This window comes from Mastacembelus armatus, chromosome 24 (genome assembly GCF_900324485.2).
Source record: "Mastacembelus armatus chromosome 24, fMasArm1.2, whole genome shotgun sequence".
NCBI classification, from domain to species: Eukaryota; Metazoa; Chordata; class Actinopteri; order Synbranchiformes; family Mastacembelidae; genus Mastacembelus; species Mastacembelus armatus.
The window spans coordinates 7,080,227-7,152,315 of NC_046656.1; the positions used below are offsets into that span (position 1 = coordinate 7,080,227).

The 72,089-nt window shown below is 39.8% G+C and overlaps 2 protein-coding genes across 8 annotated transcripts; one reads left to right on the plus strand and one right to left on the minus strand.

Moving 5' to 3' along the window:
- Window positions 1-562: 562 nt before the first annotated feature.
- On the plus strand, window positions 563-5,770 carry fbxo16 (F-box protein 16). 4 transcript variants are annotated; one of them, XM_026318170.1, is made up of 9 exons: window positions 563-699; window positions 1,021-1,169; window positions 1,863-1,898; window positions 2,025-2,231; window positions 2,348-2,512; window positions 2,687-2,952; window positions 3,918-4,029; window positions 4,465-4,702; window positions 5,321-5,770. In XM_026318170.1, the coding sequence occupies exons 2-9, from the start codon at window positions 1,074-1,076 to the stop codon at window positions 5,374-5,376; spliced, it is 1,176 nt and encodes a 391-aa protein (XP_026173955.1). In that variant the 5' UTR covers window positions 563-699; window positions 1,021-1,073; the 3' UTR covers window positions 5,377-5,770. The 4 variants fall into 4 exon arrangements, with proteins under 4 accessions (XP_026173955.1, XP_026173956.1, XP_026173957.1 ...); XM_026318171.1 differs by having other exon boundaries at window positions 564-699; window positions 1,072-1,169; XM_026318172.1 differs by having other exon boundaries at window positions 572-699; window positions 1,051-1,169.
- On the minus strand, window positions 5,573-34,798 carry fam49a (family with sequence similarity 49 member A). Of its 4 annotated transcripts, none has more exons than XM_026318174.1 (12): window positions 34,662-34,798; window positions 18,381-18,430; window positions 13,741-13,820; window positions 11,120-11,241; window positions 10,747-10,852; window positions 10,296-10,432; window positions 10,106-10,183; window positions 9,600-9,716; window positions 9,207-9,286; window positions 8,775-8,901; window positions 8,588-8,658; window positions 5,573-7,963 (listed from the first exon to the last, which is right to left on the minus strand). In XM_026318174.1, exons 3-12 carry the CDS (start codon window positions 13,808-13,810, stop codon window positions 7,900-7,902), a joined length of 972 nt encoding a protein of 323 aa, XP_026173959.1. In that variant the 5' UTR covers window positions 13,811-13,820; window positions 18,381-18,430; window positions 34,662-34,798; the 3' UTR covers window positions 5,573-7,899. The 4 variants fall into 4 exon arrangements, with proteins under 4 accessions (XP_026173959.1, XP_026173961.1, XP_026173960.1 ...); XM_026318176.1 differs by having other exon boundaries at window positions 34,736-34,771; XM_026318175.1 differs by lacking the exon at window positions 34,662-34,798 and adding an exon at window positions 29,979-30,081.
- Window positions 34,799-72,089: the final 37,291 nt, after the last annotated feature.

Sequence of the window (72,089 nt, forward strand, 5' to 3'; positions counted from 1 at the left end):
AGTGAAGGCAGGGCTGCTCTCCCTCTCTTTATCTTCTCTTCGTTGCGCGTGACCGACCCGCCGAGCACGAGCTTTGCTATTATTGCAGGCCCCATTTATACTGGACCTACAACACTACTGCGACTGCTACCACTTATAATAACAATAATTAGAAGTTGAGGTAGCCTTCATACAGTTTTGCATACCTCATGTTTTAAAAATACATGTTTAAATATATATAAAATATATATTAATGCATTCATTTCAGCAGGCCTGTCAGTTTGGGATGACTTTTGTAACATGCATATAAAAAACATATTTTCATTGTCCAAAATGTATGAATCATAGTGTCATTTAAAAGTATCTGCGCTGTAAAACAGATGTTTGTATTCGAAGCAGATGGTCTCTATAAAATTTGCAGTGTCAGGCCTTCTGCACCACATTTGTCATAATTAGAGCCAGCACACTCCACACTAAACACACTCCACCAAGGTTTGCTTCGCAGCGCCCCCCTCCCCCTGTGTGTGACAGCCTGTAACAGCCACTACATGTAAGGAGAGTGCACGGCATGTTACTATGGAAACAAGTAAACCGTGCACAGGGAAGTGAGCAGAAGTAGAGAAGAGAGAAGGAGAGTTTAGTATATGGACAGAGAGACCAACAGAAGCATGCACACAAACAGAAAGTGTGTTTAGGAGCTGGAGTTCTTTCTTTCTGATGGTGAGTTAAATACCAGAGGGGTGTGTTGCATAGTGCAGAGCAGCAGTGTCCTGGTTTGTTCAAATAATACTGCAGTTAGTGTGTCTATGTGTTAGACTGGACTTTGGGAATGTTTATAAGTTTCCCAGCTCTCTTTGGGTGAAAGGCAGGGGTACACCCTGGACGGGTCACCAGTCCATCACGGGGTATAGAGAAAAATAATAATAAAAAAGAATTAAAAAAAATATGACAAGGTGCCAAGGTCATCAAATGGACTTGTTTCTAAGACCACCTATTTTAAGTGTGATAAAAGCTGCTGTGTTATGTAACTTAATGCTTTAGGATGCCAAACAAACCTTTTGAACACATTAGCTTCACCCATCTGATACCCAGAGATGCCACATGCACCGAGCTCGGCCACAAATGGTGCCAAGATGCAGACCAAACTTAGCACCTGGACTCCTTTGAACCACCCGTCGGCCAACAGCAAGGTAAGGTCAGCTTGTCTGTTCTGAAACGGCCAAAAACAAGTTATTAGGAGCCACAATACAGAGTCAATCTGTGGGATATATGTCTGTAGAAAATAAATGCAGCACTTCCACAAGGTTCCATTACAAGTCATGCATTCAAAACATATTGTATCAGGTACTCTTTCTGCATCAATACGTAAACAGTGGTTTGCTGCCGTTTTGACATTCCACCACTGGAGGTATATTTGCACATTTTTTGTTGTAAAAACTGTTATCCCATATTAAAGATGCTGTAATTGCAAATAACCAGTGGTGGAAGAAGTAATGAGGTCCTTTTTATAAGTAAAAGTAGAACTACAACTATGTAATAATACTCTGTTACAAGTAAAAGTATTAGCATCAACGTCTACTTAAAGTAGCTATAGTAAAAGTACTCATTGTGCAGAACGGCACATCTCACATTAACGTATTTTATATTATTGGATCATATTTGTTGATGCATTAATGTGTTGATCACTTTAATGCTGTGGATGGTAAAGGTGGAGCTAATGTTAACTACATACTGTACATACTGCTGGGTAGCTTGTGAATTTCTGAGGATCAATAAAGTTTAATGATCACAATGACTAAAATAAATCACCACAGTGTCAGCTACAGATATTGATGATCAGCGATTGTAATTGACAGTTCAGTTTGATGTTATTCCTTCCTCAGGTTTTTGAAGAGAGGCGATGTCTTCTGGCAAAGTGGGTAAGCTGAGAGCAAACAGGTTTACCTGTTAGTAACCACTTTGTTCTTCATAGAGTTCATTTTCCATCCATGTCAATTCAGCTGATCTGCTGCACTTGACCTGTTACATTTTTTCATTGCCATCAGTTCGACAGGTGGTCTGACAGCCAGAGGAAGGCTGTGCTGCAGGACTTTGTGCTGAGCTGTTCAGTGGAGCAGCTCAGCTTCCTGAGCCTCAGTGTGAGCAGACGGCTCCCCCTGCAGGCTGCAGATTTCACTTGCTTACTGCCCAGAGCCATCAGCCTCTACATCTTCTCTTTCCTGGACCCACGCAGCCTTTGTCGATGTGCCCAGGTACACAAACAGACCATAATATCCGCCTCCAGGCTTGTTAATATTGATGACCTAACAAATACTTAGCCAGCTGAGAATTCTGGCCTGAAACACTATTTATTTAAACCTGTTTTAAGGTGAGCTGGCACTGGAAGAGTATAGTAGAGCTGGACCAGCTGTGGATGCCAAAGTGTCTGAGGTTTGGCTGGTGCATAAACTTCTCCCCCACACCGTTCGAGCAGGCCGTCTGGAAGAGACAATATATCCAGACCGTCCAGGAGCTACGACCTACCCCACCGCAGGTCAGGACATCAGATCCATAAATAGCTCAATGGTCATACATTATTCTGTGCTCAAGGCTTTGCTCTCAGATATCTCGTATTATGGCTCAGGACAACCCTGTATGTAGAACAAAATAGAAAACGGCATTAAAATGCACTAAAACATTAATAAAAATTTTCATTGCCCACTTGCAGGCTGTCTTATCCCAACATTCGTTTATGGATCCAGTTGTAACACAGACTAGTAGTAAAAATGAAGAGGCATCAGAACTGGCCTCCCTCAGTGAGGAGCGTTCTGCATCCACCAACCGACAATTTGGAAGCAGCTCCAGGATGGGAAAGAGAAATGAGAAGCAGCCATGCTCACCCATACCATGGAGAGATTCTGATAGACATCCAAAAGACACGATACGCTTCAACTACCTGGACAACCTGGACCCCACGGAACAAGCCCTGGCTGTGTAAGGCTGTTTGATGGAGTAAAATGAGCAAATTATAGATATCAAGCAACAACATCAGCATCCACTGCTAGAGAATTAAAACATTTCAAATTGCAATGTCATTTTGGACTTTAAATACATAAATTAGCATTAATAATAAAAGCAGCCACACAAAAGGCAATAACTCCCACCAAACCAGCACAAAATCCTCTACACACATTTTTGTTTCTCACTGTAACTATTCCATGAATTCACCTCTTTAACAGAATTTATTTCTCATTAAGGTTTCTGTCATTTTACATAACAGGCACCGTATTGTTTTAAAGCAATAGTTTAATGTTTTGAGGACTACCTAAGAATAGTTCCCAAAATACTGAACTATTACTTTAAAATCTGACAAATAGGAACAATTTAACGAGGAATTAGTGTTTGTTGGTTCTTAAGTCATTTTGTTTACAACTGACTTTATTTGAAAGCTGGAAATCTGTCAATTAGACAATTAGCTATTGTGTGTCATGTGCAAAATGATTATTAAAAGTTACAGAAGTTAAAGTGAATAGAGCACATTTAGAACATAAATTATTAATATACTAACTCTCAATCACATTGACACAAAACTCAGGCTCCAATTTAAAAGTAATACTAAAGATCAGCAGCCACAAATTCAATTAAACTCAGTTTTATTAGTATAGCGTCAAATCATAATACAATCATCTCAAGCCCCAAAAATAGACCCAACAAATCCCTTATGAGCAGCATTTGGCAACAGTGGAGAGGAAAAGCTCCCTTGAACGGAACAAACCTCCAGCAGAACCAGGCTCAGTTTGGGCGGGCATCTGCCTCGACCGGTTGGTGTGAATATGAGATCAAACCATAGACTCCAGCTATTAAATATATGGTGTAACTATTTGAAATAGCAAAGCAGGGCAGATCAACTGAAATGTTCATCCTGTTGTTTCACCCGCTCAATGACAACGTCTGTGCAGGCAGATGAAAGGCAGAGCCACCACCAGCTGCACTGACACACTGAAGCCAGACGGCAGGAGCAAGAAAACACTGTCTGAGGCGAATTACAAACTACGGAAAGCCAAATCGCTGGTAAAGCACGCTCCTTCATCATCAGCACCATAACCCCACTGTGACTGTGACCTCCTTGTCTGAATCAAAGGGAGATGATAAACGTGCAGGAGTCTCTGGAGACTGTGCAGCCACCAGGCATCATACATAATGGAGCAGCGTTTACACAGAAATGCATGTTAATGATGAGCAGCTCAGAGGGGGAGGTGACAGGGAAAGCCAAATTATGCTGATGTTGGTGTATGAAGGAGGAGGAGGAAAGGGTGAGATAGAGGACACTGTGGCATTTATTATTTATTATGCAGGCTTTGGTGAACTCATCACACATTTATTCTAATGTCTGGGCAATAATATGAAATATACTGTAACACTTACAATCATGCTGAATTCAGTCCAGTTAATGTTTATCAGGGTAACCCCAGTTTTCTGAGGACTTATGTCTTTCTCCTCATTCAGATGTTCCTGAGCTCCAGCTCCAAACCTCACCACTCTTCTCTCCCTCCACACCATCCTCCCCATCAGGCTCAAACCCAAACCCAGTGTGGATCTCACAGTGACGACTACGCCGCCAAGAGCCTGCTGCGCCAGGCTCAGTGGAATGCTGGGATACGTCCTGGGCCGGTGAGGTCAGCAGTGCCCCGGCTGAGTGTGGAGGCCCTGAGGGCGTCCCAGCGCTCACACCGCAGTGTTCCCAGTAAGTAATCACTGCTCCCCCACTCCTCTAGGCTGAATATGATGTAACCACACTGCAAGAAATGCATTAAAAAAAAAAAAAAAAAAAAATTCTGTGATTTTGCACAAAAAACACACACCGTGACACTATTAGAAATATTGTTTTACTGTATGTCATCTAAATGAAGACTTTAGTCTTTTTAAAACAAAGTGTTAGAAGTCACTGCAGGATATGGATAGAAACTGCAGCCTACAGTATTTTCTAATGAGGGCTTTTAAAAAATACATGTTAGTGCAGGATACGACAACTTTCCAATACAGAAAACAAAAGTGTTTTACCTTGTGATTTTTGAGAACATTTATTTTCCTGAACTAACTTCAAAATAACTCTATAAAGTTCAAATGGTCTCCTTATTATTGTAGTCACTAAATTACCATAATTACTCTGGTAGAAGAGCAACATTTTGGAGTCCAGTTCTTATAAGATCTTCATGCTAATGCTGCTAATTGTCAGGTAACCTTATATGACCACACCGCTTTTCTATATGCAGTGTGCATTACTTCGTACTAACTACCTACCATTTTGATATAAAAATAATTTTATTTAGCTAAGTGAATATTATATTATGACCATTTTCAGGTACACCACTGTTTGAGGGTCAGCCCTGGACAGTGCCTGCTTCACACACACAATGATGGAGAATGATGACGAAGGCAATTACAGCTGAAGAAGAAAAATTTTAAAGGGTCTGAACAGGTCATGTTAAAAAAAATGTCATATCCATTTAAAAAGGCAACGTGCTTATTTCTTACCCAGTGTCAATTGTAACATAACTTCATGCTGAACTAGTATTTGTTGTGTCACCTATTATAAATGAGAAAACAGTCTGTATAAGAAATGTACCACCTTTATTATCCAATCCACACATCCCATTCAGTATGTAACACAAAGCCAAAGCTATTTCTATAAACATAAGTTTGAACTCCATCGCTATTAAACAGTAACTGTCAGTTTAAGACTGAAACAAACAAAACAAAAAAAAAAAAACAACCTAATTTTGTTTCAGTAATCAAAGCAACATATTGCATTCAACACACAGTAGCATATCTTGGGCAAAGGGGGAAACTTTATGTACATCAATCATGACATGACAGGTGACTTGTTTTCACATCAGTAAGATGTGAAATATTGGTATCATACATACACCAACCTTTAAGTCTCATCCAGTTTTCACTCATTGCATATGAAACATTACATCCAACGTTCACACACACACATATATACATATATATATATATATTACTAAATACAAGAGGATAAAAAGAAATCAACAGAATGTGTGGCAGACACCTGACATGTTATTTAATGAACGTGTTAAAGAGCAGGAGTGTGTATGATTCAGTATACAGTATATATGGCTTCTGAAATAAAATGGCAGTAATGCTGTGATGTGGGTGTTATGTAAGTCAATTTTGTGCTCCATGACAAAACACAGACATTTCAAATGTTCAGAGAATACTTATTTTAATATGTTGTATAGTTAAATTGAATAAATCTGTACAGTTATTTATGTAGAAATGTGGAAATAGAGAATTTGACTAAAAGTAACATATAATAACAGATGTGGATATTTAGTAGATGATCTATCTCAATGATTGGCCTTCAGTAATTACAGTGAAATGAATCACGATTTGACTTGAAGCTATACAGTCACAGATGGGATTGTCTGACCCTGACTGCAGGTTAGTAGCTGCTCCATGTTTAGGAGCTGAAGGACACTCAGGAAATTGTCTTGCATAATTGTTAGAATGATCTGAGTTTAATGCTGCTTCTTTAGGCCGTAATGATCATATACATGTAGGCTCAATTGCTGAAAGTTCTCTCTCTTACTTCAAATGTCCAATTTAAGGCAAATCTTGACATGTACATTTTTATCAACCATGAATTCTAAGGCTATGAAATGCTTCTGGTGCCATTTGATGGGTATGGCAACAATAAATACGGTTTAATAAACTTAAATGTGGCTTTAAACACAATCAAAATCCATATAAATTATAAATATAAATTATTTTACTTGGGCTTAATTAAACCAGAAGGCTAAACAGATTTTTGAGAGAATGGAAGCTTCTTCTGTTAAAAAGCTTTTATTTAAAATAAAGGTTTTTATGGGGCATTGAGTTCTGCATCTTCTGTTTAATAAAAAGCCACAACAAAACTCATTTAAAACATGGCAGAACACACAGATATTATTCAGATCATTGCCACAAAATAATAAATGAAACATTCGGTGGATTGATTTGATTTTGTGATTCATTATCATGGCCTTTGATACAACAAAATCTCTAAGTTAAAGCAAACTTTGACATATTGGATCTTACTGAACGTGCAAAGTAAGTTTTTATGTTCACAGTGGATTTATTTTAATAGTTGCACAAAACTGGAGTTTGAAAAGAAAAATACAACAAATACAACAGCTGACTATAAAAACTGAAAACACCCAAATGCTTTTAGCAAAACTGTTCAATCCCTTATCTTCTTTCCACATTTAGCCCTTCACTGCAACAGGAATGTCCATTTAACATTAATTTCTTGTAATTTAATTTCATTGTTTGGAACTCATATGAAAACACAGGATATGTCACTTGTTTTAAATACCTGTTGATTTTAAAAAAAAGAAAAATGCTGCACCCTGAATTAAATTAGAACCCGTTTGAATTTATTGTCACTGAAAGATATTTTTCAGTTTGAGTAAAAACTGTGTATTAATTCCATTGTCAAAAAAAAGATTGCAAAGATTTGTTAAAGGACATTTGCTGCCTTGTTTATTTATTTCCAACTGCTGCTTGCAAAGCTCAGTTATATTATAAGGCTGCTAGGTATCCATCATTTGTGCTTTGACAGCTGCTAAGAATAGAGGCAATTCATGTGATTCTTTCATATTTTTTGCAGAGTACAAATATATGTCCTGCAGGTCTTAATAACTTGGAGGGAATGACTATGCAAATACACACAAGTATTAACATCGAGTCTTTTTAAATAATGTAAACATATACATCTTATTTGAGGTCAGAACATTGATCCTCTTCATATCTATTTATATATATATATATATATATATATATATATATACATATACATATACATATACATATACACACACACACACACATATATATATATATATACATATATATATATAAATAAAAAAAGAACAGATATTACTGGAGCATTGTCCGGATGTTCTTTGGAGTGGACTCATCATTCAGGTGTTTTGTGGTGAACCTGAGGAGAAACAAAGGGTGAAGGGTATGTCAGTGGGATTTTAACATCAACAAAAACAAAGTGGCAGTCTGAGGATCCAAAGGACTTATTTATACTGAGGACCCTTATCTCTTTTTCCCTGAAAAAAAAAAAAACAACAAACAAACAAAAAAACAAAAAAACAACAAAAAACATATGGTCTGATTAATATGGTCTGAAACGAGAATATGGTCTGAAACCAGTTGTTTGTTGAGAACAATAAATATGAAATGATATGGAATATAAAAAAAGACACATATAAACCATAATCTTAATGCTTATATTGAAGCTGCCAGTGGCCAAATGTTTGTCTATAGTCAGTGTCTTACGAAATTCAAGGCATCCATGTGGTTAGAGGTGTAAACACACCCAAACATGTTTAACACATACTAATAATAAAACTGAAAGTAAAATGAAGATGTGAAGATTTCTGGAACACATCACTGACAGACACAACTTTTCATAACATCTGTTGCTAAGAATGAATAAAAAGAAATGTGCACAAGATTTCTGGCCATTATTGGCAATCCATCACAGAAATACTTCTACTGTACATGCTTCTAGCAAAGTGCACAACAGAATCTGAACGGAGTGAATGCAACCTACTTGAGGGCGTTCAGGAGCCCTTCTACGTTGTCTGCTGGCTGGTCCTTCAGGACTTTTATGCAGCCTTTCATCTGAAAACACAGAAATGTGAGCACAGGAACTCCAGAGCTGCATCCAGAAACAGATCCGTGACCTGAAGGGCAGTCATTGTGCTGCTTATATACAGTTATGTATGTGTGTCTCTTACATCTATCTTGGAGGACTTGTTGAAGGCACCATTGGGGTGGACATGGTCATAAAGGATGATGACACCAACCATGACCCTCATGCAAAACAAAAGTGTGTCCTCACTGCTGAAACGACTTGAGTATTCTCTACATACACAATAACACAGGGAGACAGGATCAGAAAAAAAAATGAGATGGGTAACCAGGAGAAGAAGCTAAACTTGGCAAAGTTTTGGGAATCAAGGTATATTATCTTATGAAGGAATCAATTATTGTCAAACTGCTGCTGCAACACAAATCGCCATCAGAGGATGTAAACTGCTGCAGTATTAACATCTTAATGTGAATATGCCACAGTGAGGTCCTTCTTCTCGTAAACCTGTATGCTATCTACAAGCTGCCAAGTCATGTAGCGTCCTGCATGACTATGTGTGTGTGTTCAGGAAACTCACGGTGTCTCCAGCATGACCTTACACACACTGGCCATGGTGCTGAGACAATCTGTCGTGTTCTCCAGCGGCAGAGTCTTGTTCTACAGGACACACAGACCAGAAGCATCAGAACCAATGGCTGCTTAATAGCATTAAAAAAAAAAAAAATACACAATTTCGTAAATCACAATACTGCTTTTTGAGGACTGTGTAAATCAGCAGAAATGTGTGTATGAGTTGAGTGCAAATCATGTTTTGCACACGTCACTGTTGCATATTTTACTTTAAATTGACAACACAACATGGAAATGAGTTTTTAGAGATTTTTGCAAATCTTTCTGACAACAGTATTTCTCACTTTAAAGTGTGTCATACCCAAAGGGACGACAAAGACAACTGTGGTGGCATTCTCACCTCTGTCACAAAGTTAGTGGTCGCATTGCTCAGTGTTTTCAGCATCGGGGTGGCCTCAGCATAGAACAGCGACATTCTGTTGGCCATCTCGTTGTTGACCTCATTCTCAATGTCCAACTGCAGGTGCAGAAACACACAATACAGATGAGTAACATGTGTCAGCAAAGGAAGAGCTCATGTATCCCACATTGGTACTTCCATTAAACATATTACACAGAGGCAGAATCCCTACACTGTTGGAAAATAGTGAAAGTAGTGGTATTTTTTCACATACAATCCACTTGTGACACTTTACTACAGCCAATGTGGTCTCTTAGGTTTTAGGTTTAGTTTGTTCTGTAATTGTTTCCTCTTTTGGCATAAGAAAGCACTGTATATTTTAAATATATACGTCAAAGACTCCTGTGAGTCAGATATAAATATATGGATTAAAGAACCTCAGGAAAAGCATATCACCCTTGCGATCTACTATGGATCTAAATGTTTCTGTTATCTGGACAACTCACATTCATGTTGTTTATCCGGTTTCGACTGATGGTTCTTCTGTAGTAGCTGAAGTCGTTCTGGATCGCAGGAATTCTCATCTGAAGGAAAACAAAGAGAACAATGCATTTAGACATTACTTGTGAATAAATGTACTGAAGTGTACTGCTCCGAAGTGTGGCTGAAATTAAGCGCTCGGTGTGTCCTGCAGACCTTGAGTTCATCAAAGCGCAGAGTGAAGTGTAGGATCTCGGCGAACTGCTTGGCCAGTGCCTGCTCCCTCTCCAGGTGCTGAGTTGGTGTGAGGGGCGGACATGTCAGGGACTCCAACAAACTCTGCAGAGCCTCCTCTGGAAAAACCCACACAGACAATATGTCAGCTGTTGTGTAGGTGTCGGACTTCTCATATAAAAGCCTGAAAACTATTATTAATACATCAGACTTCATACATTAATATAAGACAGAAGAGAAATTACAATGACATTTTTTTTTTATTAATCAAAATGCCCACTGTATTTAAGGACAACCTGTTTTGCTGCCCTGAAAATAACACGGTGTGTTTCATATGTATTGAGGAAACTAACTGAAAAAGGTTCTTTTCATTCTTTCAATGTGACGTCACATGACACAGAAGGTAAGTTAAGACATGTTACACTGAGCACACCTAGTCTGAGAGAGAAACTGTAGAACTTTTTGAGTTTGATGACCAGTGGGCAGACCGAGTTCCAGGCTCGCTCCTGCAGCATGAAGTCGTTGGGGTTTTGAATCGCCTGACGAAAAAAACAAAACAAAAAACAAAACAAAACACACAACCACGTCAGAAAACATCCGTCAGCCAACCAGAATACCATGTGTTCTGCAGACAGGGTTTGATCTTTAATTTATTCTGTGGCACGTGTAGGTTTAACTTTTAATTGTACACCACCTGAGCAATGACAGAAAACTAAATTCACCACTCTATTCTGCAGCATTTTTTTTTTTTATAAACAAGACAAGACGTGGGAGTGCTATGATTTGCTTGTGGTGGTGTTCCTTACATCTCTGATTTCCTGGCCGGCTCCTTTGTATGCCTGCAGGCCAGACAGGATGCTCTCAGAGTCCTGGAGGACTGAGTTCACTTGGTTCCACACCTCTCGCTCTCCTTCTGTTGGCTGTGCATCTGACACAGAAACACCCCAGGATAATAGATAGGTAGCAGTCAATGTGAGCACAAACATATTTTGAAATAATTCTTGCCTTTTCACAACAAGAATCAATCCCTCTGGTAATTGCTAAAAGATTTAAGTGCAGCAGACTTAATGGCATTTATCTGAAATTTGCTTTGCTGCTGTAGAACCACATGTTTGATGTTGATGTTTTTCCATTAATGTGAAATGACTTTGATGAAAAACAAATAATGACTATTTTTAATGCTCATTAAAACACTCACTACAGGAATAAAGGTAGGCTGAATGTTCTTGCCACTAAAAAGTAAATCAATATATCTCTATTCATTTATATTTGGAAATTCAGTGTTTAGAAGATAAGCACAATAAAGAAACCGAGAACAAAAACATTCAGCACAATGAACTGTGCTTGAATTAAAGGTAAAAGCTTCAGCTACCTTTTGAGCTTTTAGCACATACAGTACAGTACATCCACATACGAGTCCATCAACAGACACCCATCAAACATTGCTGCCCCTGGGCTTTAACAATAAAGCCTTTAATTTGAAATGCAAACGATAAGTGTCTCCTGAAACATATCAACTGTGCTAATACAACTGTAATGTCTACATGAGAATTGAAGCACTCTGTTGTAGACTGAAGGGCTCCAGATCAGTTTCATAATGATAATGTTTCCACACCACTGTAACGGAATACACTGCAGCTGGATGCACGTACTGCATCCTGCCTGGAGCTCAAAACACTAATGTTAATGCTGTTGTAACACTAAGATTGATATCTGGGTGCATTTTAGGCAGCAATATTTGAAGTCTGACTATAAAAGAACTAGTATGGAGCTAGACAGTCTAGCTCTAACTACAGGGAAATACTTCAAAGAATAGGTTCAGGGTTCTTCAACCTGGTTAAAACAATTCTGACATGCCCACGTATGTGTGAAATTGTTTCAAGACTGACTTTAAAAATCCCAAACCTATGCTTTAAGTGTGTTTGCAGGCAGTCTAATCTGGATCATAATACTCACGGTGTTTTACTGCACAAGCATGAATGAAAGAACTATATATATATATAATCATTTAAAAAACATAATTCTACTGTACCAGCAACATACAAAAACTCATGGTTATAACAAGAATCCATTGCTTATGCCTCAATAAGAACATCAGTCATTTGCATTGTTGTGCAGAAACTATGTACCTTTACATATACAAAAAACTGGGGGCCTGCTGGAATACCCGAGGAATATATTATTTTAACACTATGTGAGTTAATGTAAGCTTTAGAAATACATCTTCAGGTGTCTGCTGGAAGCTAAGCTTCTCAGAGCACAGGCTTTGGCTGACATGACCGCAGAGAGTGGAGCTCTACAAAAACAGCTCTAAATATAGAGCATCACTGACATTAACACTCTGTGTCTGGGGTCTGTTTTGCATTTCAAACCCTTCCACTCCCATCATTTCCTCTTTGCTGAATAAACAAAGCCTGAGGTTGGCTACAGTGTGAGAGCAGTTGAAATGCCACAGTGGAGGCGTGTTTTTTCTGTAGGAGGTTTTAGAAAGAGACCGAAGCAAATTTATTTGCAATCTTAGAAAATGAGCTAATTTGCTTGTTTTCATTTTGTGAAGCAGGGCAGTAATGTAGTTGATTTAATGTTTTACTGCAGTAATGAAACATGCAGGAATGTTTTCTATCTTAACAGCATCATATAACTACAAAAAAGATAAATGTGCAGGAAGAGAAACAAGGCAAATGTTTCATAAATTACATGCCTGATTAGTAATGTGTTAGTAGATACATTAGGTGTCTGTCTTATTATACATACAGGGGCATGCACGCAGACAAGTTAGTAAAAGGCAAGCACTAAAGGTCAAGGGTCTTCTTCAACTTAGCATGTGGAGAAGAGAATTCCTACTTAAAAACCATCCTGAAATCAATCATGAATTATAATAACAGCCTTCAGAGGCAGCATTGGAAATTTAAAAGGGGAAGGTCGACAATTCAATAGTTGAATAGGCTAACCCTTGACCAGTCAGAGCACCCAAAGAGAGGTTAATGGAAAATGAAACAGGGATTTGGATAGGAAGATTGGCTTAGCACAAGGACAGGCATAAGCTGAGCTCACTTTCAAAGTCAAGGAAAAAGTTTGGCCCCTGTTCAAGCTCTGTGCAAGTGAGCACTTTTAACAGATTCCCCATTTGGTTTCTGCAAGAGAGAAAAAAGAAAGAGAAAGGAAGAAAGGTATGTGTGATGTTAAGAAGTTGTCGACACAGTTACGTGAACAGAGACAGGAGCTGAAAGACCAGGAGGTCATGAGTGGGTGAAAAAAAAAAAAAAAAAGCAGAGGAGAAAAAGACAGGAGCATAAGCAGACTCCATTGTGGCTTTGTCATCAGAAGCAGAGACCTGCTGACAGAAAGGAAACAGCTGAGCCAGTTACACCTTCCCGCTCTCTACATATCTCTCTCCATCCTTTTTTCCTCCCTCTGCCAGACTTACTTTCAAAGTCCAGGAAAAAGTGTGGATAGTTCTCTATTTCCCTTGTTAGGACTTTTAGCAGGTTACCCATTCCAGCAAACCTGATGGTCAAAATACAGTGGTGAAAACAAACACATACATAGACATGAATACATACATTTTTATACATAATAAATTCAGATGGTAGTTAACTTGAAGTAACCATGACAATCAAAATACTTTATGGCAAGCTAAAAATGTCAATACTTAAATATGACTCATCTCTAACAGAGGTTGTTTCTGTTAGCTCTGACTGACAGCAGAATAATTCCCATTTCAGCCACATTTACAGTAATGATTTAACCTGTGCAGATTTTATCAACTAATGTCAAATCATTTTTACAAATATGAAGAGAAACTAAGTATTTTTTAACTGTGAATGATCTGTATGAATTTTTCAGTATGGACACATGACAGAGATTCAATTAATTGTAAAGAAAAATTTACATTCTAGTGATTTCACATGCAAATTATACAAATGGATTTTCCTTCCCATTGTGCAGCTGTGTGTAGTTTAAGATTGATAAGAAGGCTGCCAAAGCAAAATGTCCTCTAAACCTTGCTGAACAAAACTCCTGAGTTTCTGAACTAGTTTCTTTTTTAGATAAAAGCATATTGAAACATGGCCAAACACAGGATGTAGTCCTAAATTGCAGTTAGACATTATATAAGTTTTATTGGAGTCAAAAGGCAGTAGGTAGGTAGCAATTTTCAGGGAAAGGTCTACCTCCTCCACTGTGGAGGGTGGTCACAAACTCTGTAATCACTACAGGCTTAAATGTACAGTCACATAATATGAGGCTATGATTACGGTAAAATAGAGAACGTCATAGTACATTATGGGGATGCATCTGGGAACAGTATAACTTTGCAGGGTTCAAAACATTTTCACAGGGCATTACATTTATGTTGGGTGGGAAGCCAAAGCTGTTATCTGAAGGTGATCTAAAAAAGGAAAATTCAGATACAGTCGAAAAATGGCCTCAACACTGTTTTAGAGACTGTAAGTTGTAGTTGTGGATTCATATAGTACAAAAAATCTACAAGAGCACACAGTGTTTTCCTCTCACACACAGAAATTCAACTTCCCCCGACTTAAGTCAGAGTGTGAAGTGACAACAAAAGAGACACTGTGCTGCAGTGTGCACATGATAATCACACTGCATTGCTCTGCACAGCCCTCAGCAAGCTGTCGCCTATTTTCAATCACACTTTTCATTCCTCAGAAGTCATAAATTCATATATATATGTGACAATCCAAACAAAAACTGCCTGTTTCCTATTCCTACATTACCTGTTTCAATTTTGGAAAAATCATCCTCCTTAAAATTTATTGTATTTTTTTTTTAAAATTATTATTATTATTATTTATGCAGCTACAATTAAATTTTGAAAACTCAAACATCTGCCAGAAGGGGGCAGTGCAAGCTTAAATTTACATTTCACCGGCAAGAATTAAAGTTGGACTATTCCACTGTCATGCAGGTACATGTGCTGCAGCAGCCTTGTTTTTTCAAGGCAAACCCTAACCTACAGCTACAAGTTAACCAAACTGTATAAAAAGTGGCAGGCAGTTCTGCCACAGACAAATGTCAAAGGACCTCTCAGTAATATCTATAGGAGTTTCATTTTCTTACAGACCACAAACCATGTGACAACGAAACTCTAATAAAACTAATGTAATTCTTGGTTTTAACATTCTTTTCATTTATGACATTTTTATTCTAGAAAACTATGTGTCACAGAACAAAACACTAACGATGATATTAATCATTTGTCATTTCCAACACAATGGCAGAATGACTTTAAACAACTTCCAGAGAACAGAGTTAAGACTTTGAGTCATAGGGGTGTGTGGAAACACACACAGTAAGAGAGTAAATTAGTTTGTGAACACTGGGGAGTGTCTGATTGAGGTGAGGTCATTCAAAATGTAGCTGCCTTGCATTCTGGTATATTAAGATTATTGTTCACGAGGAAAAAAACGACTTAGAGCAACACATATCATAGACACACATAGAGCCGAATATCAAATGATCTAAATTCCTGTATGCAAGCTACAATGCAGCAACTGGGCAACACATAAATATTTCAAACTGTTTCTAACAGGAAAGAAAATTCAAGGAAAAGCAGGGGAGAAAAACAACTGTAATGATAATGATTTCATCACAATCTGATAATTTTAAGCAAGTAAACGATGCCGGTGTATGCAAACTCAAGCCTCTAGCAATATACTCTGACAGTTAACTTGTAGTTATACTGTTTTTTTGCCTGCTGAAGTAAACAGTCCATCTCCAGAAGTTTACACTATCATTTTTTGTCTCTCAAAAAGCTAAGGAGGAAATTAAACAAACAGCCAGTAAACCTATAGTCGAAACAAGCTGAAAACAAAATATGTACTCATGAAATGCAGAATGTTCATGTTACTTTAGTGAAAGACAGAAAACATGATAAAAACAAATAGTAAAACTATATATGTGGTGAAGCCCACAATCCTGTTCTCTTCATTCTCTCCTGGTTATTTACTGAGACCGACTTATATTATTTGGTGTTGTTATCACTGGCATCAAGACGTGTGTTCAACCCAGGTCAGTCGATGGGATGGGAAGTTAATGTAATGCTATGAACAACTTTCAAACAGTGAAAGAGTGAGAGAACAACAGAAATCGGTGCGTGTGCACAACAAGGTGTATGAGGTACTGAGGTGTATGCACAACAAAACCTGAAACTTTAACTCCATCTGGAAATTACATAACGTAATTGTGCAGGCTGAAGTCTTTAAAAGGTATATCTACGTGTCACTAAACTGTGTCAGGACATGGGCAGGTTGAATCTATGTTCATGTTTATGCATCTTCTTAATGCATAAACATTTGACCCTTCTGTCTTAATACCAGACAAGGAAGGAAAAACTATGCAGGGAATTTTCTTATTTGCTTGGTTCCTCTTTCACAACCACTTACCTACTGGGCCAAGACTGAAAGAGGGAAACTTTGACTTTCCTCTTTCCAATAGTAACGTACAGCTGACCTGGGTCCAATTAAAAGGGGAATAACACATATATTTTACCATATAAGGGGATATTTTGTGAAGAATGTGCTGAGAGTGCATTAGTGTATATATGAGAGAGACAAAATGCATTTCCCTTTGTAATGCCATTAACAAGAAGTTCATAAAAAAAGAAACCAAAAACAAAGTTATCTCGACACAGACAGACACAGACAGACACAGACAGACACAGACAGACACAGACACAGACAGACACACACAGACAGACACAGACAGACACAGACAGACACAGACAGACACAGACAGACACAGACAGACACAGACAGACACAGACAGACACAGACAGACACAGACAGACACAGACAGACACAGACAGACACAGACAGACACAGACAGACACAGACACAAATAACCTTCCCTGGAACAGGGATGACAAAATACCACTCTTTCAAATCTGAAACAAAATTCAGCTTCAAATCTCCCTAGACATCCAAATGATGTTGAAGCTACCGTCACATATTGGTGTGACTGGGGAACTCTATCTTGATCAGTGCAGCATATTACACTTTTGTGGTGCCATGAGTTATTCTCAGTGACAGAAATTCACTGTCACTGAGACTTGAAACCCCACTGTCATCTCAGAACGTTAATTTAAACATTCCTCTTGCTTCAAAGAAACATGACAGTGAAACCGTGCTGCAATCCTAAAGTTAGTTGTGCTTTATAATTACTCTATGCATTTAAAAAACCAAAATGAGTGCCACATAAAAACTGCTCTTCTTGCTGTCTGTGAGTCTGAAACAACCTCTGTTGAGGGAGAAATCCTCCTGCGGGCAAACCAAATCCGTCACTGTTTGATAAATAGAATTTGGCATATTGAGAAGTATAATTATCTGATGTCAATATTCATTCTTGTGCTTTTAACATTCAACAGGGACAAATAATCAAATACCAGATATTAGAATTTATTTGTATCAGTGAGATCCATTTCTTAGTCGAATCCCTGTTTAAGGCGCCCTGTATTGCTATGAGACAGTGTTTTTACAGATTAGTTTCCTTTTTTATTTTTAAAAAGAGCTCCATTAGGTGGCAAAATACACGTCGTGCTGTTGGTTTCATGCTGTTCCTCCCCATTAACTGTTTGGTGGTAAATAAGAATATGGCAAATTAGCATAAATGGATGCAAATACATTTCTAAACAGATTTATGTTTAACCCTCTAAAACATTTATCTGGCCATAATGTTATGAACACTATGTACTCCTATTTCCAGCTAGAATATGGCCAACCTACCAGTCTGTTCAGATGACACTATCAGTGTGCAAACTTGCATCAAACTTAAATAGACAATCTCTGCTGAGCAGCACCACATCCCAGAAAATCATCTTTCTCTGTACACCACCTGAGGACAAACATTTCAACAGCCTCCAAAGGAGAAAGTTTTAGGCTGATTGCAACAAGTGCAGACTAATCCCTGTGATAATCATCTAAATCACAGCACTGATGCTGGGCCGATGTGCCTCAGTGGCAGCTTAGCGTGCGGTTTTACTCAGTCATGACTACACTAGCCTGAAATCCTGTTTTTTTAAGACTGTGTGTGGGATGTGTCATGTACCTTCTCTGGTGGAGGACCTTGGGTTAATGTTTATATCATCCGCTTTCTTTCTGAAAAGAAAAGAGAAACAAGGATTTCATGTTAAAATCAATATGGACTTAATCAAAGAAAATGCACAGCATGTTTTAAAAATGTGTGTGTGTGTGTGTGTGTGTGTGTGTGTGTATCCCCCCCTGTGCACTTCACACAACTGTGAAGTGCAGGTACAGTATTAACTTTCCACATTAACCAGCTTCCCCCTTTCACTTGACACATGAGAGATACAAGCCAACACATACGACCCTGCTCCCATCACAAAACACACCACTGAATTATTCACCAGTGAAATCTACACCCCTGTCTGTTGTACAGAAAACTGTCTGCTTCATGTTCACTGGAGTATTAAATGTCCTGTGACAAGACGTGGCTGCTAACGGTCACTGGGCTGCGTTGTACCATAGCTGAGTCCAGGAAGATAGATGTGACATTAGTGCAAACTCTGGTGAATTACCCAGTTGAAGCTGGAAAACTGACTGGGTTATACCATTCACACATCATTCTGGATTTTTGATACAACTCGATAAGATACTGGCCATTTTTAATATAAACCCGTAACATTAAAATTTATTTTGATATTAATTAATTTATTTTTTTTGAAATTGTGAATTGTTTTTAGTTTTTCAAACAAAAACACACATATGGTGTGTCTTCTTTCCATAGTCCTCATCCATCTGTATTGACCCCCATCCCTCATCTGTGGAAGCTGCATGGTAATGGGTTGATGGGGAAAAAAAAAAAAAGAGGTGGGACGCTGTGGACAGACGGATGGACCCACAGAGATACCAGACACTCTCTTTATAAGTGCAGAGTGTTGTGTGGCAGCTCCCTGCAGTCTGACACATGAGCAGACTTCACCCCACGTCATGCTAGGTCCACAGACACACACTTCATGTGTCCCTTCTGGACCTCTTAGACACACATTTGCCAAAACACCATGTGGATAGCACAGACTGAGCTCTGATGAGAGCAGACACTTCACCATCACACCCACTTCCCTCATTACACATCCAACTTCTCTTTCTCCGCACCACAACTTCTTTATCCGAGCACTCTCTTTCTCCCCTCCCTTTATCTTCTCTCCTCGCTTTCCCTTTCTCTCCATTCCTTGCTTCATCTTTCTCTCAAACAGAGCTGGATTTTCTGTTTTTCCAACCAGCAAGACAGACAGATGTCACCAGGTACTCATTTCCACAGTGACACTGAAAATGATTAATTCAATTAGCCAGGAAGACCATTTAGTAAATCAGCCAGCAGACACTGTTCCAGATTAAAATACAGTCACACAGATTATCGATTCCTATTATTTAGCAGACTAAGCCACCCATTTAAACAGGCAGTCAGCAAATTAGTCAGTCAGTATATCTGTCAGTTATCCCAGCAGGTGGTAGAGCCAGACAGAGGAGGGAGATGTGTGCAGACTCCTAAAAAATAAACATGTTTTTTCAGGAATCGAGTGCAGGAAAGGAATTTTCCAGAGGCCCCACAGGAATAACACACGTAATAATACAGGCCTATCATGTCCCAACATCAGTTATTAAACACAATGGTAATAAGGTTGACTTAGCCCTGAAACATAGTGTTCAGAGCTGTAATATATATGAATACTGGGAGAGTTCGTTTACATGTATTTAAAAAAAGAAGGCAGCCTAAATGTCAGTTATTAAATAAACCTCTTAATTTTAAAACATAAAAAGAAGAAACAGCACGATTTCAGTCAGTTTATGTGACTTGTTCCTCTCAGAGGATGACATGTTTGAGTTAGATTTTGTACTGGGGGGGGTCTGGGGTGATCAGCTCATATATCAAGTCTGTTCTCACCTACACTCAGCCTGAATTGATTTATGTCTTCGGGGAAATTGTAAATGATCTTTCCTGAGTCTTAAACACATACTTTTAGTTAACTACTCCAAACCATATCCAAACCATAACATAGCTGACATATGATAGTGTAGGCATAAATAATTCAGAAAATCTGGGAGTTGTGCAGGAGAAACCCCAATGCGAATCTGTATTAAAAAGGAAAATCTGACTTCTTTTCCAGCATCAAGAGCTACCATGAGGGCGGTTTGTGGTCTCCGGACAGATTTTACCTTTAGTTAGTTTTATGCTTCTATATTACAGACAAGTGACCTGGGGCATTGTCCTTTACAAGCATCCACACAACCACAACCACAAACACATAAAATCCCATCATCATGAAAACATGAACAAGCTCCTGTTTAAAAGCTGTATCTGTTTCCATGGTGACAACAGAGCCATCCGTTAAAACAGAGGAAGCACATGAACATGACAGAGTGGAGCCCCGGTGGGGACGCACACATACACACTTTGTTCTTCAATGGTTTGCTGTTTAGAAAAGGGGAAGGTGTGTGATGAAAGCTGCTGTCACTTCTGGTTGAACGCCTGGCAAGGAGGCTGCCAAACCTACTGGGGGGAGACAGAGTGACAGACTGCAGGCGGGTGATGAAGACTGAAAGAAAATGCCAAAAATAATGCTGAGGAAAACTGAAGAAAAAAGAAATATCCCTAAGAAAAGGATCCTGTGCAACCAAACAAAATCTAAAAACCCGAATGCAGGTGCTAGTTCTGTGCCAATGCTGCCTGTATGTTGTTGAGAGCACAACTGAGTAGAGAGAAACTGCAAAGTGTGTTTTTAAATGTGAGCCACATGTGAATAGGAACAACTGATGTTAATGATGAGCTGAGAGGAATATGGGTCTCTGAGGTGCATTATGGAAAGAATCACACTCCCTACATGTGACAGGGTCCAAGAAATGCCCCACTTCAATGTTCTATGGCCACAGTTTACACAAGACAAATAGACTTCATATCCCACAGTTCACTGAGGTTTATAAACAGCAATCACAACCTATCCGCCTCCCATATCAGTTGTGTTTTCACATTGTGTTTACACACCCAATATTAGCCTCTAACCACAGAATACTCAAACATATTATCTAATGCAAATTTGCCCAACAACAGTTTGAAGTGTGGTTTTCCTACCAACAAAACCACAGTTACAGTCAGTGAACATGACATCTTTATGTTAGTGTTCTTCTGATGAACCCCTTACGCTGCCTGGAAAGGCATTCATGAACATGCTAGAGATAGCTGTTAATTGCCATCTGAGCTAAAATGAGTCAGTGCCTTTGTGATTTACAGTACAGAGTGAGTCATGAACACAATGCCCTGCGACAGGCGGAAAAATCTCAGGCCTATGTACAACAGGCGCAGGAAACTGCACTGGGAAACACTGATTACAACTATTACTAACTCTCTCCCCATAAGTGAAAGATGGAAACAGAAATTTGAGGATAACAAAATTATACAGTGGCTTTAAAAATGGCTCAGTTGACAGTGTCACACACACAAAAAAAAAAAACAACACTGTAAACCTCAGAAACTTACATGTTCTCTGTACGGTCAGGGTTATATCATACTGTTGTAGTCCACTCCACGTTTGCACTAGATACTGAGCTAAACTGTCAGTGGCAAAGGACAAAAATCAGTGAAGTACCATCCTGCATGTGTTTAGTGTGTAGTGATGGGAGAGTGATGAGCACAAGGATACAAAGAGACAAAGTCAGAGAGGGTTTGTTAAGGTTGGCAGCAGTAGTGGCTTTGTCCTAACTAATCTTCTCAGAGAATTAGCTCTCTGACAATACAGAGTCAAGGCTGTCACAATTGGAAACACAAAGCTTACTTGAAAAGGCAACAACACACAAAACAACTTAGGTTCTTGACATTTACATTGTGGAGATGCAAACTGTTGACTACACTCTCTCCCTATTGCTCAATCAAAACATTTCATGTCCTGAGGGCAGGATGAGGCCATGACGCACTTTGGATCAACATCCAGTGCTTTCCTTATTCTTAATTTAAATTTTCACAACCTAAATTAGTCTTAATTGAAATTTAACCCAGGCACCAAGGACGGCAAACACTTCAAAGACAAAACAGGGTTTATAATAATTACAATGGAAATGTCACAGAATAAAACAGGTAACACACATGCAAAGTGTTTCCTGCAGTTTGAGTGACAATCAAACCTTCCTGTGGTATATAAGCTGTTTGAAACTTTGGTGAGTGTTTAAGTGTTTAATTACAATAATTATCCATCGAGTGATTGGTTTGTTTTAGTTATAATAAACCTATAATTCATACACAAGTATTATTACTTTATTTGAGCATATAGAATTATGTTACATCTATAATAAAACCTAATGCACATATAATACTCTATAGTGATTTATCTAAAGAAGGTCACAAAAGGCAATATGAATCACTCAAAATAAATAAGCCACAATAAGAAACATGTACTTTAGACATTCATGTCATCCAGCATTCACCTGGAGACAAAAGGCCTTGGCATACACCCTGGATAGTGTGACAGCTCTTCATCTACAATTGAACCTGTAAATCAATTATTTACATGAATGAGCATCATATCCAGCACTGGAAAAGGCACATTTCCACTGAGACTTTGGATCACGCGAGGGGAATTCAGGTGCAAATTTGTGAGTGAGTGAAAAGAAAGCACAAGTCCCAGGTGAGCCCACCTTTGGCTCATATCCAGCTGGAAGAGAAACTGCATACACAGACTATGTACATGCATGTGCATGTGTCGATGGCAAAAGCCGGTCCCCTACTGCAGAGCGAAAAGCAAAGGATAGCATGAGGGAGTGACTGAAGAAGGGAGGAGGAATGGAGACACATCTGGCTCAGTACAATCTACCTTCTCCACACTCGCTCTAAGGGTTCAAACAAGGGTAAACCCTCAATGGAGGTTCAATGGGGTGGAAAACTTCAACCCTCTCATGTGTAAATGTGTGTGTGCGTGTGTGTGTGTGTGTGTGTGTGTGTGTGTCAACTCTGGAGCATCTATCTTCTGTTCTGCATAGCAACAGATGATGAATGGATGGATTTGTAACAGCCCAGTGAGCTCTGGGTGTGGAGATTTTAGAAGTAACGAGGGAAACAAAGACATCAGTAACCACTAAGATGTGCTCATTCAAGTTTTGCATGATAGCAAGTGCCTACACTTTGTATTTATTGTACAACATCAAATGCATAATTTTCTCTGAAACTACAGCACTCTCTCTCCCTCAGTGCTGTCCTGATACTGAACTGGGAACTGTATTAAGTTCTTGTTTTGTTATGCAGGTAAAGCTAGATGGAGGTATAATTGTACAATCCTATTCCTGTAAACAGCACAGTTCCTCTTCACTGAATATGACTACTGTCGAAAGAGATTGGACAACACTAGTGGACACGATGTACACTGACCGTGTGCTCCAACTTGGTGTTGCAGTTGACGTCTGATTTTGTCCTGTAAACTTTATTACAAAGGTCAGTTTTTTTTCCACCAAACCCTATTTATGCAGCTGTGAAACATTGTTTTAGTCAGCGAAAGTGTTATTAACTCACTTACCATAGTGGCTTTGAAACCAAAAACTTTACATTTGAATCTTTAGGTACATATGTGAGAATTGAGTAACATGCATGAAGCAGTAAAAGCATTTGTAGCATTTAAGGGGATAATGATTAAAATATTAGCATTAATGTTAGAATTCCTAAAACACAGTTTGTATTGTCAACACTGGAAGTAAGTCTCTAATAAGGGGATAAAAAGTATGATACATAACAGAATATATGAAACACTAGTAACTATCTCTGGTAAAAACACAATGTTGCCACTGTTTTGAAATTAAACTATTTTGTTCTCTTAAAATAAAACCCATAATTTATTTAACATTCAGTCATAACCATTATTTAATTGTTATGTTACTGACATAGGAGCTCACAAAAAACAATTACAGATGTAACAGGAAATGTTTTTTTTCTCTACATGGAAAACCCAAGCCAGATTAACCTGATATGCATTTTCTGGAATCAGGTTCCAGTTTGCTTCTTCACACTCCGGTATCTACCATATTGCAGCACCTTCATCCTACCATTGTCACGATGACACAGAAAATTAGGTGATACTCACTGGTGCATTCCCAGGCTGGGTCAGAGCCCGTGGTGCTGCTCAAAAATCCCAGTAAATCCCAAGGGGAGGAAAATGACCACCAGCCAAATACCTCTACACTCTGCCTGTGTCTGGGAGTTTACTTGCCACTGTAGCAGTAATCAGACATGGGAATCACAGTGTAGCTCAGTATCTAGTGAAAAATGACTTCAGTTAACTGTTTGCTGCCATTTTGATGCAGCAAAATCCAATTCTTTAGATGAGGGTGAAAGCTTTAGTGAAGCTACAGTTTGAAACTAGCAACCACCAAAGCTGAGTGTGATAGGATGAGATCCATCTATCTATCAATCATGCAAACATGCCTCAGCAGATTAAATCTGCATTTTCTTCCTCCTTTAGTACGTATATAACACTACGTGTGCATTTATGATGTGAACTAGTTGGTATGGGATGTTTTGTGTGGTATGAACTTTTAAGCCAAATAATCATAGCAAAATAGCTTAAGGCAGTCTAATTAGAGGCTACGTCATGGTACATGCAGAACACAAATAAATAAGTGGGTGTTCCCCTAGAGAACTTGGCAATGGATCAACTGTTGACTATTAGTTAAAACATGCTACTCAGAATAGTCATGCATGTAAGATCAACATCTTCAGTACTGCAGGTGTGCAAACATTCCTACATCCAATGTACTGATGATGATAATCTGACATATTAAACTCATTCAATTTTTAATGTATTACCCATAATTATATTTACTACAAAAATGTGAACTATTAGCTTTCATTTAATGTTCTCTTTCTCAAAAATGGATAGAAGGAGAAACTGAACTGTGACCCCAAAACTGTGTACTGAACCATGACCATTACACCCACAGGTAGTCGTGGTACTTTTCTTTTAATATTATTGCTTGACTGGATGTCGACTCTTAAGACTAATTGAAACTTTGTCAACACGATGCTATAAAGACGGTGATGTTACTGTACATGGCAAGTCTGTGAACATCTATCCTTGTCAATTTGTTCATATGTGACTGGGTGGCAGGTTGCAAAAAAACAAGCAAAACTGGTCAGTAACCACCCCAGTAGTACTTGTTTCAACCCATTTCTTATGACAGGAACTTTGTATAAACCAAAGGAAACCAAAATCAACAATGATGACTCAAAATAACTACTGTTTGGGAATCTCTAGGAAAATGACTGGCAAGCAGAAACAAACTGTTTAACTACCACTGCCTTTACAGTATCACCGCAGCACATTTTATATGGACAGCTTCTGTTTTCCCAACTTACTTATTTTCACTGAACATTCACATCCAAAATTCTATAATGAAGTTGGCCCAATTGTTCCTTGTCCCTAAGTAAGTGCAGAGAAGCTGTGGGGAAACCATTAAACCCAAAGTTGTGACCTTTGTCCAGGCATAATCTGGGCATGTTCACTATAACAGCCTGCTGACTGTTCTGTTTTATTGTTCTTTTTTGGCAAGCACTCTCAAACAACAATAACAACAAACAATATTAAGGACTAAACAGACTAGTTGTGCATTTGGTCGCACAATTATCATAAAAACTAATGGGAGAACAGATAGAACTTGGCACTAATGCAGGAGGATTACAGGTCCTATCAAACTAAAAATACAAGCCCATACAAAACTATGAGGTACTTGGAGAAAAGTGGTCACCAAGTGGCATATGGCCAATCTCTGTTCAAGTTAAGCCCATTAACTACAGGTCTGCCAAAGATTTAAAATAAATAAATAAATAAATAATACAGCCTGCCACTTAAACAAAAACAACACAATTGGCCTTGTGTCTGCATCCATTTTTAAAATCCCTCTGTTTTGACTGGCCGAGAAAACAGGCCTTCAAATCGGGTTAGGAGAGCTGTGTCTCCCTCCGGCTCCCTTTGCTGGAGCAAATGTGACAGCAGGGCATGTTAGGGGGGTTGAGCTCAGCTCCAGGGAAGGTTGGCTGAATTTTGCCCTAATATGGACACAGGCTGGGGGGTGGTGGGGTGGTGCTGTTGGAAGGCAGGGGAGAGGGTGGACTGGGTGGAGAAGGGGAAACCTGCCCAACACCACCACAATGGCAGCCTTGCGAAACTCAGACAACCTCCCATGGAGCTGTTATATCGTTGACTCTCGTTATCCTCCCCTCTTACAGTCTACTTCACATACCAGCACAGGATCCAGCTGTTTCTAAATGCTCCACATGCATACTGAACACCTCAAGTAGCTGAGACTCGTACATCATGCACAGATTTCAGCAGAATTAAGCACTGCTTCTGCTGCTCTCTGAAATGCTCTCACTTACAAACCATACATCACATATCTCAAACACCCACACACGAGTCAGTGACACCGAAGCACACGAATAAGTTGCAGTACTCAGCTCAGTTCAGCTGCTCTGCATGTGCATGTGTGTGCGTGTGCGTACCCTCTGGTTCAGCCAGCTGGGCCTGCTGCCTAATTTTACACTTGCTCATTACAAACTCACCACTGTGCCTCCTCCACATCTGGCCACTGGTGCAGCAAGAGGAAGAGGGACGCTGATAATGGCTACACACAAAAACTCACAATTGACAACTTTTCTGCTTAGCGAGCTCAAGAGAAGGGGGTGTCAGTGAACATAGTAAACAACTCACAGACGCTTCTGTCAGTGCTGAGAAAGTGGCATACAACAAGTGAGAGACTGCCAAGGGACATGAGAGCACATGAAGAAAACAATAGCAGGAGGAAAAGACATCAAGGCAAAAAGCAAGTAGGAAAGTAAAGGAAGGCGTTTGGTATTTGGAGAGGAGGAAAAGTCAGAGTGGCTGTATGGCCACTAGCAGCCATTGCTGAGTAGAGTGGGACTCCAGGCGTAGAAATTCCTCCTACGTCTCTGTTCAATGCCACTTCTGTTCTGCCAAGCCCTGCATGTCGACAGCACTGTGGATACAAAGGGAACCATGTCTGTGTGTGACTGACTCTTGTGTGAATCTAATGTGAGAGAGAGTGTGAGAGCAGCAAGTGATCTTCTTCACCAGTGTAGGCTGCTGTGCTGAGTAGAGGCCTGGCAAGTTACCTTAACTAAAGCTACCAGCCCCCAGGGAACAAATTATTCTAAACAATACCCTCAACCAAACTGATGTGCTACGACTAAGGATTACCCAAAGAGTAGTAACATCACCCAGTTCTTTTGACTTGACCACATACTTCGAGGATGCTTTGATATTTTCAGATCAGATTTCATAAATGCCTATATCGTGGGTTCTTGATATTAATAGACACCTGACCAAAAACTAGTCCTGCACATAATCACTTGTAAGAACAAACTGCTGACTGTTATACTTTGGCAAGAAAACAGACACGTATTTGTAAATGATCAACATAAATTGTTATATCTACGTCATACCCAGCGCTGATTTCTCACTGTTTTGGCTGGGTTGATGTATCAGCCAATTAGCTCATACAGCTCTGTATCACCACAGGTCAGCCTGAACAATAAAAAATTAAAAAATGAAATACCAAAGGTATGTCTGCAGTTATTGGTCGGGCTGTACCTGTATCTTAATACAAGCACTGCAACCCCTCCCCTCCCCTGACTCAAATAAACTACAGAGTAGCTTTATATTGACTATACTGTAATATTTGATTTTGCAAACACTACATATATGTAAAATTAACCCTTTACTGTTAAACCCTCTGCATACTGAGCTATACATTAAGAAATACTGAGATTATTGTTCATAGGTAATTTCTGCAAAAGCAGCCTGTGCAAAGACTGAGGCACAGAAGATTTCCTTATGAAAACAAACCTATTTATGGCTTCAAGTGCATGCTAGCTCTGTTGTGACAGATCAGTGCTAATCACTTCAGAATGGCTGGGCAGACGATAGTTGACCTTTCAACACCATGTAGGCCTTTCGTCTCTTTCCCCAGACAGGTCTGCTGGCTTTACTGGGGCCAAGATCAAGTGTGTTCAGTAAGTCATGCAGTGTCTCTAGGCCTGCACAAAGCACACGCAGAACATGATATCACAGAAAAGGAACTCGGTCTACTAAAAGTGACAATGCTGCTTTGTTACATGTCAACCCTTGAAAACTGAGATGAGACTAGTTTCAGGAAGTGATGACCATTGTACTTTCATAAAAACAGAAAGCAAAATCATTTATCATGCGTAACGGTATATTGTAGTTTTGCTAGGCAAGTACAGCACAAATAAAATGACATTTTTCTGTTGCAGCACAACCTGGGTGTACAAATAATTATATAATCAAATTACAATGGCTAATTTTGTGCAGCAATAAAGCACAATCTCAAAATAAGGTAATCAGGATCAGAGTTTAGGCCATTACTCTGCAGCCCTCACATACAGACGTACACAATGAATCAGTTTCAACACAGCGCCCTGCCCTGACCACTGTTGTTTTAGTTCCTCCAATGGTTTATGTGCTGATACATCTCTACTTACCCAAATGTGACAGCTGTCCTCCTAAACATCCTAATATTTCTGTTCTTACAGTGTTAGCTCGACAAGAACAATAAACAGCTGTAACACCCTGGATTCCCGCACTTGCTTAGATCGGTGAGCGTGCTGCTGAATTGAAAAAAGCCAGTCAAACAGAGGCCAAGATGCTTCTCTCAGCTGTGGAAATAGAGAAAAACAGGTGGCAGCAGGCAGCTAGCTCACTTATCGCTGTCAAGGTTAAATATTATAATGTTTTAAACATTTAGCTACTGCGGTTGTGCACTCTGTGATGACTGAAAGTGCTTTCAAAGACAAGGATCTACCAGTAACATCATGCAAGCCATAGAAATGGCTTGCAGTGACTGTTACTATATAAACCAGAAAACATGATCCACTGGACAAAAGTGTGACAGTGTTTGGTGTTAAATGCCAATCAGCATGATCACAACTGCAGGAATAAAGTGCTTGTGTAGCATACATCTAATTAGTCAGTAGCATGACAGGTGATACAGTCTGTAAAGAGGAAAATAAGCAAATCTGAGCAACTCTTTTTTTGTCTTGTAGTTTCATAACTTTCAATCTAGCTTCATACTGTACTGGTCCCAATTTCCAGTGGCCTAGAAACTCTAATGCTTTGGGCATTTATGCATAAATAAACCGGCAAAGCAAAAAAGCCCAGTGTTGAAAGTAGTGTGCAAAAAAAAAAAAAAAAAAAAATCAATAGGACAGATGGTGTGCATTTTAAATGACCCAATGTACCAGGCACTCAGGTTTCAAAAACAACAGGTTACTTATGTCGTGATGCAGCATGAAACCTTACAAGGTTAAATAAGGCCAAAAAGGTTATATGAAAAAAAAAAAGAAGCGGAAAACAGAAAGACAAATAATCAAAACACTAAATACGAGTTAACCATTTCTCATAAGAAAAAAGATCCTGAAACACTGCCATGCATTATCAGAAGGGTTTGAAAATTAAAGGATTTGAAAACCTTTCTATCACAAAATAAAACTTCAATAATTTCTGTTACCACAAACCAAACAAAACAGACCATGAAGGGTAATAAATACAACAGAACAGATAATTACAAACACAGTAGTATCCAGTAAGAGCTTAGTGAAAATACACAGCCGACTTACAGAGCTGTTGTCTCGCTGACAGGATGTGAGTATAAAAAGTGAAACGTGAGCGGGAAGTGTGCAGGGTCATAAGGCAGTACAGTTCCACACACACTCATTCGCACAGATAGATAAAAAGACAAGCAGACAGGTTGTTTAGAGGCTAAAACAGGAACTCTGAGCGCACAGTATGAGCCGCATAGTGTTTTACTGTGACACAGCAATGGCCAACTACACACAAATAACTCATTTCCTGATTGTAATAAAAACAGGAGGGGATTGAAAAGGTTTGTGGAGAATTCTGACTTGAGAACGTTATTCTTGGTGAACACTGAACGCTGGTGGCTTAAGTGTTACAACACTTTAAGCTTTTAAGAGATAAGCTCTTCCAACAGTTCCGATTTATTAATCCTACTTTGTCCAAATGTGACACTGAAAAGGCTCCCTGCATAAGTGGGTACACAATTACAACCAAAATGATAACCCTAAATAATAGACCCTTTTCCACAGCAGACATTATGACTTGTCCTACTAGGACAAGCCCAGGTGTTACTAGCAACACAACAAGGGCTCAGTTCAATTCAAATGTCCCAGAAAAACTTAACACTTGAGCCAGCATGCACAACACCAGGAGCCTAAAACTGAAGTGGCTAAATGGATTCTAGCATTCATTTCATGATTTACACCTGTATTTTTCCCCACTGTAACATGTGAAATGTCTTCTGTAAAAAAAAAAAAGCCTACTACTGATATGGGTTACTGGCCGCTCAGGCCCTACACACAGCTGCCTCACTATTACAGACCTTTTCTGAAGGTGTCCACACACTTTGGTGTGCATAGTTTGAGTCAGTTCACTTTATCTGACCAGGATAATCCATTTAGTATTAGCACTGCTTTCCAATGATCCCTGGGTATGCATATTTGAAATAAACAATAAAAAGATGTGAGTGTGTATGTCATACCAACTTCAACTTGAACAGATGTCAGAATAACAGCACAACACTTATGCAATAAAAATAAATACATAAATAAAAGTTTATAAATAAATATTATAGATAGATACAGATTTTTTTTTTTTTAATTCTTCAAATCCCCTTTTGTTTTCACATTACTGTCTCAGACACTGAGATTAGTATTTGGTATCCACAAGGAAGACTTGAGTCCCCACAATGTCATTTTTCAAAACAGTCATGTCTCACTATTGCTGTGAGGACACTCATTGACTCAATGCATTCCCTACGCTAACCTTAACCATCACAACTAAAAGGCTAACCTCAAACCTTCACCCAACCTAAACCTAATTCTTTAAACCAAAACTTAAAACCAAGTCTTAACCCTCAAAAAAAAAAAAAAAAACTGAAGTTGTGATGGCTGGCCTCAAAAGCCCAAAATGTCCGCAAAGAAAGGTATTAGAGTAAAACATGTCCACACAACCATCGAAAGACGTGTACACACACTAACTGTTAGCTGAACATTTGAGGCTCTAAAGCCAGTGAGAAATCTGTTGTGTTTTCTGTTCCAAGCCAGATGGCAGCATTGGCTGAGTCAGCGGTGGCTGGTAGTCCACAGCAAAGTGGACGATTAGTCGCTGATAACAGGATGAGAGCACTACAAGCCAGGAGCTGTAGAAGTGAGGGACTTCTCAGCCAGTCTGAATAAAGTGGTGATATCTAATGAGTGTTGAAAAGATGCGTACAGCACTAACAAAGACGGTAAAAAAGATTGTGGTTTGAAATATTTTAGTCTACTTCTGGAGTTTTGGTGATTTTGTTCAGATCATACTGGTAAAAACTTCCCATACCGCACTGGTTCAAAAATAGTATTTGTATACTAAAACCTGTTACTTTCATTTTGTCTTCTCTTTGTGCAACAGTGACATTCTCATATTGTTCACTGAAACCAGGAAGATCCACACATTCAGCCAAAATTTGAAACACATAAACAAATGCGTGGCTGTTGTGCCAGACAGTCTTGCAGTGATGCAGCCTAACCTCAGCTGCCATCGACGGTAAAATAATGATATCAAGGTTTCATGCTGCTTGGTCAGCTAAATCTTCAGTCAGATATTAGACTTGGCAGTGGGGCAGTGTGCAGTGCTGCACAAAAATCCTTCAGATTCTCATTTAGTGTCAGAAAGCAACTTGTGATTCATGGCTGGACTCAATCAAAAGCTGCTGAAGCATTCACTTTCATCTGGAGTTCGAAAACAGCTAATCTGCAAGTATTACATTACTTCTATCTGGCCTGGTGAGAGTTTAGAGCAGCACATTTCAGAAGCTTGATGCCAATATGACTGTAAAGGCTTTAGTCATCATTTTTCACATCAGGAAGCAGCATCAGTGCCAGCTGGCTAACTACGTATATACAGTTGCCTTAGGTTTGAACTCATACATGGTGTTTATTATGAGTGGTTGCAGTGGCAAACCTTTATAATGATATATATTTTAATGGTTCTGCCTAATTACTATGGGTATTTATGCTTGCTGCAGTTCTCTTGTTATAACAGCCTAGCAGTGCTAAATAACTACAAAGGAAACACTTTAACACAAAGGCTTTCCCTCGTGCTTGCCTCTGGCAACCTGTAATGCAATGGCAGGTTAAAAACCACAATGCCACTGATCGCACGGGTGTGAGATACCATATCCTGTTTTTCTGTGACAGAGCGGTGAGTGAACAAACGTACAAAACGTAAAACGCTATTACTCTACCGGGATCGTGTTCAAGTTTTAGCAACAAACACATTGCATTCAGATTCTGCTAAAAAAAAAAAAGCACTTGTAAAGTCTGACAAGTTTTCTGCTATTTTCAGTTTTCTTCTATTTGCTGCAACACATCACATCTGAATATTTTACATGTCAGGAACCAAAATAAAATGACACATGAGTTGAACAGTCACTTTACATTAGCTGCACAATTGGAACAAAGTTAAAAAAAATCTTTTTGGTTGATACTGATCTTTGGCTATTGTCGAACTGAGTGTGCAGGGGCACAGGGCCCATAACTGGGATGCTGCAATAAACTGCATGGTCATTACTGGAATATTCATCCATATAAATATTTGGTAGGGTGAGAGATCTTTCTCCTACAGCTCTGCAAAAAGTGTGGTGTGTTTTATGCTGGCCAGACATTTAAAAGCAACAATCTGATACTTGTATGGTCTTACAGAACAAGACCTCATTTACAAATGGTTGTGAACTGCGACATGCAATTCTTTCTATATCTGGCTGCTTAGGGCAATGACTTAGCATCTTCGTTTTGGGGCTGCATGATATTTCTACATGCCTTAACTTGTCCCCGCTGTGCAAAAGTGAATTCTGGGGCACTCGGCCAGGATGGGTCATGCAAAGAACATGCAAAGCACTTCAACTTCTTCCAGGAGAAATCAGGTTCATCCACAACAGCCATTGTCCAGCATGTTTCAGTCACAGAAATGAACAAGCATTCCAGAAATGCAATGCAATTGCAGCCTGGCATACCAACTCAAACAAAACACATATGCACACATGTGCACACACACACACAAACACACAGTTGTTGAGGGGCGCAGCTGTTGCTGTATGTCCCCTCTAAGAAAAGAGCGCCATTTCAGTGCTCTGGGAGTGACGATATAGCACATTCCTCTCACAACTTACACATGCTGTTCTCTCAACATGGCTTCAAATGTAAAGGTACCAGCATGAAATGAGTCTAACGCTTTAGAACCTTTAGACTAGCTACTCAACTTGTGTTGCTCTGTTTTAGACTGCACTTTCGATGAAATTCTTGAAAAGTCCAAAGTCAGGATTCTTTTCTGAAACAATCATTACCTACTATGCCAAATATAGCCCACCACCACCACCTAGTAGACTGTGCTAGTCACCGCCAGCTACACCCACTGCTATGACTTAATATCCCCGGGCAGTGATTTACTGCTGTTGATGCAATGAAACATGTACTATCCCATGGGGTTGTATAGAGTCACTCATTGGCATCTCATGTCAAGAGAAGAGAAAGAAACAGCTGCTGTTGTCTAGCTTTCACACCAGCAGTCTGAGACCAAGAAACATCCAACTGAGCCGGGATACAAGGACTGCTCTCAGGTTGAGAAACGCACACATCAGACCCACATCAAACCCACTAAAAAGGAAGTAAATAATCCAAGTACCAACAGCCTGCCTCTGTAAGTACAATGTGATATTTTGAGATTAAAAACTAGCTGTGGAAGAAAATAGTAGTTAAACAGCGACAACTTTTAACTCGAGGGCCAAAAGCACTTCATTCACTTTCTCCTATGAAGACCCGAGATAAAGCAGCAAAAACACCTCTAGCTACATCCAGAAGGAGAAAACTCAAGTGAAGTGTGGCTGGATTGTGGCTACTACGAAGCTAATCATCCGCCTGTTAGCCACCGCTGCTGTCAGCAAACCCTGGGAAATGTAGTACATTAGCCGACGAGTCTGGGAGCCCAAAGTGGGCGCAAACGCTGACGAATAAAAAGTCCTCTCACAAAGCACAAGGATATACCGCCACCGCCGAAGTTAGTAAGATCTCTGCGCTCAGGAAGGACTAACATTAGCGCTTCCCCCCGGCATCTCTTCCCATGCGAACTCGTCTGACAGTCACTGATTTTACTGGGATACACGGCTTGGCGCAACACCAGAGGAAGCAAATCCAACTAAGCGCGCAACAAACACGGATAAAAGTTGGTCTAGCTCACAGACTCACCGGTATGTCTCTCGGGATAAGACGTTTTAGGAGGTAAGAGGCGAAGTCTTGGTGTGTGTAGCACTTTGACCAACCTTGGCAGCTCCGTCTCTCCGCAGCACGACCACACAACAACACTCTCAGGACACGGCCCTCCCCCTCTCCGAGAAAAGGCCACTGCAAGCCCCGCCCACTCACATTTGTGATTGGTCAGTTTTAGGGACAGTGCGAAATAAGCCAATGAAATCTGCTCCTGTTATTTTACTTGTCCAATAGAAATGCGACAATGCGTTGTAACGCTTTCTGTCTGAAAGTTTAAGATGAAAATGAAATTTATAATGAAAAGGCGATGACTAAACGAAGCTTTATCTATTGCATTGCGCCACTGGTTTAATTATTATTGGTTTAAGGACTAAAACACTCAGGCCAATATTAGTTACTTTTTTGAAAATTAATAACATTTGCTTATGGGTTTATAGTTACATTTCAATATTAGCAATATCTTATCCATGTTGCTCATGTTTCATTTGTGAAACACCGACATGGATATTATATTATATAATTGTATTATTAATTAAACAGCTGAAGTACTCTCGACTGACAGAAAATTTTTTGGGAAATATTTTGATATTTGATTAACTGAGGATTTCATGCTTTTCACTGTCAAATAAAGACATCTCTGAGTTTTGGACTGTTGGTTGGACAAACTAAACAATCTGTGGTCATACTAGCAGGCATATTGTATAATTTACATTTTATAGAACAAGATTTATTACCCATTCATATAAATAAACAGCAGATTAATCAATAATGAAAGCAATCATCAGTTGCATCCGAAAATCGGTATAGGCTATGTATACGCTGTCAGTACTTTTGTAAAAGCAAGATGCATGGTGATTGAGTGGCTACATAAACACGCAAAGTGTCGTTGGGCAGTGCATTACATTTTTCATTGCTGCAGGGCTGACTCTAGCTTGTCACAGAACATGCTAAAATAACTGTACATATTATCCAAAAGTGACACCTGGTGGCGATTGTCTGTACTCTTATTTTGACGAGATGAGATAAACCTTATTATTCCCCAAAGTAGTAGTCTTGTAGTCAAACATGGCAATAATACAGTAACAGTCCTATCTATGTTAGTTAGTCATCTGTCATTGGCTGAGGTGTTATATAGCCAGATGGCAGTGGGAATGAAGTATCTCCTGCATCGAGGCGAGTCGCCCACTGTGGCTGCTTCTCTGATCCATCAGGATTTAGTGACAGGGATGATCAGTGTGTTCCAGGATGGCCTCTACCTTTTTCTGTTCTTCTGCTTTATGCTGCACTAAATGTCCCATTTGTTGTGCAGGTTCTATAACAAATGGATGAGATGAAACTTTCCTGTTGTTTTATTCATTTCACAGTCTTTGACGTGTGTGTCTGTATGAATGGTGGAGAAGGGTGAATGATGTAGAGTTTCTTTTGTTTTAATAAGACGACACAATTTTGTTGTATGTTAACAGCCAATGGCAATAAAAATATTCTATCATGTTCTAAACTGGGATTAAACCATGGACGATGTGTAACCCTTCTACAGTCACTGGATTAAATACAGCCATTTTACTCAGTGCTAAGTGCTACAGGGTTAGAAAAATATCACCATCCAAAGCTGAATGGGTTTATTTGCGACATCATGGGGTGTTTTTGATGGTTGGGATTTTACATAAACCACTAAAAATTGTGGCAAAAGGGTATCTGGTAACCTAATGGTCAAGGAACATGCCACGTACCTGAAACATCATGTTTTGTTTTTAGGTCAGGAGACCTTTATGGCATGTCAAGAGAATCCTAAAATCAACAGGAGCACATTAGACACCAGTGTCCAGTACACAACAGGCGTCAAACAGGCTTTTTCTGCTGCAGCTCCCGGACTGGAATGAACTGCCTCTTCATTGTGTGCACATTTTATTGTATTATATTGTTTTATTATATAGCACTCCCTGTCTCCCAGTCTTGCATATTCTTCAAACAAAGAGGTTGTGTTTAAGGCTTATTATCCATGTCACAGTGAGAACTAGGTTTCATATTTGGCTTGCAAACATCAATATCAATTTTCTCTATGCAGCCACATTATACTGCAGAAATAACATTAAAAAGTCTCCAGCCTCTGGGGGGCAGTAGCTCACCACAGTGCTGACTCATTGAACTCCTCTTGTATATACACAGACATCAACTAAATTTAATATTCAGATTTATATATGTTTATCCTATTTACATAGATTCTAAGCTACTTCATTTAAAATGCTTTCTCATCTATGTCCTACAGATCCTATTGTGCTTAATAATTTGCTGTGAGTGGAATTATCTACTGTGTTATAGGATTGTAAGTGCTTTCTGCTTTATCAAGCTGTAAAGTGAAAAACACTAAGTCCATCCTTCACATAATGCACAGCTATTACACTCTTATTTAACTGTAATGCACGTTAAAAGTTACTCCATACAACATGATCCCTTTTTTATAGTGATAGGGGCATGATGACGTGGAGACCCTAATTCCTCTGAGTACTCATGATGTTAGGGAGTAAGAGAGTGTGGGTAACCAGGTGGGTTATGCATATTGATGTTTAAGCAGTGTCTAGAGACCATCTGAGGCATGATACACCAAAAATGCACAATATTTTACAAATTTAACATCTGACTTCAATATGGGCTTCATGTGGAGTAAGCTCAGAAGATAAGGGCTTGTTGGAGCCAACAGTGGCCAGTCTGAGCAAGGACACTCAGATCTTGTGTATTGGTCTGTGTTAGTCTGCTCCTAGGATGGGGATTGAAAAGAGATTAATGTGGTGATACAATTCAATTGGCTGTTATTTTCAGAAGGTGATTTCAAATACAAACTGAGAACATTAAATCATACATCCACTGATACAACAATTCAGGAGCTGGAGATGGGAACACAAAAACCAGAACGGTAGAGTAATAACAAATGCTAGGTTAGTGTTACCTTCTGTGCCATCTGCCTAAAACCAAAGACTGACAGAGATGTCCACACGTGGCTGTGTGCCTGGCTACTCACACTAATGGATGCATGAACTTGCTTTGAATAACCTGGCTGTCCAGCAATGCCCTTACAGTATATAAAAAATTGCATGGAAATATATGATCTACTAATATTGAGCTTGAAATACTGTGTCCAAGTCTGTTAATTCGTTTGATTCCTAGTTATTTTCCTTTTAGCTGGTTTTCAGATCCTTCCAAATGCTTTGATTTAAAACAAAAGGCATGGAAAATGTTAAGTGATATGTCAACATTTCCATTTTTGTGGGTCACAATCTAAATGCTGCCAGAACAGATGTGAATATGCACGGATTCTAAATGTCACCACTGCTGTTTGATGGAAAGGCTTTGCCCAGTGGACCAAGTGCATTGAAGTATCATTGCTACTTCTTTGCAACCTCCCTGCAATGCAAGGTGCCCAAATGTCAGCCCTCTGTTTGACCCTATTGTAAAAACGCCAGGTTCTGCATTTTATGCTGCAAGTGGACCAGAGGAGACTTACTGAATTATATATGCAAAAACTTCCATGTGAAGCAGCATGGTAGCTTGGTGTTTAGCACTGTTGCCTCAAGAAGGTTCCTGTTAAAAGACTGGCAGGGACCTTTCTGTGTGGAGTTTGCATGTTCTCCCTGTGCTTGTGTGGGTTTTCTCCAGGTACTCTGGTTTCCTCCCACAGTCCAAAAACATGTATGTCAGGTTGATTGGTGACTCTAAATTGCCCATAGGAGTGAGTGTGAGTGTGTGAGGTTGTTTGTCTCTATGTGGCCCTGTGATGGACTGGTGACCTGTCCAGGGTGGACCCCTGCCTTTCACCCAAAGAGAGCTGGGATAGGTTCCAGCTGATCCCTGTGACCCTAAATAGGAATACGTGGGTATAGATAATGGATGGATGAAAAACTTCCATGTGCAGGGATGTATCAGCATAAAAAACAAGTAAAGCCTATCTGAACCTCAGCCCAGGGGAAGCTCCTGGCCTTGCTGGAGGCACCCTTTAGTGGTCCAGGTTGCTCATGGCTGTCTGAACGAGACTTTGAGTTCACCCAATCTAATATTTATTTACCAGTGTGAGTGTTACGGAAACACCACAAAAAGGACGTCACTATATATCATGAAGCTCCGAGCTATTCAAGGAGACTTGAAATGAAATGCTGTCTCAGTTTCCTTTTCCTTGAGCTTCACTGCCCTGCAGCACCCATGTTCCTTGCAGTGTTGTCACACTAATTGGCTTCTGTCCTGTGAATGTGCTATACAGTCTCTCTCTGCCACACACATACATACATCTTGACAGTAAACAGCCTTTCTCAGATCTGCCAGGCTCTCCAGTCTTTGGAGCACTTGTTGGATCTTTCTTGAGCATTTTGATCTAATTACCATGGTCAAAATCCCCTTTGCCTCTTCTCTGTCGCCATTCTGCCTGCTTCTTTGCAGCTCACTGAATCATTATCAAAGCTGCTGCCTCCAGAGTGTCACTGCACTGATAGCAGTTTGATGCTATTTTCTGTGATGTTTCTTTTTCTTCTGTCTTCTACACCTTTTTACGGCACGTGAAAACTGCATCTCAGTCGTAATGGGAGGCTCTCTGTGAAGGATTTCAGGGTTATTGATTGCAGTGGTCCTGATCAATGGCTATAGGTCCACAGTGGAATTATTTCTCATCGTGACGCACAGAGATGTGAGAAAAAGGAATAGCAGCAGCAGCAACTGCCATGGAGGCACTGAATGATCAGTGCAAGTACAGACAGAACAAAATTAAGAAATCAAATATGAGAAAAGCAGAATAAACACCTGCTGTAATTCCACAGCATTTTGAAGCTATTGTGAATCTGCTCTTCAGGCTTTGTCATCAGATTAGTGTCAAACATTAACGGAGTTAATGAGGACTCAGTGAATGTAGGTAGACGAGCATTTGTTGCTGGCACTAAAACTGAAAAAGAGGCTGTGCTCATTATTGTTATATTCACATCTTATGTGCCAGTTGTAAAACCTAGCTTGTGTCCTAGCTAGAGCAAAAATAGACAAATGCAATTAATTGATGAGAATTTGATTTTGAGCTACAAAAAAATGCTGAAAAAAAGGAGATTTGAATTTACTAATTTTAAGCTTGTTTGTATCACACAAGGTGTTAAAGGGTATACACTCTAATTCTAAAATGCTATCTCACTTGAGACTGGATACGTCAAGTCAGCATCAGTGCACTTAATAGAGCCAAATACATTAAGTAATACATACAAATAGAGACATGCAAGATAAGAAATATGATAAAAAAAATAAGAAAAAAAAAACACTTATCAATGCTATACACAGATGCATATTCCTATATACTGATACAAGTGGGCACAGGTATCCAGGGGGCTTTTTATTTGCAAATCATTTATACTGGCAGAGTTTTTTTATATTCAGCAGTAATTTGAAGTTGCATTTCTGTCCACCTCACAAATATATGTTTAAAATGTACTATTCTTATTGTTCTGTGTTAGTCTCTGCAGAGTTTGGTAGTAATTCTCTGGATTCATGAGTGCAACCATCCTCCCATACTATTGCTTAGAGCAACTTTAAAGCTGCATCAATCATTGTTTTTATATTACCAATAGATCAACTGACTGTGTGAAATAATTTGTTCGCAGTGACATATTAAACAATCACCCAAAGCTGTATTTCCTCACAGATTTATTGGGCCTTTAGCCTATTTTTTCAAATTATTTTGGTTTTTCCCTAAAATGAAAATGAAAAGAAAAATTCCACCATCACCAACATTGTTACCAGGTACCAGATATTTCTGGCTGTAGAGAACAAAGTAGAGGTAAAGTGCATGTTGGCCTTCATCTATTGGCCAGAAATATGACTTCAAATTAACATTAATGCATTTGTTACTAATGCGAACCACTTAAAGTAACACTATGTAACTTTTGCTCACAGTTTCCCCCATCCAAAATTAATCAATAATAGTCCCGGTAACTCAAGACAACTTTTTAGGGTGGTCAATTCCATCAACACTGAAAACTAATTCGACCACATCTCAAAAAACCCCTCCTTGGACGTATCGCCCAATTTCCAATCTTCCTTTTCTATCAAAGGTTTTGAAAAAGACTGTCGCTGCCCAACTTCACGACCACCTCAAAAGATATAATTTATTTGATAAATTCGAGTCTGGCTTCCGGTCTGCTCATAGTACTGAAACAGTCCCGATCACGAGGTCACAAATGACCTTATGATGGCTGCCGATCACGGCTTCCCATCATTACTCGTCCTTCTGGATCTTGCAGCTGCCTTCGACACAGTTGATCACAGTATAGTTCTCCACCGTCTTCAGCATATAGTTGGTCCTTCTGCGGCTGTTGGAGTGGTTCAGGTCATACCTCACAAACAGGTCTGAGTATGTGGCTCTGGGGGAGGCTAAATCGAGGGCCCACATTGTCACCAGCAGGGTCCGACAAGGGTCGGTCCTTGGGCCAACCCTCTTTAACATCTACATGCTCCCCCTCTTTCCACTGCTATACTGACGACACGCAGCTCTACGTGAGATTGGACTTGTCTTCCTCAACTCCTCCATTAGCCCTTACCGCCTGTCTGGAGGAGTTCCATCTATCCATCCATCTTCTTCCGCTTATCCGGGGCCGGGTCGTGGGGGCAGTAGCCTAATCAGGTATACCCAGACTTCCTTCTCCCCGGACACTTCCTCCAGCTCTTCCGGGGGGACACCGAGGCGTTCCCAGGCCAGCCAAGAGACATAGTCCCTCCCAGTGGAACATGCCTGGAACACCTCCCCAAGGAGACGCCCAGGAGACATCCGGAACAGATACCCGAGCCACCTCAGCTGGCTCCTCTCGATGTGGAGGAGCAGCGACTCTACTCCGAGCTCTTCCCAGGTGACCGTCGTGAACAAGACCTCTTCTGTGGGCCCACCATCCACAGGAGGATCCATAAGGGGACGATGCAATGTGGATTGGACAGTAGTCGAAGGCGGGGGCCTCAACGACCCAATCCCTGGGCACTAAAACTGGCTCTATCGACAAGGAATGTCACCTACCTGAACATGAAAGTTGCATAGTTCTGTTGCAGCTGTTGCTCAGGCTGCAGCGGCTGTAGAATTTGTCTGGTTAATAGTTGTACTACCACTGAAATAATTTTAGAGACATTATTTTAAGATCAATAAAATATTGTTGCTTTAATGAAGTGATGTCAGTGTTGCATTTTTCTTCCCCCAAGTGGCCAGAGTTTTCAAAATGCTGGGTTGTAATGGTAAAAACTTACTGTCAAGATGACTGGATTATAAAATGTATAGAAAGCTACTAAATCACTCATTAAATAGTCATTAAATTTAATGAAATGTCTACTTTTACAAGCAAAGTGGTGAATCTGTAGCAAAAATTGAATCAACACTGGAAATGGCTCCATCATCCAATCCCACCACAAGCACAGACTGTGGTGTTGTGGGCAGTGGTGTTGGTGTTTCCCCTCCCCTCTCTGCTGGCACAGACTGAGTGGCCGTTTGACACCGTGTTCTTATGCAATCAGCCGAGGCATCAGAGCATGACTGTTGAGGAGGCGCCAGGGACTACTGGGCTCCAGCAACAGCGACTGACTGAGTGCTGCCTGTGACTGTTAGGAGGGAGCCAGAGAGTGAGATGGCGAGGGGAGGAGTTAGTAGATACGGCAAACATCTATAAGAGACTCCTGTCACTGCCATGTGAGGGGAGAGGATGGGATGGATGGGGCAAAAATAAAAGGGACAAATGACAGAGAAGGAAAATTAACAGGAGATCAGAGACAAGGGGATGAGTGGAATGAGAGAGAGAAAGTGCCTGGGGGATGCTTCTGACTGTGGCAGGGTCAAAGAGGTTCAGAGAGCTGGGACTAACACACTGCAGCTTTCACTTCTGCTTCATCATCCACACTTTGTCCAGCAGTACACTGTGTTTATGCCCTAATTAGAAGTCTAAAATGATGGTAAAAACCAAGCCTCTTAACTTTGTCTGAATTGGGAGTTTATCCTCTTACCTCATAGATGGCAGCATGGACATAAACTGCAGAATACTCTGAGGCTGAACACAGGACAAAACTCTTACACTTTTACTGCAATTTTCTAAATGGAATTAGCATCCTGTTATCTTTTCCCTACTGTAACTACAAAAGGAGTGCCAGGATCAGATTTATCCCCCTGCCAATGTGGCCATTAAAAAGGGCACCAAAAACTATAGTTACTATATAAAAATAGATAAAGCAACATGAACTACAGCAGGAGGTGAGTAGAGGTAGAGGTTACTGAACCTTTTATGGCCATATAGCTGCAGCAGCAGAGTTTATTGCTAATGACATAGCCCATTATTGAAAATACTGTGAGTGTGCACAGTGTGGTCCATTGGTCAGCTATTCTAAAAGTTCTCAAAGCACTAATGACGGAAGACAGGCTGTATATTTAATGTTGATGGTCGTACATTTTTAGTACTGCTAAAGTTGTATTAACTCTATGGCCAGCGTGAACCAAGTGTAAACAGGCATTATGTCAATTGGTAAGTTTATCAAATCAAGTTAAGTTAAACACAACTATTTTAAATCATTTTAAGATATTGCATTACCTCAACTACTACCCAAACGTGGTGACACTGACACATGGCTTTTTTCATTTTACACACTTGAACTAGTTTCTTTAAGGCCTTTCACTTCACCTGGCACCTTAAACCTCACTTAAATAATTACACTTAATATCAACCTGACATTTCGGCTTTATTCAGTATTTCACTTAAACTGAAATAAAAACTTCTTTTGGTTCTCTAAGCCCTGCCATTTCAGCTTCTCTGAGTAGAGCATTGGTTTCAAAAAGTCCAAATATCTTTAAAAATGTCTTTCTCTTTTTGTTATAGCACATAGCCTTTAGAGAGGTCTGTATAAGTTGATGATGAATGATCACCAGTAAAGCTGACTTGGTCCCCTTTTTCTGGAAGTGTGAGAACAGGAGATTCATCAGTCCGGTAGAATATCCAGTCAGGCTTTTGTAAGTGTCATTAAAATGAAGAACCACCTTGCCTGAAACCATTTTTCACTACTATTTGTCAGTGAATACTGAACCATGGCGGCCACTTTACTCACACAATTGCTGCCTCCGCCTGGAGGATTACAATAAAGTTGTCAGATTACAGGCTCCTTGATGTTTACAGAGGTTTACTGCTAATTTTAGCAGGCCCTACCCTAGAAAAGAACAGAACAGAAAAGGCAGCACATTTGAAATAAATCATGACTCGACCTCAGTTTAGTTTTCAGGAATTTGTGAGCAGTCATACAAGCCGCTGTAGTCCTGAACTAGCGTGACTAACATAGATTTTTCCACTGGGAGGCTAACAGCTTCATCTTTTCGCCCTCCATCAGACAGCTCCACTGTCTGCTCCTGTTTTATCATCTTGGTGGTGGTGCTGCTCACTTGCTGCTTATCATAATGATGCTCTGGGTCTATATATATATATATATACATATGTATATATATATATATATAGACCAGATATATAAACAGTGACGAGGTCAGTGGAGTAAGAGAAGTTAAAGAGGGAGGCAGGTGGACATGGAGAGAGAGAGGACTCAGGGGGTGTGAAAGGAGGAGGCCTTTAGCTAGTGAAATATTATGTTAGCTTTTTTGAAAACAAACAAACAAAAAAACTTCAGTGAGGACTGTACAATGAAACGAACCATTTCGGGAAAGACACTTCGGTATAGTTAATGTTAGCTAATGTAGCCAAATATTAGAGAATATACATTATTGCTATACAACTGACTCATTTTCTTGTCTACTTTTATGCTACACTTAAGCATTTAATTACACAGTCTTTGCTATCTGCCAGCTCCTGTCGAAAATATCTGGCTTTTCAGCTGCTCTGCTATGTTCTGTAGTTATTTCTGTTTCTATTTCAAGACTATTTCTGGTCCTGCTTCCTTTCATTAATGTCCTTTTGATAAGAATGTGCTTCTGTGACTTCCAGTTACTTCAGAAAACATTCAGAACTCTTCATGTCTTGCACATTTTATTGTGTTGTGGATTTAATTCTAAATGGATAAACTTGTAATTGTTGCCCACTGATCCACACAATACATGATGACAGTATTTTTTAAAAATGTCTTAATACTCTCCTAGGGACATGGACTCCAAAAAAGAAACTTTTGGGGCTGAAGAGCTGTATCTTGCAGATATCAGTCACTGTGCTAATCATCTAGATAATACTCTCCCTAAGGTGAAACATGTTGGTGGCACCATCGTGCTCTGGTCAAAACTGAGGGAAGGATGAATGCAGCAGAATACAGACAGGTCTTTGAAGAAAACCTGCTCCAGAGTGCAGTGACCTGATACTGGGGCAGCAGTTCATCTTTCAGCACCACAATGACCTGAAGCAATGAGCCAAGACAAGAGTTGGAAGCTGAGTGGCCTCAGGTCAAGTCTCTGACTGTCCTTTAGTGGTCCAGCCAAAGTCCCAGAGCATCTGTGGAGAAATCTGAAGATGACAGTTTGCAGATACTTCCCATCCAGTCAGTCAGAGCTGCAGAAGACCTGTCAGGAAGGATGGGATGAACTGTCCAAATCCAGGTTGACAAAGCTTGGAGAAACATACGCAGGAAAACTTATTTTAACCATAGACTTATAAGTAGTTGCTGCTGGGATCTGGAAAGTATTGCACTGAATGTATTTCGCTGTTTGATTCTTAAACTTTCAGATATCTAAAAATATGCTTACACTTTGTGGAGCAGTCTGAGTTCTTTCTAAAGCCAATGTAGGAATGTTTTGTTAGGTCACATTTGCATTTGAAGGAAAACATAAAGTGCTAGTTTACTCGCATCCCAGAACAAATGTCTAGGATATTACATTAAGACACAATATGTAGTAGGCCACATAAGAGTTTCTTATAGTTCACAGGTCACGTTTTTTCACTGTAATCTCTGACTTTAGTTTTGTAAGTGGTAAGCAACTTTCTCCCTCCCAGGCGTTCTGCTCTCTTGTCCCTTTCAAGGCTCTGAATTTAATTCAGTGGTGTTGGCCTCTTGGGGACACAGATGCTCCCTCCGTGTGTTTGAACTCAAGCATGAAACTAAGAAAAAAGAAGCAGTCTGGGAAAAATGGATTTCTCTTGCACATGTATGTCGATGCTGTTGCCTTAAAGTGGTGACTTCTTGGAATTTTTTTTCATTATGGGAATGTGCACAACCTTCTGACAGGAACCTATAAAACAGTAGCTGTTAGTTGTCTTTGCACATAACAGTCTTTCAACACAAACAATGTTGAGAGGGTATCATTCCTGTCCCCTGTGCTGGGGGGAGTTTCTGCTCAGTTTCTCTGAGATGTACTCCTCATTAATTCCAAAAAAAGCAGCATGAGGAGACCGAGAAGAAGAGAAAGCCTCTCTCTCTTTGGTAAATAATGGATATTCTCTGAAATATACATGAAAGTCTCCATTCTGCACTTGAATTATGTAATCCAGGGCTGTGTGAATCAAACATCTCCCAATAGAATCAGAGTTAGAGTTGCATAACACTCAAGATGGAAGTCAGAGACCTTGGGGCATCATCATTATTTCTGCTTAAAACGAATGACATTCTCTTGTTTTAAACAGTGGCAGCTGTTACTGTATTATATAAAAACAGATAATTGCAATTCTCTGTCTTTGTTCTGTTTTTTTTCCCCCCTTCTGTTAAACCCCCGCATGCGCCCATGCTCACAGACTGCTCAGCAGAATAAGACAGACGCTGCTGATTGCTTTGAGTTTTGCTTGACGGGGACTGACGTGCAATCAGTGGTCGAAAGCACTAGATTTTATTTGTTTCTCTGTGGTTGTTTGCTGCCTGCACTGCTGCTGGGACATGGAAGGGCCCAGGCACATTTGCATCTACACAAACACATAATTAAGCTTTTGTTTTGATTTGTCTCTTTTTGACTAATTTCAACACTGGCGTTTTTCTACCATTGTGGATATACAGAATGGTAGATAATTCAAGCACCTCCTGGGTTTTTGCTTTTTTCTCGACCATGATTTTTAAATAACATAAAAAATCATGGCACACTGTTTTGCATACAATAATTATTAGTATGTATTTGGTAATTCAAGCACGAATGAATGAAAGGCAGTTTTGAATGCTGTGACAGCACCAGCAGAAGCAGTAACAGCACACATTTAATCTGCTCACACTATTTCCCAGAATCATTGCAGTGACAATGATTCATCCTTCTGATGCTAAGTGAGGATGACCATTTTTTACAGCTAAAACGACAGAATGGCGAGGCTGTTTAAAATCCCCCCATTTGAGCTGCACTTCATCGAATTATCCGCCATGCAGCTTTGGCCAACGGGGCAAATGAATTGGAACGTGGCATTTTTATCTCACCTCATTTTCTCCTTTGTGTGTAACCTGACAGTGTTATCTACTATCAGGGAGGATCCCTGCAGATTTATCTCCTTATTCCAAGGGCAGACACGAGTGGCAAAGGATATTATGCCACACATGATTGGTTTGTGTTGCGCCACACCCACTTTCTATCTTCGAGGGAAGAGTGACAAGCAAGGGATGACATAATGTTTTAGTAACAACCCTGTTTTCATTTCCAGCATACAATGAAAGCCACAGCAGCCGCGCCCCCCACTCTGCCTGCGACCAAAATTAATGGCCCAACATTTTACAAAGAAGTCTTCCTGAGAGTGAGACAGAGGCAGAACTGCAGTGAAATGTCTAAAAATACACTGCAGAAAATGTCTGTAGTGACATGTCTGTCTGTAATGTGCTCACATGGTCCTAAATATAAAATTCTTCTGCAGATGTTACACTGCTCTTGGGTGCACGGCAGTAAACAGGTGATGATTTTTAATCCACTGTGTTATCAGTCGAGAGGCTGCAGATTGTGCTGCTGTCGAACTGTACCACATCTCACAGAGTGAGGTTTCTCTAGTCTCATTGATGTGAATGGGCAGAAGCTGAACTTTGTTACCTTCATGAAAAGAGGATTTATTACAGGACTGATAGACAGGTCTTTCACAGCAGAGCTACGCTCACTGTTACTGACTGCACTCTGAATAATATATTTGAAAATGCAAACTGTTCTCTTTCCTTTGAAATGGGGTTTAAACAGTTAAGTATACATATTTATATGTTCCCAGTTCACACTGGATGACAAACTCCGGTGCTGATGTACTCTTTATTATCTATGTGCCATTAATCTTTGTTATATCTTAACACTTTTCTACCAAGCTGAATGATGAAGGCCACAATGATGCAAAATATTCTTTTGAATGAGCCATAAAATATAAGGTTCTCAATTTGAATTTGTATATTTCATGAAGCCAAACCCCAAAAGTGAAGAGCACCTTCCGCCTACGCCTCTGGACACCAATTCCCAACAGAAGCACTCTCCATCCTCTCTTTGTTGAGATGTGTCAGAGCATCTGGACACACCGTACAAAACCTTACGTTTCATGCCTCTTTATGAGATACTTCAGCGCCTGATATAAATTTTCACTGGGAGATGTCTCCACATGGAAATGTCTCAGTGCTTGTTCTCAAGGTTAAATTGAAAATATGAGCTGTGCTGGGCACAGCAGCACCAATGCATGAATAAAGATGAGCTTGAACTCAAGTGTGAATCATGTGAATCAGGTTCTTGTTGGAAATAAAAGCAAAATAATGTTATATATATCTTTATTTTATTTTCGAGGTAAACATTTTAACTTGCAGAAAACTTTCTTCATTGTGACCTTTCCCCTTAGTATGTACTGACAAGCTGTCTCATCTTTTTCCAACTTATAACCATAGAACTCTTGTGAATCTGTGCAGTGCTATTACCTAAGTGCCGAGCAGTGAGTGATTTTGTCTGGATTAAACTGTGCTCTACATATTAGAGTTTGGTCCTTTTATCTCAGTGCTTGTTTGATTGGGAAATAAGCAACTGTATGACTCAGCCTCATCTGTTCCTAGTTTCTGTTTCCTCAGACTGTAATCAGTTAGCAGCATCTTTAAAGAGGCGACTTACCTTATAAGGCTCATGCCACTGCAAGAACTGTTTCCGGGAGACCCCCTAACCTGAACCTGTAAGGTCTTCCTTCTAGGTTCTGCAAAGGTTTCCATTAGGTTTGGCAACATCAGCTACATCAGAGAAAAGGTGATGCTGTGTGATTTCATGCATCACTTGGTATGGAGTACAGTGCAGCTAATTTCAATACTTGAAATTAGATTTATATTTACACTTCCATATTGTGACTTTTAGACTTCAGTACCATTAATAAACAGACAGGCTGTACTGCCTTCAGTAGGATGTTGACAGTTTTCAGCAAAATGAGAGAACACACTAGCTCTCTGCTTCAAAAAACAATTAAAGTTTTGAAACACTCCATAACACTCCCAACAAATGATTGCATGGCTTCAGGTCCAGGAACCTGTCCCTAAGCAGGACGAACCCAGTGGAAACTCAAGCAGATCCTGTGACAGTGGACAGAGTTAACCTAGCAAACAAGCTCAGATTTCCCCTTTGGTAAGTGGCTATGGTATAGATGCAATAATGTGCTCTAATGTGCAGTATGGCTATAATAAATAATGCACACAGTAAAAGTAGGCTCCAGTGGAACACATTTTTGTACTTACCTGTTTAGAACATGAGCCAACTGAGGCTTGTAAAGAAAAGTTATATGAACTCTGCAGCTGCATATTCACTGGAAACATGTTTTGTAATCCTTCATCCTGTTGGATTAAAGATTTTGACAGAAGTTGTCAAAACAGTCCTTTAGCTTAGCATGATGGACGTGGATCCACTTTCTCTGGTGTTTTAAACCAAAAACAGATGAAGAAATATCTGCTGGAATCTAAACTGCAGTTTACCCTTGACTGATTATTGTTCTGTGCTCTCCAAGCCTGAATAACTGCTGGCTATCAGATGTCAACATCCATCTCCTTCTGTGCATAAAACCTTTGTGTCAGTTCGAGTTACAGTCTTCTTTCTCCACTGCAGTGCTATAAAAGAATATTAAAACCTGCATTTCTCAGGTATTTGACACCAGCCAGGTCTATGCATTATTCTCACATGGCCAGACAAAGAGAATTAGGCATGTACAGTAGTTGTTTCAGCTCTGCTCTGAATATGCTTTGCATTGTGAGCCCCAGTCCACAAGCCCTCCACATCAGACTCCCTGAACTTCAAGCAATGTGTCTTCCATTTTTAAAGTCAGTCAGTACTGTTACTGAGACAAAGCAGACAGCCTCTGCTGCACCGACTTACCTGCCTCCACCCACCTCTCTCCCCCTCCTCCTCCTCCTAAGCAGGGAAAGCCTGAGAAGGAGAATCCCTTTGTATGAACTGCAGAGCTGTAACCCGCTTGGCTGGGCAGGATGACAGGCTGACTGCAGAGGTGAAAACGAGGAGAGACGGAGAGGGGTGGGGAGGAAGAGGTGCTTCTTCTCTTTCATCTCTCACTCTTTGTCTCTACGTTACTGCATCTCTCTCTCCTGCTCACTTGCTGTCTGTCTTTCTCTCTCTATCCCTGATTGGTATGCAGAGCCTGGCCCGCTCTGTTCTGCAGTGTGGGTTTGTGAACGCTGCTGCATGTCAGGGAGAGACGGGAATCGCACTGCAGTGGCGGGTGGGGTGAGCACACACACACACACGCACACACGCACACACGCACACACACACACACACACACACACACACACACACACACACACACACACACACACACACACACACACACACACATAAAAGCCCTCCCATGCTGCACCAGGAAACCCTTTTTGGATGGATAAGATGGATAATGTTCATGGATTGTGCAGCAGTTGTAGTTCACATTACGGATCTGTGTCTCTTGAAAACAGTGCAATCAAATCAGTCCAAAGACACATTTAGGTAAGTGGCATATTAAGCTCCTGCTCCACCTGGTTGGCTCAGCATGCTAGTAAGATAGTTAGTTTGGGTTAAAATTATGTCTTACTAAAGTAACAACATTAACTATCACTTTGAAAAAGGATACAAACCAGTCAAAGTCCTGTGTTTTAACATCCCACCATTCTACCCTGACCATCTTACACAGACTCTTAGTACTTTACACAGACTGTTAGTACTTTACACAGACTGTTAGTACTTTACACAGACTGTTAGTACTATACCACCGGATTTTTCTGCTGTCACATACATACACCCCTTCTGGCCTACTGGTAGGATCTGTTTGCACCTCCTGAACCATAATTATTTACTGGGGTTATAACACTTGAAACGACTGGAGCAGCTGCCTGCAGCGCAGAGCAGTAAATACATCTAGCTGTCTGTTAAACCTCTATTTTAGTTTTATAGATTACAACCTTTATTCTTACAGCCTTTTGGTGATTTTCAGTATATAACTAATTTAGACAGGTTTCTTATCAAAATGTTTAAAAGGTGATTGTATTTTCATACATTACAGTGTATTCTGCAGGTTTAGAAGCACAGTGCCACTGCTAGAGCAGAAGAGTAGCTTTGTCTACTTGAAAATCATGAGTGAGAATTTTGTGACTATAATGTTAAACAATGGAGCTAATATTACAGCACATAAAATCACAATGCACTCAAGTGAAATAAAACCACCATCAGGGACAAAGTAGCTCAGAGTCAATTTAGTAGGATGGTGCACCGAGCTGCTTAGCATCTAAAATGATGGGGCTCCCCCACCCCCCCCCCTCATATGCTGTTTAGGTGTGCGGTATCACCTCACTCTGTAGCAGCAGCAACAGCAGCAGGGAAGTGGGAGGCACAGCAGATCAACAGCCTGCTCTCCACTGCTCCGCAGCAGAGACTTCAATGGATTTTCTCTCTTGGCGCTGGTTGAACCCAATTACACTTGAAGCAATAAATCCTTAGCAATGCAATTTCCCCTCTAGACAAGATCTGCTGGGCTTCCCCCCTCGTGCTCTCTGCTTGTCTCTCTTTCCTCCACAACACACAACACACACAAACACAGCGTCTCTCCTCTACTTATTCATTCCTCTTTGTTGTTCTCTTCTCTTCTCTCTCTCCCTCCTAGTCTATATATCCATCTCCCTTTTTCCACTCTCCTGTCTCTCGTGTCTTCTCCTGCTCTGGCCTGTTTTATTTTTTTTATTTTCTCTCTCCTATTTTCCCTGTTCTTTAGCCATCCCTCACTCTCTTATTACCCTGCTCTCCCTCTGACCTTCATCTCCCTTCTCTTTTCTTCTTCACATCCTTCCTTCCTCTTTTCTCATCTCAATGCCACCACAGACCTTCCTTCTACCATCATCTCATCATAGACCGCTCCACCCCCCACCCTCGTCCCACAACACTCCCTCTCTTCTATTATACTATATCATCTGTCTCTTCATGCATCCTTCCTACATCTCCCTTCTAATGCAGCTGGGTTTTTGCCTTCTGAGATGAAGTATGTGCAGTCCATTGCACAGCAAGGCCATGGCAGCTCCGTATGGTTCATGCAAGGACAGTTACAAATGAAATAATTCATTTATATAAACAAGATTCAACCTATATTAGCATGGACAAAGGCAAAGGCAAAGGCAAATTTATTTGTATAGCACCTTTCATACACTACGCAATTCAAAGTGCTTTACAAGGCATATAATTACATAAAAAGCATTGAAAAGAGCATTTAAAAATAAAGACATTTAACATAAAATAAATTTAAATCAAGTAAAGTAAATTAAAAAGGAAATAATCAGCACATTTCCTATAAATAGCAAATACACCACACATAGTACTTGTGTACAGTGTAAGGTTATGTTTTAGACAGTGGTATCACACAATACACAACATGCACTTAAGTCAACCACTAATTTATAATTATTGGTATATTTCCTGTTTGAGGTAGTTATACCACAGAGGAAAACTATCTGTACAGTCAGTAAGTGCAAAACATTGCAACACTAAAATGAACAAAATAGTAATAATAAGTTAAGGACGAAAAAAAAGGAAAAAATCAAAAAATCTACATAATCCCACTGTCATCTTAAACCATTCATTTTCCCAGCATGCCTTTATTCATATTTCTTACTTAAGACTATGAATTATTAAAAGGTGCAAGGTTGTCTTCTAATTTCGAGTTGCAAGGTATTAAAATAAGGTTGGTCAAATTATTGCAACAAGCAAATTTTGATTATTCTCGAAACTGAGAATATTATTTAAATCAACCAGTGTAAGTTTTCAAGTTTAATTGCGTGGAATTTAGCTTTTATCCAATATCAGAGGTGACAAGGACAGAAAGTAAAGGATCCAAAATGCCTGACACATAGGCTTATTCAACAGCTAGGTGGTGAACTGTTCTTTATTGTGTTTCTGTTTTAACGAAGTGTGCAGTATGGTAGAGAATACTGCACTCAAGCCAAAATCATTTAGGAGTAGAGTGGGTGTGTGCTGCTTGTATTTTGTTGCTGGCCTTCCTATACTTTTTGTAGTAGTTTTATTTCCTAGATGACTTACAGTACAACTTGAAAATGTTGTAACATGTAAATGTTTGAATCTGATAAGCAGTCTGGTTGTATAATGGTGTGTAAGAGCATCCATGTGGCAGCTTGTCATTTTGGGTCAACCCTCCATCCATCCATCCATTTTCTATACCCGCTCATTCCTAACCAGGGTCACAGGGATCTGCTGGAGCGTATCCCAGCTCTCTTTTGGTGAAAGGCAGGGGTCCACCCTGGACAGGTGGGCCAAACATTAAGAAAGAGAATTTCTTAAATGTTAATTATTTTGCTACCAGGGGCTTTTCTCATTTAAGCCTTGTGCCTCTGAAATCAGTGTTCGGCACAATGTATGGAAACTACTCTCAGCTATCAGCCATGGATTGCTAAAGATACGGCTCTGCATATTTAATATGTTCTCTTTTGAATGCCTATTTTTATCAGCTTGGCTCAATAATTCAAAGCTCACTTCTCCTGTTCTCATCTGCAGCACTGTGTGTCTGTGTGTGTGTGTGTGTGTGTGAGGGGTGAGGGTGGGTGTTATTGTACTGTGTATGTACAGTATGTTTACTTTAGTGCGTATGTGTTAGTGTGTTAATGTGACAGTGTGTATTTTCTGGAGATGAGCACAGTGTGACAGAGAAACAGTGAATCAGAGCAGCACAGGAGGCAGATAGAGAGAAAAGCTAACAGTGAAAGGAAAGACTTTGTTTTTGTCTGTGTCTGCCTCACATTGGGCTATCAGAGACGCCCAGCCGAGGATATCATTTCAAGTTTTCCCGTGGTCCTGATGATCTTGTCATCCTATCAAACCCTGTGGAGAGAGAAACCGTTTCTTACTGAGATCTGTAATCTTCTATATTTTATATTTCCTGGGATGAGAGGGAAAGCATAAAGGGAAACTGCCAAATTTTACCTCAGCTTGGAAGTCCATCTCAGTTCCCCCTTGAGTCACAGAGATCTTTTTGAATAAATCTCTCATCAAGCTCTGACACAGCCAAAACGCCCAGCACTTGACCTACAATCAAACGACTGATCAAGCAATCAGAGCTCTTGCTATTTTCTTTTTTCACTGAAGAGAAAAAAAATCTGTTCAATTAGGACAGCTTCAGTCACTAAATGTAATCCGACTATGCCTACTTCCTAATGTTGCCACAGAGCAGATTTAAATTGATGCAATCAGCTGTGTTTACAACATCCCTGAGTCCACTGAAGAGAAACAAATCAGGGGTGTTACACTAACCTGGCATGTAATATGAAGAGTAAAAGGCTATCAAACCAAAAATGTTTGTAAATACTTTGATAAAAATGTAAATCATATAAAATATTACACAAGACACAAAACTTCAATTAATAAAATAATGTTAATGCATAATTTATGCATCTATTACCTTTCAATTTATGTTCAAGCTCTTATTCTTTTTTAGGTTTCTGGTCTGGTCACATATTTAAAGGTACAATGTTTAGAGTGGTCTATTAGCAGAAATGGAATATAGTACTGATAAATATGTTGTCATTAATGTGTAATCAACACCAACCATTGTATTTTCTTCTTATAATGAACCTTTTAAATCTACATAGGGAGTGGGTCTCCTTTTACACAGGCAGCCATGTTGTATCACCCATGTTTCTACAGTAGCCCAGAATGGACAAACCAAACACTGGCTCTAGACAGGGAATCACGCTTTGTTTTAAAGGTGATGGCCTCCTTACCCTCCCTTGGATGAAAGGGCGAGAGGGGAGGGGGGGATTTCTCTTAAGGTCACCTCACCATTTGATGCAGCTGAATCTTTCACATTTTACACATTGCACCTTTAATAGTTTCCTGAATTTCTCAATCCAGCATTTTTTTAACTTGCCATACAAATTTTGGAATTTTCCTATTGTTTAAGGAATAACAGCCCACTAAATTATTATACTATATTTTTGCACTTTACACGTGTAGTGCAAAATGTATGTAGTTTTGTTGTATGTTGTTGATACTGATTTTTTCTAACAAATTACATATTTCTAGTGCTCAAATACAGCTGGTTTCCTGACAAATCCCATGTTTCCATTCATGTAGTTATTCAGCTTTTATATAAGCTTTCTCTGTCCTCATGCATGCATACACATGCAGTATGTGGTTCATGCATAGACCGGTTTCTGTAGCTGTATATGTCTGCAAGTGTGTGTATGCATGCGATCGTACTTTCAACCAGTCCAAAACAGATGGCTCAGGTGGCCTCCACGCCCATGTTAGAACACTGCTCATGCCGGCCTATTGCGTGGCTCTCTGCGTGTGTGTTCTGTTGCGGGGTGTGTTCCTCCCTGCGTGTGTGCTGCGGCAGTGTGTTATTCTCTGCAGTGACCGGGATTGGTGCTGGGGCCCCTGATGGCATCAGAGAGAGGAGCGCCAGCAGACTTAGAGGCCTGGACTCACATGGGAACACCCCAGACAGCACACAGTAGAGGAAAAGGCTTTTTGGCTGTTTTTCTGTCAATGCAGGTTCTTTGAACTGAAACTGATTCACTGACTCACTGCTTCTTTAACTGAAGGTGCATTGTATTATATTCTGTGGGTAAATATTAAAAGTACCTTCACTTATAATTAAGTATTCAATATAGTTGTGATTCCTAAAACTCATCTTGTGGAGTACTTACAGCTCCTAGTTAAATCATACTAGCAGCGCATTGAATATCCAAATTATAGAGGACCAAAATGTGTTACCTAATAAATATCAAATACATCATATTTGGTCTTTGCTCTGAATTAAATGTATGATAACTTGGCTTTTAATGACAGGAGAACTGAATGACATTTAGCAAAACTAAAACTATTTATTTCCAGTATTGGATGTGTTAAAGAATGATCAAACACAACAGACAGTAATGTCCTATACATTAACTTTAAAGGAATAGTTTACAATATTGGTACTTGCTGTCTTGCCAAAAGTTAGATGAGAAGATTAATGCCACTCAAACTGTTCCCTTAACATTTATTTATTTGCAATTACTGACACTAGTGCTCCTTTGCGTTAATTCCAAGTGTTTATTTCAAGGTGTTTGAGTTAAAGAATGGGTGGTTAAAGTGAATAAACTGGGCAGAAAGGTTTAATTACACTTAATGAGAGGTGGACTCCATTTAACACAAAGTGTTGTTTTACAAGAACTCCTTAACTGTTAATTATCTCTAGGTAATGGGTGATTTGGTTACAAGATGCAGCAAACAGATCGTTATCTGTGAAAAGTGAAATTCTTTTTATCTTATGTAATATGTCATTACATTGGAATCATTTCTATAAGGTACCTAATGCAAGTTTTACTGAAGGGAACGAATGTAGCTGTTGTCAGTTTGAGTTGAGTTGAGCTGTTTAATGGATCCCTGCTGAAATAATAATTATCCCTGTTTTCCAGAAGAGCTTGTGTTTGAGTTAGAGTCTGTGTATGTATAAAGGATTTCAGCGCATCACAAACATAGTGCACATTGGCACATGGAAAGCTGGTTACATAATAATGAATTTGGCCAGAGCAAAGCACACAGATCATCTTATCAATGAAGGATGACAGTGGAGATTTTAACATTTGGAGCCAAACAACATGTCGTTTAACAGATGTGCCATGCAGTATACTCATTTATATTAATTTTCCACAGTGGTCATACATCAACATCTAGCTGTCAAAAAAGATACACAGATTAAATATGGAAATAATTATAATAAATATTGGAAATAATGGAAGAGCATAATTTCAACGTGAAAGCTGGTTAAGTTAGATTCTAATTAGAGGAATAATCAAGGGCAGAGTGCAGAGGAATGTACAGGAATCATGTAGGAAATAGAAGCTAAATTAATTATTTGTTTACCAAATGCCTACATGTATTATAGTTACATAAGTTTGTAATGTTACAGTTTAATTGTAATTTATACAAATTACAGATTGTATCATGATTTGTTACTGTAGTGTACATGCCTTTTAACACAATGTGCTGAAATTGTACAGACACGAAAGAGCTCACGCGTGGCTCAGAGTTGGTTGCAAGTTGACAATATGAGGAATAAAAAGGTGACCATGAAAGTGCAGAAAAGAATAATGAGGCTCAAAACTCCATCAGAGATCTGGTTTGCCAAAATCAATAGCTGGGTCCAATCTAAGTGGGTAAGTGGGCAAAGGAAAAAAGGAAAACTAGAAAATGGACAAAGAGCTGGTAGAATGAGAAGCACATGTCCTGTGGATAAAACAGGTATTAAGAATTTAGCATTCAAATGCAGAACAATGCACATACAAAATAGCAAGAGAAATGTATCAAGATGCTCTCCTCACAGGCAGTGGTGCTGGGATCCATCAGTGAACTTCATTATTTTTCAGCTGTAGCATGATTGTAAGTCCTCCAACCTAAACCACAGTATATTGTGCATCATTTGTCCCTCCCTCCGAATATAAACCACAGAACTGTTCCAGCAGCACACGAACTGACCATCTGTCGTCGTAGTAACTATAATACGACTGTCAGGCATACCGGGCCTTCATCGTCAATCAGAAACACATGGTTCACCCACCTCATTGGCCAAATTGGTAAGGTTTCAAACTCGTCTGATCTTTCATATACCTTTGACTTCTCTTTTCAGAGAAATGCACCGACTCTGCCTCCATGTCTGCATTTCACTGGTGTTACCGAACTGTCTCTTTGGCTCAAACTTCTCTTAACTTTGACGAGCTCTGTTTATCAAATGACTGTCCGAACACTCCACTTGTCAGTGACTGAATGCATGATTCATGCTGCTGGGGGTGGGTAGCAGGGTTCCTTGTGTGTCAGATAAAATTAGATTCAGCGTGATAGGTTTAAGTGGTTCTGAAATTGATGCTTGGTTAATCCACCCTGCTGAGAGAAAGACAGATACAGATACAGAGTATGTGTGTGCGAGCGTGTGTGTGTGTGAGTGTGTGTGTGTGTGTGTGCATTTGTGTTGGTATAGAAGTAGGGCCTATGGAAGTGTGAAGCCACATACCAGCTCTGTCAGATAACACAACTTGTCAGTACAACCATCTTTCTAACAGTCATAATGAATAATATTAATACAAACGATTTTTGAAAGTGGGGAATAAAATCATTTGCTAATTTTAGTATTACTAGTGGATCCACATCATGACCTATTATGAGAGTACTTCAAACAACAACTCTACTCACTTGACAAGAGGGAGGGAGGATTTTGCAGTGTGTCCACAGGCTGTTATTTTCACCATCAGCTATCATACCAAACCGATTCTTGCAGTAAACTGCAGTTTATTTTCAGTGATCTTTTCAGGTATGTCATGTGTGTTTGATATGGCTCACTGAACTCAATACAGTGGGAATGAGCTATCAACATGATCATTTGTGTGGAAATGCCAGTCTGTCAGTCTAACTTCTACTGATGTTTCTTGACAACTTCTCAGTGATGATAATGAGACAGACAATCACGGTTCTCAGTTACTGACTGTTGTGATCCTGTGTCTTGGTTGTGGTTTCTGAGCAAGCGCATGCACTACTAATGATACTCCCATCAGCCTCAGCTGTACATTGTATTTAGTGCTGCAGTATATTTACATGCAAACACAACAAACTCACTTGATGAACATATTAAATGTTATATTTTACATATAATAAGAATGCCATTGTGCTTATATTAGCATGTTAATGTTAGCATTTAGGTCATAGCTATTCAAGAGCAGACCATGCACATTTACTTTGGCATCATTTAAAGAGTGCCCAGATATCAGGGAAGCACGGTGGCTTAGTGGTTAGCACTGTTGCCTGAAGGGGCCGGGTTCACAACCTATCTGGGACCTTTCTGTGTGGAGTTTGCATGACCTCCTTGTGCTTGTGTGGGTTTTCTCTGGATACTCCAGTTTCCTCCCACAGTCCAAAAACATGTATGTCAGGTAAGAGTTTGAAGTTTGGTGACCTGTCCAGGGTGTACCCCTGCCTTTCTCTCAAAGAGAGCTGGAATGGGTTTTAGCAGATCCCTGTGACCCTGGTTAGGAATAAGTGGGTATAGATAATGAATAGATGGATGTCCAGATGTCCAGATATCTCAGGAATCATCCAGTTTCTGTAGTGGTTTAGTGTGTGGTTCAGGGAGTTATCATCTCATAATTAGTCTTCTTTTTGCTTAATATTACCAGATAATCTATTTCACTTCTCAGCAACAATAAGCTTAAGCACTGAATCATTTAACGGTGCCACAGTGCAAAAGGCACAGTATGTGGGTAATTTGATCTGGGACAGAGAATGGCTGAGGTTTTTACATTCAGACACAACCACATTATGCATACAGTAAAATAAATTCCTATAGATTTCTTCTAGTATGAAGTGCAAGTGGAGTGAGCTGGAGTTGACAATACTTCTATATAAGTATATAAGATGAGATCTTCTTTTCCTTTTGGCTGCTCCCTTCAGGGGTCACCACAGCAAATCATCTGCCTCCATTTAACCCTATCCTCTGTATCCTCCTCACCCACACCAACTATCCTCATGTCCTCTGTCACTACATCCAAGAACCTCCTCTTTGGTCTTCCTCTAGGCCTCCTTCCTGGCAGCTCTAACCTCAGCATCCTTTTACCAATGTGTTCACTGTCCCTCCTCTGAACATGTCCAAACCATCTCAATCTGGCTTCCCTGGCTTTTTCTCCAAAACATCTAACATGAGCTGTCCCTCTGATGTCCTCATTCCTGATCCTATCCATCCTCGTCACTCCCAGAGAGAACCTCAACATCTTCAGCTCTGCTACCTCCAGCTCTGCCTCCTGTCTTTTTCTCAGTGCCATTGTCTCTAAACCAGACAACATTGCTGGTCTCACCACTGTCTTGTCCACCTTTCCTTTCATTCTTGCTGACACTCTTTTGTCACACATCACACCTGACACTTTCCTCCACCCGTTCCAACCTGCTTGCACATGTCTCTTCACTTCCTGTTTCAGCTCCTCCCTGAAAGCCACACAACACTCTTCCTTTTTCAACTTCCACCACTTGGTCCTCTGCTCTGCCCTTGTCCTCTTCATCTTCCTCACCACCAGGCTCATCCTACACACCACCATCCTATGCTGTCTGGCTACACTCTCCCAAACCACTACTTTGCAGTCACTGTTCTCTTTCAGGTTGAAACGTCTGCACAAGATGTAATCAACTTGTGAGCTCCTGCCTCCACTCTTATATGTCGCCCTATGCTCCTCCCTTTTCTGGAAAAATGTGTTCACTACAGCCATTTCCATCCTTTTTGTGAAGTCTACCACCATCTGTCCTTCTGCATTCCTGTCCTACATACCAAACTTACCCATCACTTCCTCATCACCTCTGTTTCCCTCACCAACATGTCCGTTGAAGTCTGCCCCAATCACCACTCTCTCACCACTAGGGAGACCCTGAATCACCTCATCCATCTCCCTCTAGAATTTCTCCTTCTCTTCTAACTCACATCCTACCTGTGGGGCATAACCACTGACAACATTCAACATCACACCTTCAACTTCCATCTTCAGACTCATCACCCTATCTGACACTCTCTTCACCTCCAGAACATTCCTAGCAAACTCCTCCTTCAGGATAACTCCTACTCCATTCCTCTTTCCATCCACACCATGATAAAACAGCTTGAACCCTGCTCCTAATCTATAGGCCTTGCTACCTTTCCACCTGGTCTCCTGAACACACAAGATATCCACCTTTCTTCTCTCCATCATATCAGGCAACTCTCTAGTTTTCCCTGACAAAGTCCCTACATTCAAAGTCCCTACTCTAAGTCCTACACTCCTTCCTCTTCTCTCTTTGCCTATGAACACGCCTTCCTCCTCTCTTTCTTCGACCAACAGTAGTCCAATTTCCACTGGCACCCTGTAGGTCAACAGCACCAGTGGTGGTCGTTGTTAACCCGGGCTGCGACCGATCCGGTATGGAAGTTGTATTTGTGATTCGCATGTTTGATTTGGCTTAAATTTTACGTCTGATGCCCTTCCTGACACATTTACCCGGACTTGGGACCGGCACATGAAGACACTGGATTGTGTCCCCTTGTGGTTACATTAAACAATATAAGATGAGATAAACTTTATTAATCCCTGAGGGGAAAATTGTAAATGAATATATTCTGTCAAGTATTATCTAAGTAGGTTTGAAATGAATGAGCTGATGTTAGTTCTTTGTCCCACACTCTTTCCCATTAAATATTTGTGTAAAGCTTCTTTATAGAAGCAACACGAAATGTTTCCCTCCCACACAGGCTATATTGTTTATGGAAATTAGTGCCATTATGCAACCTATTTGCATATTTTAGACAAACAATACTAGGAACAAACTGTTGGCACTATCATATAAGCTTGTTTGATTATACTGTTTATGTGATACTCTCAGATTGTGTATAATAAGGTGATTTTTCCAACCATAAAGTAACTTAAAGGGAATCTATTTTGTTTCCATGCTGTGTTTATGTCCCACACTTGCATTACATACAAGCACTGAGTGCACTGTTTTTGGTTGGTTCATTATCATTTTTACATCTCCACCAAAGTGTTTGGAGACAGAAAATGTCCTGTCTGAGGCTTTGGTCTAAGGATCAATAGCAACATAGCACCTCAAATATCAGTAATCTATATATTGCAAAGGAGTAGCATAACAGTTCACAGCCCCAGCTAGAGGCAAGTCCGTTAAAAAGCTTTTTGACTTTAGTGATACTAATGACACAGTACTGTTTGATTGGTCTTTCTCTCTCTCTCGCTCTCTTTCATCACTTTGAATTAAGCTTTCCTTTTTCTCTCATCACAGCAGCATCTTTTGTTCTTTATTTTCCCATATCCTGCTTCTCAAACAAAGACTGATAATCACATCTGGTGTTGTGTTAAAGATCTTATGTATAGATTTTTCTGCTGCAGAGCTAATTACCTGCTGTGGGACACAGAAGCATGAGTCATTTTTCCTTTCGGACAACCATGAGAGACCATGAGGATAATTTGCAATAATCTCTTTTGTTGTATACTCCCTTAAGTGGTAATTCAGAATTTTCATTATGGAAATTTAACTAGGTGCAATGTGTTATTGTTGTCATCTTTCATAGCAGGTGGAATGTAGTATGAATAAATGCATGGAATAAATGGGACTTTTAGAAACATGATTTTTACAGATGTTGGTGGAAAATAGTTTCATGAACAACAGACTAAATCTGGCATTAAAATGCACTGCAGCAAAACAGAGCCTTTGATTGTGTTATGTACTTTAATTCCCTGATCGATCAAACCTTTTAAGTTCACTTGCCTACACGAGAGAAGGAGCTTGGTCTTCATGACTACAGGAGCCAATTACTTCCAATTCTTTATATTTGCATTTAAAGCAATAACTCCCTCTTGACAAAACTGGAGAGTACAAGCCTGTGGCAGTACAGTGGGTACATATTCTTCATTTACACAATCACACACAAAAGACACACTGCATAGCCCTCCAGGACAACTTGTTCCAGTGAATGTGTAGTTCTATTTTTTTTCCATGTGAAGTTGGCAGAGAGCATGGCTTCCAGGGACACTGCAGTCTACACAAGGCCACACAAACCCTGGGGATGGGAGATGCTGCCTAGACCACTAATAGAGACAAATATGGCCACGCCAGCTCCTGACATCAACACATGCAAACATGCACATTAACAAATGGATTATATAAAAAACAGTCTGTCATTGTTATTTGCTTTGAGTTTTTACCTCAACAAAATTCTAATTGTCATAAGAAAATTTGAATGTCATTTGTTTTTCTACTGGCTGCACTTGTGGTATGAGTACTATATGACTCCAGTTATGTACCACGTGTAGACCTATAAATGAATAGAGGCAATGCTATCTTCTTTGTAAAGTGTGGAATGAAAAGCAGGACTCCATCTTAGAAAAAAGCACTACAGTTTCAATGTTAACAAACAAGATGGCTGCTGCATCTAAACATCGTCTCTTGTATGCATTTCTTGATAATATCTGCGTTGTTGTTAATAAACTACTACAAAAGATATAATTAGGGCTATAATCAAACCATCTTTGAATAATGTGTGAATAATCTCAATATGGAAGAACAGGGAGGTTTTCCTGCTCCATGGTGTACCACAGAAGTTGACAGCGTATTGGCCCTCAAATGTCAGCCACTTTTTATTTTGCCTCATATTGATTTTTTTTTTCTGCTAAATTCAGACCAAGCCATCGGTGAGTCAACAGCACAACAGAATGATTTAAACTGAGTGTCCCGGCTGTTCAGCTGCTGGTTGACAATAGAGTTGTGTCACTGCAAAATGAGATATAGTATTGACTCGCTGTCAGATCTTATTACACATGTACTGATTTACTGTGCTAATGTGTTTGTTTGCTTAGCAGCATTTCGGTCGTACTACTGTGATCCGGATAAATAGAAACTGGATAAACCCCTCAAATGTGGGTGTGTACAAGAGAGATAAAGAGGTTAAACAAGGCTGAGCATCAGAGAATTTCTGATGTGATCCTAACTGTAAGTGCAGATCAGCAGTGTGAAGGAATCTAATGCTATAGCGGCATCTCATTAAAGTTACTTTGCTTGTGTTATATACCGGACATGAAACAGCAGCACCATGGATAAGAAGTAAAGCGAAGCAGTACCACTTCTGATTTAGCTCCTTCAGAGGGTTCAGTGAAGAAAACATTTCATCAGTGGTAGGAAAACTTCGTCTTATAATACTGCAATCAATAAAAACATAGAATTTCTTTCATCTCAACCATAAGAAACGTGGGAGCCTTGAAGTAGAGTGCTATGTTAATGCATTATGGATGGAGAGTGTTTACTGAGGATACGTACGAAGCATCTAAGAGGAAAGAGTGAGTGACTTAGTGAGTAATGTAATCAATCAAATGAGGGATCATGAAATACTGATACAAGTTACTAAAATCTCCTTTTAAAACAAAGGAAAGCAAAAGTAGAAGTAGGCTATATTCTTGTTTGCTTTGGCAATTAGAAACAGAGTGAGTAATGAAATGAGTCGGTTAAGAAAGTGAATGAGTTAGTAAGTGAATGACTTAAGCACTGAATAAGTGAGTGGGCAGGGAAAGAGAGGAGACAAAAAAGAATAAGAAATGAAATGAGTGGGTGAGCGAGTGGGAGAGCAGGCTTGCGGCAAAGCAGGTCGGTGAGCAAAGCAGCGAGTGAATCACAGACGACCAATAGGCCATGGAGGTTGAACTGTAATGTCAACTTGTACACAACCAGCCTGCTCCAAGTCGTCACCTACTGAGTTCAGCGTGGACCCAGCCAGCTGTGTAATCCAACTGTGCTGTTTGAAATGGAAAAACCTTCCTGTGGGGAAGCAGAAGGGACGTGGTATCAACACACAGTGGCATTTATAGCATTAAATATTTAGAATTTTCCCTGCAGGTAGAAAATATAATATAATATCAAATAGTGTGTGTAGGTTTCTCCATCTAGAAATGCACCCCTGTCTTATCTTGTCAGAGTCAATTTATGCTGTTCATGTGGCCTCGACTGTTGTTGAAAAAAGGAGAGCAAGACGGAGGGGATGAATGAAAGACAGGAAAATAAAATGTGAACAAGTGCAACCAACAGAAATAAAGAGATAAGGAGGGAGATGAGAGGACTGATAGGAAACAGAAAATAAGACTGAGAAGGACAGGGAGACTGGAAGAGAGTCCAATAAAATTAAAGTGATACACATGGAGATGACTTTTAGCGAGAGAGCAGAAGTGGCTCTAGTTGACTGCACAGCAGAGAATAATAATTCAGCATAAAGTAGCTGCAGCATAAGTGCAGGGTTACATAAGACTCACAGATCTTTCTACTCTTCCATTCAGGCCAAAGCCTCAGAAAAACGCACATTCATATTTCTGCTGCCACTGAACAGCGAGACAGTGCCACTTTGAAAAGGATTTCATTTAAAACTGTAATACCTTATTTAAAAAATCTGTTGCTGCACATTTGTGATCCATAAGTAAAAGGGGTGTAAAGTAAAAGGGGCACAGGCAATAAGAAGTAAGCTGATTGGAAAGATCACATCGACACATTTCACTGTCACCAACACCAACAGCATTGAACTAGAGATGAACATGGGTGTGTTTCCTGTTCTTATCGGAGTGGTCTGAATCTTTAGCTTGGTGAATATTACTTTAAAGCAAGAGCTGCTGTTTGTAAATGAATTAATATAGTTTTGTCATGTGAACACTGTAGCTATGTACAAAACACTAACTAACATTGCAGGAACATCACGTTGAAGCTGAGATGGCCCAACTGGGTCTGGAGGCCTGTCTCACTCCGGGTTGGAATCTGGGTCAGTTATTGTAGGTTGTATCATTGTGACAGAGTAAACTCAGAGAGATTTAGATCTTTCAAAATGAAACGTTAAAATTTCCACTAGAGTTGCTATTGAATGTCGTGCAGAACTAACATCACTATAGCAACCATCAACCGGCTTACGTTACTTCAGCGTTCCTACTGGTGTGAATGCAAACTGTAGTTCTTGGGTCTGTTCCTCAGTTTAGTAGTTCCTAGAACATAAAACATAAAACATAAGAATAAATTGACATTGTTTGTATTCTGTCCTACAATATGCTTCCACCTGTGAAACCTCCACCACTGTAGTTTCAGAAAGCCTCTGTGCACTGCTGATATGCTGTGTGCTCAGCCAGCAGCCCCCAAAAAGGAGTCAAACATTTGGCATATTCACTTTTTCTCTCCAGAAGACGCTGGGGGATTCCTCTGACTTTCAAATGAAGTCCCTGCTCTCAGCATGCTCAGTGAAGCTGGAGCTTTCACCGGTGGCAGCTTTGCATTCAACCAGAGCACAGGAGGCCTGTTGTGCTGCTGGCCCTCCCACGCACACAGCTAAATGCTATGGCATTAGCATAATGAAAACCAAAACACATACAGCAGCTGCAGAATTGATATGACACATAGAGTCATTACAAATTCCATTTCTGGAGAGAAAAGCTTTATGCACTGAAATGAGTGTTATGTGAAATTGGCTTTGTATTGTATTTAACAAAATACCAGTTGGGGTGCTGTCATTTGTAGCTCAAAAGGGGATCTGCATGTCATGAGGTAAACGCTCACGGAAGGAAATTATAGAGAAGAGTCAGCACACCCATGTACTTTTCTATTGTCTTCTATGATTCCCCACTGAGGGCAATTTCTAATCTTGACTGTATTTAATGGTCATAATGATAACAAAGTCAGCTGTAAAATAATCTTATACTAATCTCATACTATTTCAGGGAAAAACAACTAATCATTAACTAAAATCACACTTTTTAAAAATCATTTTGTTGCCTTAATATCTAATTTCACTTATGTTGCTGCGATTGCTCTTCCCACCTACACTTAAAGCCAACAACAGAAAAACAAACTATGCCCTGGTGTGAGCATAACAGACAGGAAACAGTAAAAGTGAAGCTGAGTCTTCCTTGGAAGGTCTGTTCCATCTATGTGAGCAAGTTGTTTGGTTACCTGGAATACAGATTTCAAGTTTTATCCCACATAAACACAGTGTGCATTTTATCCCTCCAGTTTTGCGTAGGCAGCCATCATGTTCCCCCATTTTGCTGAGACTCGAGTGACAAAGCTTCCTTCACTGGCATTTCACTTTGACGTTCAGCACCAAACAAACTGCTGAGTGGAAGAACATGCTGTTTTTTTTTTTTTCTTCCACTGTGTGTGTGTGTCTGTGCCCTCCTGCTCCTGTGCTGAAAATAAACCGTCACACTGTGAGGAACGCTCATGATTTTAATATGAGCAGCAAACTGAAAGGGGGAGGGAAATGAAATGAAAGCACGATGCACAACACTTACTTTGTTGCAAGATGTTAACACATTTCTATTCTATTGGGTCGTTATGATTCTAAGACTACTGCTAGAGCAAACTTGAAACAAATAGAGCAATATGTAGTGTACACAGAACACAGAGGGACAGTGCATTCACACTTTTCTGTGTATTTGATGCTGTGTGATGTAATGGAAGGAAGCTATGAACGGGGGCACTGCCGGAGCAGTGGAGGTCAGACAATCAAACTGTATCGCTAGAGGGGAGGTTCTCTTCTATTGTGCACTGGGGTTTTCCTTCGTTTCATGCACAGAAACATGCATGAATACAAAAACACACAGAGGCTGCACTGAAAATAAATATCACATGTGCTTGCAGCCTGAGGAACTAAACTGTTATTGGAGAGGCTGAACCACAAGGCAGGTCACATCTGCGGGGCTGTATTCTCGCATTATAATGTTGATCTGATCACAAAGACACTGAATGGTGTAATGAAAAATAATTTAAGTGTAAAAACAGCAAATACTGTGGCAGCTCAGAGCAAGTGGTCTGTGATTGCATGAGTTTTAATTTCACAAAAAAATGAATTGTGAATTCATGAATTATGAAGTGAAATTAGAACATGAGTTACATCCTTTGCAATATAATTTAGAGCTGATAACATTTACCACATGCTGGTTAAAAGTGAGAAGCACCTTACTCTTCTGCCTCAGTGTGGTAATGTATAAGACTGTAACTATCCAATGCAGCACCCTAATATGGTTTTGTGTAGAAGTTGTCTGGCTGGGTAAAGAGCCAGCCTGTGGCCTTCTTACCATGAAGTCTACATTTAACCAGCCAGCTCTTTCTCTCAGTCTTGTTTCTCCTTGTCTGGCTGTAATTACAAACCTCAGCAGCAGCAGCAGCAGCAGCCGTCGCCCTGGTGGACGGACTCTCATGAGAGCCTTCATTCACATTTCCTCGTCAAATTAGACTTGTGTGTGATTACATCTGGCAATGTGGTGCTTGGCACACCAGCTGTCAGGATCAATCAGATTGATGCTTAGCCTTCCACTGTTTTCCCAAAACAATTTGTTGCCCATTTGGTGAGGGTTTGGCACAGGGAGAGAAAATTAGAGAAAAGCGTTTATGTTGTGAATTGCCCAGAACTGTTTTTTTTTCTTCTTTTGTCCATTGCAGGTCACATGATGAACATTAAAGTTGTAGTAACACAGTTTGGCAAAATTGCATCACAGCTCAGCACTGTTCCTGGGGGCTTGCTCAGATAGACATTGCATTTTAGGAACTCATTTTTTTGAAGTACCATGTGTATGCCCTGTTGCACTTTTACACTGATAATTAAAATTGAAATTTCCATGATCCAACAGTAATTCAAATATCCAATAAAATATGACACTGAGATCAACTTTGGTTTAACTTTGTAATTTGAATACCTTCATCTGCTAATTATGAGTTTAAGGCAGTTTTTTTCCTTTTTTTGACATTTTTGAAATTTTTTTTTTTTCCCAAAAGCATTTATACTGAAAATCACTGTTAAAAGCATCTCTAATCTTAAATGTGGAAATGAAAATATTCAAATTAAAGTTATGTTTTAAATATGAAAGATTTAGCAGCATCTAGTGGTGAGTTTGCAAAAGGGAGGGTACAGTGACTGTGATCTTTAAAAGAAAACTCAATTCCCTGTCTAGAACCAGGGTCTGGTTTGTCCATTTTGGGCTACTGTAGAAACATGACAGTGCAACATGGCTGCCTCTGTGAAAAGAGACCCGCTCCCTAAGTAGATTTAAAAGATTAATTCTAAGATTAATAAAATGCAAATGTTGGTATTATATACACACTAATGACAACATATTTATGAATACTATATTCCAACTCTGCCAATAAGTGTCAAGTGTGCACAACTACAAAAAATATGTAAATCAGTAAGGATGATTAATAGCAGTTTCAGCTGAAGCTGCAGTGATGGAAAATCAGGCAAGAGATTGATCTTCCAGAGTACTGTACAACTCGACAGGTCCCCATCAGTGTGGGGGAGGTTAGTTGCACTTTAAAAGCTGGAGGTTGACATGCTGTTCCCTATAAAACCAGCTGCTCATGCTGTCAGTTATATAATCCTTCAAGAATGGTTACAGGGATTTTATGAAAAGTGAAACAAAGCTGTATTGGCTACTGAATAATACAGGGAGTTGGAAACATCTTATTTTACAACTAACAAAAGTAAACTATATGAGAACAGGCAAAGTAGTCCAGACTGACACAAGATTTTCGATGTGAAGGATCAATGGTACTAATTAAACCAAATGTTTTAATATAAGTAAAGGCTGTCGAAATGAGATGTGTGGAAATATATTCAAGTCAAAATTTTCTGATGCTAATGTGAGAAAAGTATTTAACTCCAAAAGTGAAAGCCTTGGAGGTCTTTGGTCATGTATAACATGAAGAAACAAATCAAACAGTGCAGCAGTATGGCTCACTGCTTTGTTTTTATTAATTTTTGAAGTGCGACTATAGCACGGACCAGCAAGCCAAGTCAGGTTCTGGATCAGCAGACTTCACAGTCCAGTATTTGTGTAGCCGATAAAATACCGTAGATGGCCATCTACACGTACAAAGCTAGATGTTATGACTCCAGGACTTACAGTGTCTTTAAGAACTTTGACTCTCTGAAGTATAATGTGACACTAATCTTCTCCTGTGTACTCAAAAGGTATCGGTAATTTACCTGATGTTAGTTTAATTTCTGCAGACATCCTTAAACATCAGACTGAGAGCCATAAGAATGAAAACTTGTTCTAGTCTCACACTGAGCGCACACAGATGGACAGACTTGGACTTTGGATTACATTTACAGGTGTATAGTATGAGTAGGATGCAGGTTGTTATCTGGTGTATGCAGACAGCTCCACTGGTTAGGATAGGAAAACATGGCTAAGAGCTTTCTGTCTCCCATGGCTTCAAAAACCAGTCCCATAGCTTTGCTGACCAAGACGCCAAGGAATTCTACCTCATCTCCGTCTGAAGGCCACACTGATAAAAGAGCTTGCCAGTGGGTGGCACTTTTATAGTTGATTTAAATTGCTTAAATAGATGAGTCAGTGAGGAACACGTTCCTACTGGTTTGGAATTTGTTTTGAGGCCCATAGCTGCAGCACTCAGGGAGAAATACTGTCCATACAAAGAAATAAATCCATGCAGGGATGACTCAGTTCTGCTGGGACGGAGAAACAGTTTCATGTGTCATATTTACATTCATCTAGATTGTTCTAGTAGCATTGAGTTATTTAGGCACACCAGAATTTGTTTTACCCTATAAATATGTCTCCTTGGCTATTAGAGTTCTACATAAATTTGCTGCCTCTAATAATAGTAGAAGTTTGCTGTGTGTAGATAATTTTTCACAAAGCTGTTTTTATTATACCACCTGCTGCTGTGTTTATTAGGTATATTTATGATATATTTCTTCTGTTCTCTCTGCTGATCTGTCTTATTGTCAGTGTGCACGTTACTGGAGCCTTATTTTAATTGCAATAGAATCAAGATATGATATAAAAAGAATACCTGCAGGGGCAAATGTTATTGTTATTATTAACTGTGAGGATGTCCGAAGGTGAAATGCATCATCTTTCTGTATGTCGTCATGTGTTGCAACTGTGCACTGCTGCCACTCCCACTTCTAAAATGATAGTCTTTGTCCCCCCTGTGTCTTCATCACTTCATCACATTTGCCAGAGTACTTTTTCAAAATGTCACAGCCTCATTTTCAGTGTCTGATGACGCAGGGGATGACAGTATACTGTTCATTATGATGGAAGATGCTAAAACAGTGACAATACATTTTTACTTTTCTGTTTTCCCCTTACGACAATACATGCATCAACTGGTTATTCTGTGCCTTGTTTACTCCTGGCGTTCTGCACGATGAGCTAAGATCATCTTTATGTGCACTGACAGAGGTACAGTGGCACAGTTGGCAGCAGTACCCATCATTGCAATTACACTCACATATGTGCGTAATGTCAATGCATGTTCTACTTAGACATGTTAAAATTATTCAGAAAGCCTTTTGGCATGTTAGATGTTGTGTTGTTACCAGTCAGAGATGACTCAAGCGGCAGACATTATGCAGACAGCATGCAGTTTTTTATGGAAATGTGTGGACTTAGTGCACCCAGTACCCTAAATCAATACATTTTACATAAATCCAACAATTATGGCTGATGCTTTGCTTCCAATTTCAGAAGAACGCATGGCTCATTAGGGCTCTCACTCTGCATTCAAAATCGCATGCCCTACTGGCTCATCGGTGAGTAACTCATAAATGAGCGAGCAAAGCCATGCTGATGATAAGCATTAGAAGCAGCGTATGGCAATATCTTGAGTTCTTCACTGTAGATGGTAAAATTACCAACAAAGACCAGGCCTCACTCTACCAAGTGGGTAGAGAATTTACAGTTTCTTATCTGACTGCCTGCTGAAGTCACACAGTGTAGTTGTTTGACACCACAAAGGGAAACTATAGACTGGATCTATACTGAAGGATAAGACAGGCAATATGTTACACTGGGTGTATGATGACCTTTCTGAACCCGTAATGCTGTTACATTATCTGATAGTCCATTGGTCATAGACGTCTTGCACTCCTCAGCTCTATTGGTGCTCCATGTTAGTGCTGACTTAGCTGATATGTACTTCTGATGTGGTTGTGTTGTATACATATTATACACTGTAGTGTTGGATTTCAGTTTTAACTTGATTTGTCATATTTTTGTATGTTTCTGTGAGGTGTCAGTCGACTTAATTTCAAAAATACCACAAGTGTAATTATTGATGCAACTGCTGAAGCATAGGACATACAAAGTCACTATTAATAAGTGTTAACACACTGTACTCTTCTGAATCCATGTTCCATGTTCACTGTTTTTCGTTATCATCCTCCTCTATCTCTTTCTCTCTGACTCTCTCCACAGTGAATCATAAAATGCCTAAAATATCTTCAAAAATAAATGTCTGTTTTCACAGTTTGTTTCTGATTGATGTTACACAATCATGTTTCATCCTACTGCATCTTGAATTCTGCATCATAATTTGTGTAGCCTTCTCCCCGGGTACTCTGGTTTCCTCCCACAGTCCAAAAACATGTATGTCAGGTTGATTGGTGACTCTAAATTGCCCATAGGAGTGAGTGTGAGTGTGTGAGGTTGTTTGTCTCTATGTGGCCCTGTGAT

Excerpts from the sequence above, each read along its gene's own strand:
- fbxo16 (XM_026318170.1), top strand. The coding sequence starts at position 1,074 with ATGCCACATGCACCGAGCTCGGCCACAAATGGTGCCAAGATGCAGACC. Across the intron at positions 2,953-3,917 it reads ACGGAACAAGCCCTGGCTGT|GCAGATGAAAGGCAGAGCCA; the intron begins GTAAGGCTGTTT and ends ACGTCTGTGCAG. Across the intron at positions 4,030-4,464 it reads TACGGAAAGCCAAATCGCTG|ATGTTCCTGAGCTCCAGCTC; the intron begins GTAAAGCACGCT and ends CTCCTCATTCAG.
- fam49a (XM_026318177.1), bottom strand. The coding sequence starts at position 13,440 with ATGGGGAATCTGTTAAAAGTGCTCACTTGCACAGAGCTTGAACAGGGG. Across the intron at positions 10,853-11,119 it reads CCGGCCAGGAAATCAGAGAT|GCGATTCAAAACCCCAACGA; the intron begins GTAAGGAACACC and ends TTTTTTCGTCAG. Across the intron at positions 9,717-10,105 it reads ACCGGATAAACAACATGAAT|TTGGACATTGAGAATGAGGT; the intron begins GTGAGTTGTCCA and ends CTGCACCTGCAG.